At 40.9% G+C, this 63,546-nt stretch overlaps 2 protein-coding genes across 2 annotated transcripts; both read left to right on the top strand.

The window, feature by feature from the left end:
• Positions 1-4,284: 4,284 nt before the first annotated feature.
• On the top strand, positions 4,285-18,364 carry nek8 (NIMA-related kinase 8). The gene is made up of 15 exons (XM_040131100.1): positions 4,285-4,358; positions 5,917-6,122; positions 7,239-7,471; positions 7,592-7,723; positions 7,973-8,181; positions 8,329-8,408; positions 8,507-8,691; positions 9,586-9,733; positions 10,264-10,340; positions 11,329-11,446; positions 11,603-11,753; positions 12,342-12,505; positions 12,974-13,126; positions 15,328-15,486; positions 17,151-18,364. Exons 1-15 carry the CDS (start codon positions 4,312-4,314, stop codon positions 17,177-17,179), a joined length of 2,091 nt encoding a protein of 696 aa, XP_039987034.1. The 5' UTR covers positions 4,285-4,311; the 3' UTR covers positions 17,180-18,364.
• A 1,841-nt stretch (positions 18,365-20,205) lies between these two features.
• traf4a (tnf receptor-associated factor 4a) lies at positions 20,206-60,462 on the top strand. Its single transcript, XM_040130000.1, has 7 exons — positions 20,206-20,720; positions 52,123-52,174; positions 54,298-54,402; positions 54,634-54,795; positions 56,313-56,474; positions 57,892-58,047; positions 58,786-60,462. The coding sequence occupies exons 1-7, from the start codon at positions 20,578-20,580 to the stop codon at positions 59,416-59,418; spliced, it is 1,413 nt and encodes a 470-aa protein (XP_039985934.1). The 5' UTR covers positions 20,206-20,577; the 3' UTR covers positions 59,419-60,462.
• The last annotated feature ends 3,084 nt before the right edge of the window (positions 60,463-63,546 follow it).

The following is a 63,546-nucleotide window of genomic DNA, read 5'->3' as shown; positions in this document are numbered from 1 at the left end:
CAAAGAATACTTAAAAAGACGCTACAGCATGAACAGAGCATGAGTCTGCCCTCTGTCTGCAGGAATACGTTTTACAGAGCACAGGTCACAGTATAAAAACACGCCATCAGATGGCAGCAAAACCCCTTGAGAGAAACAAGCTTTTCACACAAACAGATTTCGTCTTGCTCCCAGTTCTTCATCGGACCACTTGGGGGCATCTTTCTCCAAAAACCTGCAGGAAGACCCATCTCTCTCCCTCCGGCTTTGTGATTGTTGAGATGTGCTAGAAAATTCCCTGTGATTAATGGGACTTTCATGAAAGGACTCTGAAGCACTCGAGTACACTCTCCAGTAATTGTCCAAAAATGAATTTAATTGTGCGTGTATTTGTGAGGGAACAAAAGAGAGAGAGACGAGATGAATGTGATGTTAGTGACATAGTTGTTGTAGTTCAGCGCATCAGGATCAATCAAATGCTCCTTTTACCTTTTGCTAAAGTATGAAACTCAAAGCATGAGAGATGAACCATATAATTAATCTAATTATATCCGCTGAGCACAGGGCTCTCTGTAACAAAACACCCTGCGGTTAGAGAGAGAAATGTAACTTAATACCATGGCCTGTGTTTCCTGGTTGCCTCACCGTGGTTATTTTTGTTGTAGTGTGAGAGAATGAAAGCTCTCATAGTGTTACCACAGAAAGCTGTAAGTCCTCACTTCTTCGGGTTTCCAAAGAAACACCTCAGGATTTCTGACGGCGAATACAAAAAGCTTTCATTCTCTAGTAGCTGTTGTTTTATTTTTGCACCCAGGCCGCAGAGAACAGCGGAGACTGTCTGTTGAGCTGCTGAGAAAAGTCTCCCACTATCTTGTGATCTTTGTGCCTGGCTCAGCACTGAACCGTATTGATCTGGGGCTGATTTTTCTTTCCCCCCGAGGGCTGCCGAGAAACGGCAAACTGTGGAAAATCTGCGAGCAGCCAATAGAGGGAAGATCTGGGGGTTAATTGATTTCCAGCGAGTGCATCGTAAATAGCCGCAAACAACAATAGGTCTGTCTAGGTCAGAGGAAGATTCGGTTTCATCGTCGGGCAGTAAAATGGCACCTTTCCAGTTTAGGTTGTAGAAAAATGTGGGTTTTTAGTAAACCAAAAAATTTCTTCTTTAAAATACTTTATTGAAATTAATTTAATTCATTGATTATCTCAGTAGTGAGAACTGTAATAATCTATCTATCTATTTATTAGTAATAATAATAATAAAGTAATTTGTATAGCGCATATGAAAATCAACAATTACATTACAATTTAATATAATATGCACCCAGTTATATACAAATATATACGTATACACAGACATAAATTTATACACATGTACACATCTTTGCAATTTAAAAATAACTATACGAGAAAGCCACTGGATGAAAGTGGGTCTTCAGAAAAGCAGTTAATCATCCTTATCATCATCATACTGCTTTTGATATTGTGATAATTATTTTCAGCTAAAATTTAATCTCTGTTGCTGGTCAGAAATCAATACAATGACACACGTCAAAAGGCCCTCTTCACAGCCAACTTTTGAGTTATCATAGTAGAAAAAGCAAAGGCAATACTAATAACAGTAACAATTCAGCCCTCATTCATTCTGTTATTTACACTTGTGCTTTTCCTGCTGCCCTCACATATAAAAAATGTACTGGGAAATGTGCCAAAGACGAGAGAAAGAGGTGGAAGCATTGCTGTGATGAAACAGCCTCACTCTCAACTTCCTGTCATATGTCTTCGGAATTTTAAAAAGATAAATGGCACATGTTCATACCTGGGGTTTAGCATTAGTTTCACTTCCCCGTACGAGTGCATTCCTGGACACCGGCTTTCACATCTAGAGACAGATCCGCTGCAGACGGAACACAGCAGCACAAGGCCAAATATGTCACTAAGCTGGTCTGAGGAGTGGCACATATACTGCAAGGCTCCTTTAGGTGCTCCTTTGTTGAGACATTATATCCCTGAGAAAGAGAAAACTACTGTTTGTTCAGCCATATACATACACACACACACACACACACACACACACCTCAACCCCCACCCCCCCCACCAATCTTCATTTTAAAAACTGCAAATTGTAGAGAAAAGGTTCAATTACATGCAGATCACTGTTTGTGCTGATATATCATTATTCTTTGATGATGATAATAGTGGAGGTATGTACTTCAGTGCAACACAGAGCAGGCTTTGTCACAGCACAAAGCATTTATTATCCTCATTGTGGCAGAGAGGGGAAACAGTGCTCATGCAGCCCCTTTCCTGCTTATCTCAGACAAGGGGAAGGCGCTTTATAATCACCAGGCGTCTGGATGTAAGACTGCAGTATCTAAAGTCCAAGCTCAAGACGCTGCTAATCATTATCTCTAGTCATATCACATCTGTCTCACTGATTCTCTCTCCGCCTCACTGTCTGCATTTCAGTTTTCACTTCAGGTCATTCGTTTCCTGACTTGAACAACGCACAACTAAATAAAAGCAATACAAATGCGGCATCTTTCTTCCCGTCTTTGTCTTTGCTTCAACTTTGAAAGACCTGACATGTTACACTGTATTTGATTGTCAGATTATAAATAGCCTAGGCTACTTATAATAGACTTTGAGCACATTTTGAGTACATTTTATATTTTGAGTATTTTCTAAGACCAAACTGAAGTGTCTCCCTCTGTTCCTGTATTTCCTAATTTTGGGGTTTTGACTCCTGGTCAGAGCAAACAAGACATTACAGTATGTTAACTTGGGCTACAGGCAATAATGATGGGCATTTTTCCACTCTTTTCTGACATTTTACACACAGAGCAATCAATTGATTATTAAAGAAAATATTTATCAGATGTATTTATCATGAAAATTGGTGGTTGCAGCCTCCAATGATGGAATGATACGACCTTGCCCGAGGTTTCCTGTGTGTTATTAACTTGACACACAGAAAAACTTTACAACAAATGAGATTTATTGATTGTACTGTATAACGTATACATTTGTACTACAACACATATGTATAATCGTTACAGTAAAGTAACCGTAAGCTGCTTCAGCTTTAGTAGGACAAGTGGTAGAGCACAGCAGAAAAAGAGGACAGAAGAGGTAGACTGAAAAGGTAAAAGGTCTGTCTCTAAGTCTTTTCTTCTGTGACTGCCACATGTGAGGAAAGTGTGTGTTTCTACCTGTAGTCAGTGCTGTCACCAGGGAACAGTGGAACTAAGTTACCAGGGCCCCAACATGGGGAGGGCCCACACAAAGCCCAGAATTAAAGCATTATTTTTTACTTGTAATGTAGGAATTTGACATTATTAGCACAATGAGTAAACCATTACTGTTTGCTGAATAAATATTTTTGATGGGTTATTTTTGTATCGAAAACACTATCAAAGCCCATGAGGGCTGGTTTAATATTTGCATGTCACATGGCTAAACATTTATCTCGATGATTAATGAGGCTGCACTGGCGTCGGTTGAAACGGCCACGGAGAGTGAGTCAACTGCAGGCTCTTGTTATTGAGGATGTCGGACAAAATGAGCTCAAACAAATGTTTTCAGCAGTTTACACCGAGAGCAGATTAACAACACCATCATGAAGTAGTCTGTTTTGTTGTACATTATAAGTATTGTACAATATTATCTAAATTGTTTGAAGATGCTTGTAATACATGATGTTTCTGAAGTAGTAACTTTTGAAACGTGATTAGTTTACTATAGTGTTTTGATGGCTTTAACTGATGGAGATAAACCTTAAGTAGCATAAGAAAAAAATGTAATAGCTCAGACTGAGTTTGTTATTTAACATGACTGTCTGTATCCAGCTCAGTCAGTGAGAGCAGGACTCAGTTTTAATACTCAGGCTACCTGCCTTGTGCACCTATGGATTGTGCCATTAGGTTTCTAAAGTTTAATTAGGCTACTTAAAACTCGCAGTGAAAGCTTCACAGAGTAATGACAGCAGGGTAAGAAAGGATATGCTGAGGCTTTTGGTTGTGAAGACTTTCTTAAATTTGTTTAAAACACTTTATTGCTGATGACCACGATAACCACTACAAATGCATGGGCTTGCACTTGTGGATTTAGGCATCCATACATTCGTGGCAATGGATGATTAAAAATATGTTTATGGGGCATGTTCGGGACTCCGATTTTTGTGCAACGCTCCCGAGTCTAACTTCTACGAGCCCGCTGCACTTTCCATTTGGCATCGGTGGCAGCAGAGTTTTCCCTTCGCCTTTGTCCCCCGTCGCTTGCTGTAGCCGCGGGGTTGCCTGGAGACGGCGGAAACGTCTGGGAGCAGCGGCGATGGAGAAGTACGAGAAAATCAAAGTTGTTGGAAGAGGAGCTTTCGGGTAAACTCCGACTTTGTTTTTACACTTCTCAGCTGTTTTGCGTGGCGCACACGTGAATGTGTGCCGATACGGCGATGTCAGGCGCGTGCTAAGACAGCTCGAAGTCCGTAAGGCCTCAGTTTTTCCCCCAAAATGTAACGGGATGCGTCAAATGCGCACCGCCCGAAAGACTAAAAAAGTAACGCAGCGTTGAACATAGTTTATCAAACAGGTTACCGCTACTTAAGAAAGCTTTTCAAGGCTGGCCGTGTGACAAATCTGAAAGCCAAAGCCACTCTGGGGTTTCTACAATATCTACTAAGGCTTTGTAGATCAGATATAAGCAATTATTAATAACAACTTTTGGGTTGCCAGGTTGTGGAAAATCCTCCTCCGGCATGACACTTTTGTCTCTGTAGCTCGGTATCTCATTAGGACTGTTTGACCACTTATCTTCTGTAAACGTGCCATTAAAAAAAAAAAAACGGCTTATTGACACTTGTAACTCCAGACTTGATGGATTATTGTGGAAACGTTCAGTATTGATTTATTGAAAATTGCAGGTGACTGACTAACTTTTGCTAGTGTCTTATTAGAAATTGAGAAATTCAAGAGTCATCATCAATGTCACACTTACACTTATAACTGCATACCTGATGACTCATTAGAAAGTGCAAAACCCAAAGTGGTTTACCAACATACATAACTGCATTCTTACTGAACAGAAACCCAGAGACGTGTTGTTACCAAAACTTTTTATGTAAACAGAGCACACTGCTGCAAGAGAGTCTGTATTCAAACAACAGAATAGGAACTTCCTCATTAATAGTGTAAGGAAAACAGCTCCTACCATCAACATTTCACATTTACTCTATTGTTCTCTATACCTTTATTCTATTTCAAGTCAACGGCTAGTCAAACTATATGTTTAAGTTAATAAATGGCTATACCATAATAAGTCTGGAGTTAGAAATGTTAATTAGCATTTTTTTTAAAATGGATTTTGGTCCAGATGTCCTGTAGCACTCTTCCAGAAGATAAGTGGTCAAAAAGTCCATTGGAGATGTCTCCCTAAAGAACTAAAGCACTACAAAAACAAGGGTTGTACCGGAGGAGGATTTTCCACAACCTGGCAACGTAAAAGTTATCCCTATTAATGGCTTATAACTAATCGATTAAGTGAATGGGGAAATGATGTATTAACCAATATTAAATCCATTAATTACAGTTTATAAAACCTTTATAAATGCCATGCCTTGTCAGAAAGTGGTACCAGTTTTTTATGCATTTTAGCTAGGCTAATTATACGGTACAGTTATGTTAGGCTGATAACACTTTGTAATAAAGTCTGCAATTTACAAGGTAATTTCATTGTTTGAATAAGGTACTAATAAAATACTGACCAGTTCCAACTAGTATATAAATGTAGGTACAGTGGAAGTAAACAAGACTGTGGGGAACAAGGGAGCAATACTTTGTAACACTGGCACACCAAATCTAAAACTATCTAATCATCGCACTCTATCGTCTCTGGAATAAAATATACATCTCATTTTCCTTAATTTCCTTCCCCTGTCAGGATCGTTCACCTGTGCCGCAGGCGCAGCGATGGGGCCTTTGTCATCCTGAAGGAGATCCCAGTGGAGCAGATGTCACGAGACGAACGTCTGGCAGCACAGAACGAGTGTCAAGTGCTGAAACTGCTCAACCACCCAAATATCATAGAGTACTATGAGAACTTCCTGGAAGACAAGGCCCTTATGATAGCTATGGAGTATGCACCAGGTAAGCTTACTGTAATATCTTATTACATGACCCTCTTTTGTTCATTGTAGAACAATTCCCATTTGCCATGGTTTAGTGCTGTAGGGCGCCATACCATTTTTCGTTCCCCTGTCAGGCCTGGGAATACCACACGATCACACCTAATATCAGTCTGTGCGGTGGTGTTTTGGGGGACAGTATTCGATCATTTTTACATTATATTAAAAGGTAAATGTAAAAGAGATAGATCAAGTCCAGAATTCTGGAGCAACACGCCAAGATCCAGCACTCAGTCTCAAATCACCAGACCCGAGGCCTTTGGCTTTTCTTGTCTTAAGGTTAAAGGTTAAATCTTTGCTGTCAGGTCTCTGAAAGCTCTGTACTGTCTTTCTAAATTAGATTTTCTTATCTTTAGGGTGTGTTTATTACCTCATAACCTCAACTAAACTAAACTAAACTAAACTAAACTAAACTAAACTAAACTAAACTAAACTAAACTAAACTAAACTAAACTAAACTTAAATTAAATTAAATAGATTTATTTTATAAATAAATGCATTCTAATCTTTAAGACATTAGACCTTAGCAAAAGTGTGAACAATCACCCCCACAAAACAATAATAGTAATAAAATAAAACATGTATAATTAAAATTTAAAAACAAAAAAAATTACAGCAGAAAATTAAATAAGGTTTGGCTCAAAAAGCAACTGCCTTACCAATCACATGTCTTATAACTAAACTCAACTAAACTAAAGTTGAGGTCCTTCTTTATGATATCAAGGCAAATCCCTGACGGAGGGTGTAGAGTTTGTTTTGACCTTAATGCAGGAATTGCTTATTAACTGGGGATCCAAAAAATCAGGTACGGTGCTTCATGGTAGCAGATAAAAAGATAAATATTATGTATTTATTGGGATAGATGATTATTTTGTGGATCCCCTTTCCGTTTTATGTTGACATCAACATTTCACTTGTGCAGCAACAGCACATGTTGTGTTATTAAAGCGTTTTAAATCAATTTTTTATTTGCTTTGATATCATCATCTCACAGGCATTCACTCAAAACAGTATGTATTTTTAATAAACAGAAATCATCTTCATTGTTCGTTCTTTTCTCAATGTTTTCTCCATGCAGGTGGGACTTTGGCTGATTACATACAGAAACGCTGTAACTCTCTGCTGGACGAGGACACCATCCTTCACTTCTTTGTGCAGATCTTACTTGCGTTGTATCATGTCCACAACAAACTCATCCTGCACAGGGACCTCAAGACACAGAATATTCTTCTTGACAAGCACCAGATGATTGTCAAAATTGGTGACTTTGGCATCTCCAAAATCCTTGTCAGCAAGAGCAAAGCGTACACGGTGAGCTGATTTACCTTTGTTTTGCAACTGTAATTACTTCAACGACACACATATCCTGATATGTTGAAACCTAACATGTGCTAGCATGAGTTAATGCCTTCCTTTTTTTTTACTATGCAGGTGGTTGGGACTCCATGCTACATCTCCCCAGAGCTGTGTGAAGGAAAGCCATATAACCAGAAGAGTGATATCTGGGCCCTGGGTTGTGTGCTCTATGAGCTAGCGAGCCTCAAGAGAGCCTTCGAGGCCGCTGTACAAAAATCCCTCACTTACTTAGTTGTATTGATCTAAATAGCAGTCTAAAGAAAAGTTAGCCTTTACAGTATTATTATTCTTATTCAAGTGTAAGATTGATGTCTGCAAAGGCGATGGCACCTAACAACCATCAGAGCTACTCTATGTTCTCCACGGGAGATGGACATTTATAATTTCTCAGCATATTTTTCACACATTCCAAATGCATTTTATAATTCTGCTCATGCTCATTCATTTTGCTTTCAGAATCTACCTGCCCTCGTTTTGAAGATCATGAGTGGCACATTTGCTCCAATATCAGACCGGTATAGCCCAGAACTCCGACAGCTCATCCTCAACATGCTCAATCTGGATCCATCCAAACGGCCTCAACTCAATGAAATAATGGCTCTCCCCATTTGCATACGGCCCCTGCTTAATCTCTACACAGATATAGGCAATGTCAAAATGCGCAGGTGGGACCTTAATGCATAAGTAATGAGAACATAGAGCTTTTTAACAGACATGGACATTAATTTGAGATTGAAATTTTCTATATTTTGTGTAATGAGCTCTTTCTTTGTCAATATTCTTTTAAAATCACCTCATCTGGCTTTTTCTAGGATCGAGAAACCGCTGTCTACTGTGCAAACCTGTTCTCAAGGTAGACCAGGAGGCAGAGTTCCTACCAACAGGTCCAGAGGTGAGGCACACAATGCCATTGTTTGACAACAGAACTAGCTGCACCAAAATGTACCGAAGTAATCACAAATTTGACTGTTGTTTCTTGGGTCCAAACAGATGGATCAATCGGTTTAGGGTCGGCGAAGCTGCACTCCCTCCCCCTGTCCTCGGTGTACACATGGGGGAGTGGCATCTCAACGCCTCTGCGCCTGCCAATGCTCAACACCGAGGTGCTTCAGGTGTCTCTGGGCCGCACTCAGAAGATGGGGGTCACCAAGTCGGGCCGTCTGATTACATGGGAGGTCTGTGTAAACCCTTACATTTTTTAAATATATCTGCTTACTAGTTTACAAATCTGCTTCTATAATTTCCTGATGCTGTGCATTATAAAAGAATAATCTACCTGAATAACACTGACTCACTGTTAACGAACAGCTGTGATCTACTCTGCACTCCTGGGTCAACTTGTTGATGTACGATGGTCTACTTTTTCTTATTCCCACAGTTAACTAGCCTAATATAATGCAGCCTTGATATAATGCAGCCCATTTCAACACCACTGCAAACTACAGCCTCAATAATAAACATAGTTAAATATAGTTAAACTAATATCTCCGCAACAGTGTCAATCAAAACAAAACATTGTTATCTCTTTAAAGGTCGAATTTGTGGCTGAGCTATTGTATTAACTTGCATTAGATTTTGCAGATGTACCCAGTAAAGTGTCCATTGATTGTATTTCTACAACAGCTACAATGCAGTACATCATTTTTTCAGCTATTAAAAACATCAATGGTAAAAATGTGCTTTTGGCGTAGAGCTTCTTTGTAGACTCAAAGACCCCATTACAGAGAAAAACCAGCGGTGAGGAGGCAGAAATAGCTAATTCTTCACCAGCAGTTGCTTCAATAGTTCACAGTGCAAACAGTCACCAGTTGGTTGAAAGCAACATGCTATCGTCTAACTGATGCAGAGTTAAATGAAGCAGGCTGGGTTATATGGGTCCTTAATAATAGAATAACTGCTGGAAGGCACTGAACATCACAGATTGATTGTGTTTAATGGTGCACTAGAGTGTGGAGTTTTCCCTTAACATTTTTAGTTACTTACAGGAAATAGTTGCATTCTCACTCTCTTGGCATAAAGACTAATGATCTGTCCGCTCACAGAAGACTAATAATCAATAATTATCACAGGCGCCATCAGTGGGGTCTGGTGAAGCCAGTCTGCCCGGTGTGGTGGAGCAGATGCAGCCGCAGTTCATTTCTCGCTTCCTGGAGGGTCAGTCTGGAGTCACCATCAAGTCTGTGTCCTGTGGCGATCTCTTTACAACCTGCATGACAGGTCGGTGGGCCATTCCTCTTTGGATAGTCATCAGAGAGATCGCAGCCATGCCCAGTCAGCCTAGCGATGAGCTCTGCCATAGGAAATCAATGTTTATTTTCTCCTCTCTATCTTAACACACTGCACCGCATGGCTGTAAAACACTGAGATAGCATTTGAGCGTACATATGAAAGTGTGGATACAGTCAGCTGTTTTTCCAGACTTTATCAGATAGTGTGGATTCACTTGTAAAATAAACCTTTTCATGCTTGCCTGGAAGTTTGGAAGTACAGTTTGTTTTGATCTCAAACTCTGGTGCTCCGTTAGTCAGTGTGTTAGAAAGCTGTCGTCAGTACGTCGATCTTCGCAAAGCAGATAACACAGGATTAAAGACCCTTCCTCTCAGCTCAGTTGCCTCTCTTTCATCACTTTTCACTGTAGTGACGCAGATTATTGTTTCTAGAAGCATGCTGTTGGTCCACACAAGAACACACCCCTACTCATCAAGAAACAGTACCTTTAATCCCTTCTTTTCATTTTCAATTTGCAGACAGGGGCATTATCATGACATTTGGGAGTGGGAGCAACGGCTGTCTAGGACACGGTAACTTCAATGATGTAACACAGGTACATGTTCACACTTCAAAGGAAAATATTTGAATGTTGCACTCATATTAAATGTACACTCAGTGACCAGTTTAAGAGAAACAGCTCAACTAAACAGTCCTGCAAAAAGTTCTAATAGTGTTTTTAAAAAAAATATTTTTTCACCTTATTTATATACATGAGAGTAGACTAAATATCAGAATCACCACCATAAACTACATCCTCCAAAATGACCATACAGTTCCTCTCAAAAACAGTTTCAAACAAAAAACTGATTATTATAACCTTGATGAAGGGAGGATTTATAGTAGGACTGTTGTATTTGACTGCATTAGTTTTAGCTAGGTGTACCTAATTAACTGCCAACTGAGTGTATGTTTTTAGTATTTCTCCACTATGTAAACAGATCTACAAGACTAGTCACTGCTTTGCGGTTTCCAGTATCCAAGTATCCAGTATCTAAGTCATACTAACATCTGGTTCCCCTACAATTTAAAACATCAACATCTTTTTTAATCCAATACAATGTGCATTCATACATCCATGTGTCTTCCAAAGGGGGTTTTGCTTCATACTGTCCGTGCTTATGAAGCAGATAGTGTGAATATCACACAGTGCTTATTTTTTTTTCTGTCAAAGTGTGTGAGGAAAGCGTTAAGTTATGGCAAACATGCTTTAAAACGAAAAAAATAAACAACAAAAAAAACTTTCAGGCATTGTAGCACAGACCATTCATTAAAAAAAGACCTTTTTGGTCTCTTTGCATTTTTATGGGAATTTATCCTTTATTTGACAGCTGACAGGCGGAGAGAGGGGGTGAGACATGCAACAAAGGTCCCTGGATTTGTTGCTGGTCGAACCATGGATGTTGCAGTTATATTGTATATCTATTAAACACTGGGCAACCAGGACGCTGCTCCAGGTTTGAAAAACAAAACAAACAAACTGTAATATAAACATTACAATGATAACATTTCTTTTCTCTCTCTCTCTCTGTTTTTGTGCTCAGCCCAAGATAGTTGAGGCCCTCCTCGGCTATGAGCTGGTTCAGGTGTCATGTGGTGCTTCCCATGTTCTCGCTGTGACCAATGAAAGAGAAGTATTTGCCTGGGGAAGAGGAGACAACGGTATAGTAAATGAACTGGTTGTTTTCAAACTCACTCGGTCTATCTGGGTAGTCTACTTTTGTTGTTTCTTTATGTGTCTGAGTTACGACAGCAGCACTTCAGCACACATCTTGATTGCTGGGTTTCTGTCCTTGTTTCTGTTGCTTTGTCCGGAAGGTCGCCTCGGGCTAGGCACCCAAGACACCCACAACTCTCCACAGCAGGTGTGTTTACCTGTGGAATTTGAGGCCCAGAGGGTAGTGTGTGGAGTTGACTGCTCCATGATTATCAGCACCCAGTACAGGATTATGGCATGTGGAAGCAACAGGTAATTATTCTATTTTTCAACCCAAAACAATGGCCATTAGTCTCAGTAAACACTGACTGACAGGAACTAATGATCAGCAGTGAAACACGCCCCATTTCATCTTTAATGAGATGACATTGCCACTGTATGTTTTTTTTAAAGACTGCATTTTGTGAAAGTGATCCTCTATTGTAACGATACCTCCCATCTGCTCACCGTATGCTGTACACTCTTTCATATGCATGGGGGTGACGGTAGATTGAAGGTGCAGAGAGACACTTTCCTGGTGCAAAACCTGTGAGACAGCATTCTCCTCAAATGACAAACACTTTGTTTTCTAGCATTGTTAATCCCTCGCTCTCAGAGAGGTTTAGGACAGGATGCAGAGCTGTGTGTAAGTAGGAGTACAAATTCAGAACATACGGCTCAGCAGCTACCTGCAGCAGACAAGGAAACAGGAAAAAGAATATTAAAGGGTCTTGCCACTAACATACATTTATGTATGTTTAAAACATTATTTAAAAGCATTGAATAAATATTGTTATTCTGTGTAAACACACAACTGTGATTGTTATAAATACTTAGATTTTGTTGTTTTGTTGTGGTCAGGTTCAACAAGCTTGGCTTGGATAAGATAACCGCTGGAGAGGAACCAGATCCCTCAAATCAGGTGGAAGAAGTTCATTCTTACACTCGTGTCCAGTCAGCCCCACTCAACAGTGAGATGATAGTTTACATTGACATTGGAACGGCCCACTCTGTTGCTGTTACAGGTAAAGAAATTCCCAATAATATGTTATTAAATCATACTTTTGAAGTAGACTCATTTGTAGCAGTACAGCTGATTGCCTCCATGATGGTGGGAAAAAAGGTGAAGTTCACAGTTTTAGCGATTGCCAAACTAGTTATTAAGGTTGTTGCAGCACCAGGTTAGGTGGGAGGCAAGCAAAGAATCCCACACACTTTCCATCACTTTTACTAATTTTATGTTCATACAATGTTTTGGTCCTGAGATGTTCATCATGCAACGTCTATAAAGACAAAAACGTTTCTGTGAAGAGGTTTTGGTCCTGTGCACCTGTTGCTAAAACCTTTTTGAAATGAGCACCAGGTTCCAGGTGCTCTTGAGAAAAAACACTTCCAACATGTCAAACTTCTTCAGTAAAGCTAAAGTGCTAGAAATAAACAAACGTGAAATGGTCACTTAGCATCACCACTTTCACCCACATTGTCTTCTCTAGAAAGGGGTCAGTGTTTCACCTTTGGCAGTAACCAGCATGGCCAGATGGGCTGCAGTTCCCGTCGTAGCAGCCGTGTGCCCTACCAGGTACCCGGCCTGCAGGGTATCACCATGGCTGCATGTGGAGATGCCTTCACCTTAGCTATTGGATCTGGTGAGTAGAAAGGGACCATTTGTGATATCTTGACCTCTGTTTTTAAAGCCCTTGTACACCTCCACAGGTGTTTTCAGCTGTTTTGGCTGATGAGACCTCTGCTCAGGTTGACGATGGTCTGAGGCACACGTGAGGTCACCAGATTGCTTGTCCCACCTTAACAGGTGAAACAATGCTAACAGGAGAGTCACTGAGATATCAGTCCAGACTTCAATCCGCAGTCAGACAAAATGTGAAATTTACACTCAAGGTGAGGCCAAAAACAAGGGGGACAGAAAATAGCTTGGATAGGTTTATAAACATAAACAGCGGTAGCTGGCATGGCTAGCACGGCTAACAACAGCAGCCACTAAAGCTGTAAATTATGCAGGGTTTTATCAGAGATGTTACTGTCATTAACCTCTGTCACTGTCCTTAAACTCACTGCAGCCAAAGCAGTCCCTCTCCCCTGCTGCTTGTATTATTTCGCAGTGTAGTTATAAAACAAGAATTTAAGCAAACGGGTATGTGTCTGTGAGTTCTTTTTTGGGTCACAATCAGGTGTTTTCTGAGAACAGCAGACATTAGTTTCTAATAAGGTGTCACTGTACAAGTGAAACAGACACTGATAATTTTACTTTAGAGTCTCCAATGAAAGTCTGACTAGTCGTACCTCATGAATTTTTTCCCACTCCTTGGAAAGTGTCGTTCTATTGTCTTACTATTTCACCTAGTAAAGTTCAATCAGATTGAACTCAGAAACTGAAATCAGATTAAATGAAAAGCGACTTTTGGTCTGGATGGATGGTAAAGATTGAAAAGATTTCCGTGCTAACGTGTGAGTGTTCACGTCATCAGTGTGGTTGTATGATTGCAGAGTTGGTTTTGTAAGGATTAAAAGACTGTGTATTGACAATACAACACCATCTGTATTAAATTTGGGTTAAATTACTTTGAGCAACAGTGTTTGGTTGGTGTGAAGTGTCTATATTTACCTGGTTTTCAGGCACTTCTCTATTATTAAATGCCAGGTTGTATCATCATGTATCAGCGCTTTCAGGAAAATGGAAGTTGACGTGAGCACTGTTTACGAACGGGGCATTAGAGGAGGTCTAATAAGCCAAATCAGGTGAAATCACCCCTGTGGATTTTCCAGACGTGTGCAGGGCCTTTAAAAGTGGTGAATTTTGTCGTCACTACGTGCAGGGGAGTAACCTGAAACTCTTCCTCTGCATTCAAGAAAAACCCTGATGTCTGAAACGTAACAGTCAGCTCATGTCTGTTAGTTATACCTGGAATTCAAATAATAAACACACACACATATGTTCTAAAATAGTATTAACAATAACAATTTTTTGGCCTTGTGTTAAAAATAGTTGCTGTTATGCAGCTGACAAAAGAAACATTTTCAAAAAGGCCAAACTCATTGTTAATCCCTCACTTGAAAAAAAGGGTGTTGTACACAGGAGCTGTGTATGAGTAGGAGATGCATGAGTAAACACTGCAGGGTTCATCTCAGCTCTGAGTACGGACAACATTTCTCTGTTATCTGTGCTTTAGCTGCTTTAGAAGAAAAGTGGAGGATCCTGGGATACGGGGGGCAGTGCATTTTAAAGTATGTGACTGCACAATGTAACTTTAACTCAAAAACAAAGCTGATTAAATGTTCACTGTGATGGATTTTGTTACGTGAACGAGTTTCAAGTCTCAGTTTATTTTCATGCCAAACTGAGAGTTGAAAGTTTCAAGCCTAACGGTTCCACGGAACATATGTTGTGCTTCCGAAAACAGTCAGCAGTCATGTTAACTATACATAGGTTTCAGCTAATGGGCTAAACATACAGAACCATTGTTATGGTCCTTTTTAAAAGCGTGGGTTAACAAATAGGTAACAGCTGTGTGTGTGTGTATGTGTGGGTGTGTGTGTGTGTGTGTGTGTGTGTGTGTGTCTACTCGTGTGTCTCTTAATGTGTGTTTTGTTCTTAAAGCTGAGGGTAAAATGGTAAAATGTCATATTGTGCTAATGCCTGGCTCCCTGGGGGGAAAGCCAGCAGTGCCAGCCATGCCTGTAGGTTTTCTTTGTTAAATAAAGCTTTGTTCAGCTTCCTACAGATAGAGCCCTTATGCTGCCACCGCAGGAGGGACAGAGCCGTCAGATGCAGATTTGTGTGGATTAATGTTAGGAAACTGCCACCAGCTCCTTACTCTCCTGTCTTCCACAGAAGGGGAGGTGTACACCTGGGGAAAGGGGGCCCGTGGCCGCCTCGGCAGAAAAGAAGAGGATTCTGGGATACCGAAGGCGGTGCAGCTTGACGAGAGTCACCCGTTCACGGTGACATCAGTGGCTTGTTGTCATGGCAACACTCTGCTGGCAGTGAAACGTAATATTTTGCTTATTACCCTTTGTTAACAAACACTGTGAGATGTTGGGATGTGTTGAAATGTAACAGAGGGAGAGTACTGATCCCCCAGATGAGAAACTTGGGACAAGCTTCCCTCAGAGATGCAGGTTAGAACACAACAGGTAGAATTGTGAAAGGACTCATTTGTAAGTTTGAAAGCTCAATGGCTAAAACCATGACTGTAGCTTTGTCTTTACATCTTTAAGCATTTGCAGTGACAGGCGGTGTGTCGAGGCGCTTAAACAAACAAGGTCCTTTCAGCCATACTGAAACTTGTTTCGAATCTGCATGCCAAAGTAGTGACTCAGTCCAATGTTGCAGTGTGGTTATTGATTTTAGACTGAACTGAAAATGTAGCCTCAGACCTCCTGCTTAGAAGACGCTACCTCTATTCCCTACAGTGAAAGTGCAAGAGCCAGAGATTCAGATGTAAACTGAAAAACATTGAAGGTGGGATTAAATCATCCCCCTACAGTCCAAATTGAAAATAGCTGCAGATTTAGAGAAGATTAAACTGCATCACAATTTAATAAGTAGCAGAGATGTTGATAATCCTTGCTACAGGCTACAGGGCTGCTGTTTGAATGTTTCCTTTGACCCGAACCATGTGACCAAGACATGGAGACCAACATCGACTACCACTGAGGGCGCACTAATAGAGGTCATTGACAGAGTCTATATGTAAACTGGCTCCGTGAGAGGTTTTATGTTAATGTTTTCAATACTTTAAAAAAAAAAAAAATCTTTATCTGGAACAGAAAATTTCCATCGACAGGCAGTCACATGAGCACCCAAGTGAACGTGATACATATTTTTTAACAACCAGCCAGAATGTCAAACACCTTTGAGAGACATTAAGTGGATGAAAGTAAACTAACAACAAATATAAATATGCATAACTTTATTAGTCAAAAATTTATAATTTAGAAAATGAAAGGTCAAGCCTCAGCAGTTGCATCAGCATAGTGTCATCACTATCCTGAGTAACAGCTGAAGACAAAGAAATACATAAAATAACAAAGAGTCCCATCATTTTAATGATATTTTGCTGTGGAGCATTGTTATCAATACAAAGATTTTCCCTCCATAACCAGACAAGAAGCAGAAAAACTCCTTAATTGGGCAGTCCAGATGACAAAGTATATTTATTATATATCTAGCCATCAGCCAGTATCTGCCTCATTATTGGCAAATCGATTTATCGCTGTGCAGTAATTTGTACAAGAGAAGTCAAGCGCAGACGTTTAGGGCTGCAACTACTGGCTATTTCCATTTTTGATTAGTCTGCTGTAAATTCAGTTATTATTTTGTCTCACAAATGTCAAGACATAGAGTAAAAATTCCTATTGTAATTTTCCAGAAGCCAAGGCGGCATCTTCGTATTCCTTGTTTTATCCAACCATCATTCCAAAACTCAAAGATATTCAGTTTCATTTCACATATGAAAAAGAAAACCAGCAAATCTTCAAATTTGAGAAGCTTGAAGATAGAGTAAATTTCGGCATTCTTGCTGAAAAATGACTGGAGCGATTATCAAAATAGGTGCCAGTAAATTTTCTGTTGATCAACTAACCGATAAATCGGCTAGTAATTTCCCCTCCACTGACGTTCTGCCCTTGTCCCTTGCTCCCTTCTTGTTTCAGCTTTGCTTGAGGAACCTGTCCCGAGATGACTTTGTCCAGCAAACAGCCCACACCCACTATGCTGTCGTCATGAAACCTGCCGGTGACGTACGGTGAAGGACAGCTTCCTCTGAATAACTCCTCCCGGAGGCCCAGCTGCGCTGCAGCTGAAAGATTCCTTTTCATACTGCAGCTGCGACCGCAGATCTGCACTCGCTCTTTCCTCTCTGTTTGTTGTTGTTTTTTTTTTTTTCCAATAATGAACGTTTGTTTCATTCTCTGGCTTGACATCACGGAGCAAAGCACAGAAAAGGTCACAACCTGACTGTCGCAGCAGGTGTATCTCACAACAGGTTAAAGGGATGTTGTAACACGGTCACCGAAGCTGGATTGCAGGAAGTCATTAGGCAGCTTTCCCCGCTCACGTGCGGGGGAAGCATGATAAGCCACGAAAGGCCAGTTAAAGTCAAACTGGTTTAAGCTCTCTTAAGAAACTGGAGAATGCGATGATACAATGCACAGAAACGAAAAGAATGAAGCCGCTTTAGAGTTCATCAGTCAAATGAACCAAACACATTCATCTTGATCACATCGTCTGTGGTCACATTGTGCTTTATTGGATTAGTCCTCCAGTACATTTGTAACTCAACAGCAGTGTTCAGACCAGATAACGACGTGTTGTTGAGGGTGAGACTGAACCATGACTATAAGATTTTATGGTGTTAAAGAGACTGTGGCTGTGTCCGAAATCACTCCCTTGTCAACTCATTCACTACTCCCTTATAGTTTAGTCTATAGTGAGAGATAATTAGGGATTTCGGACACTTATGAATCATCTACATTTTGCTATTTACAATTATCTATTAAATGTGACCACCTGGATTGTGGGATTGTTAGTAGGACACTATGTAGTGAGTAAATTCACACTTGGACATTTTGGACACTCACAGAAATTGGTGGACAGTAAATTTAGTGCAATATATAGTAAATGGGGAGTGATATTTTAAATGAGAGGGTGCATATAATTGTGTTAACTGTGATCACAGGGTGACCAATGACTGCTGAGAAAAGAAAACTGCCAAAGCAGGAGCCCACATGTGCCTGGCAGTGGTGGAACGAGTACTCAGATCTTTTACTTAAGAAAAAGTGGCAATACGGCAGCGTAGAAAAATACTATGTTACAAGTAAAAGTACAAAACTATTGGCAGCAAAATATACTTAAAGTACCAAAAGTAAAAGTAACCATTTTGCAGAATGGCCCATTTCAGAATAATATGTATCATTCTGATGGATTATAATTATTGATGCATTCATGTGTGAAGGCAGGGCTAATTTCAAGTACTTTATATACTGCCGGGTTAAGTTACCCAGCAGTAACTGGGTAACTTTATTATGTTGTATAAATATACAACATAATTGATTAGTTGATTCTATATTGTATTAATAATCTGAATCTGCTAAATAATTTAAGATGCCAAATAAATGTAATGGAGTAGAAGTAAAAGTACCACAAAATGGAAAATACTCGAGAAAAGTTTAAGTACCTCAAGATTGGTGCCTAGGGGTGAAATCTTTGTAGTACATTATGTATTTTTATATTTACATTTTTCTCCAGGGTTGTTGTTATCAGTTACCGCCACATCTTCCAGTGTTAGCGCTTTTACAAACACTTTCAAAGAAGAAATGATCCTCTGTGGTTGCTGGACATCTAAAATCTAATTTTGAACAGCATAAAAAGTGCAGCCTGAGAAAGAAATCATGTGGTAAATCTTATTTATTTTATATAAGTATGTTTATTTTTGTATGTTAGATTAGAGGAGGGTTTCACAGTAGATAAGCCTTAAATTGGAGGTCTTCAGAGAGAGAGAATCTGTTAAATCTTTCTTACCTGCTTTACTCCACCTTAGCATGAATCACCAAAGCTGCGTAGATGATTATTTTGGTAGAATTTTTTCAGAGAACAATCAGACAGAGAAAATCCGTAATTTAGCTGGGAAGGTTGAATTTAAGTTAAACAAGTTATACATCACCACCTTAAAATTATGAGGTTGAAATGAATAACTAACCTAAAATACACAGCTGGAGTCCTCAGTGACAGTCTGATTGCCTTTGGTTTTTGCTGCTCCTATAAGCCCCTCTATTCCCACATTAATCACCTGCTTCATCAGGTACTTTGATCAGATGAATTCACATTTGGTTTGATTATTGTAATTATTATTATATATTCAGTTAAGATATATTAATGTACATCTGTATTTGAATGTATTTATGAAGATTCTAGTAACTGCTGTTTATTTTTCAAACTGTAATCATATATTTTTAAAGTAATCATTGCCTGTGTGAGACGCGTTCACGCCGCCTCTGAAGACATGGATCGTTTGCCATTGTTGTCTTGTATGATGATGTAATGATGATGTAATCCGGTGGCAATACGGCAGGTGAAAAACGGTCTGGATGTGTGGATGTGCTCCGGATTTCCACGGTCAGACACGGCGTCCAGTCGGTCGTTTCTGACCGTCAGTGTTGCCGTCTCCGTGCGGTTTGACGCATATAAGCGGCATTTTAACGAGAAAACACCGGGGAAGGTGGTACAGTATTGCTCCATTTCGTGTGGCTGCTTCACCGCCAGAGGGCATCTGTCACCTCTGACTGCTGCTGTGTGAGGTTAATTAGACTTTTTTTTTTTTTATATTAATTTGATTTAAATCTCGACAACCAAACCCTCCACTGGGATATTTGTAATTAGGACTGTGTAATTTTAGTATTTTTTTTAAAAGTCGAGAACAGTGTTTGTGTGCTTATTAAGGTTCACAGGGTTTTTCTTGACAAAATGAAAAATAAATATTAAATACAGGCATGGAAAAAAACAAAAAAACAGCGCATCTCATTAGAGGCCACTGCAGCCAGACAAAAGCCCAATTAAAGATCCATAAAGAGAGATCAGAGGGATAAAACGGTGTGAACAGTGTCTCAGCTTCTTGACTCCTCCTGCAGGGGAGGGGGAGGCGGGACTCGGTGCACCTAAACAGACGGAGGGGTTCTGCTTTGTGCTCAGTGTCAGTGCTGCATCCACGGAGGAAGAGACGGGGAGAGGGCCCCTGCAGCGGTACCGCCGGCCACAACAAACCCCGAGCTTACGGAGAGAGAGAGAGAGAGAGAGGGCTGGATTTCAGGACGAATCTGCGGTCGCTTCTGCAGCGTCTTCCGGACCCCGTGGTCTTGCGCTTTTCCTGCCACCAGTCGCCCGCGCTTCAGGAGGGAAGGCAGCGGAGGACTCGCCTCCTCAAAAGCCCGATCGGTCGGCGGAAGGGACGTGGTATGAGCCCCTCGTCGGCTTAAACGGCGGCGCAGCTGAACATCGCCCGTTTCCCGGTAGGAGCAGAAGGGACCATCGCACCTTGAACCTGCAGCCGAAGGCCCTGAGAGATCCCCGCACAAACCTGCAGCGATGCCCGGGTTTGATTACAAGTTTCTGGAGAAGCCGAAGAGACGGTTCCAGTGTCCGCTCTGCAGCAAGGCGATGCGGGAGCCGGTCCAAGTGTCTACCTGTGGACACCGTTTCTGTGACACCTGTCTGCAAGAATTTCTAAGGTACAGTGTGTGTGAGTGCGTGTGTGTGTACAGAAGAGAAACAGGGAAAGATCCACCTCTCTGCAGGCGATACCGGACACTACAGTATTTTCTAGTTTCGGTCGAGCAACAGTAAATAAAGGATGTGTAGGTGTGTCCTCTTCACCTTTCCTTAGCAGGGTTTTTACTCTCATTTTGCTCTTTAATGCCAAAGCTGCAAAGTCAAATAACAGAATATGAGGCCGGGTAAGTAGCGAGTGATTTGGACACCCCCCACCCCCACCCCATTTTAGTTTCAGGTGTGTTTTCTTTTAAAATCCTCTCTACATCTGCAGAAAAACAAAACAAATGAGTCTTTATTTTTTTGAATCAGTCATGCAGGTATTTTTTAGGACAGGTAGAGCAGGTGGTTTTTGCTGCTGTGACCACACCGTGCATGAGTCAAAAAATGAGGCTTGAAACGGTGCAAATGATCACTCAGTGTCCTTTTTCTACTGATATCTGTCATGCTGCGGTGTTTGTGTCCTGTAGAGGGCCCCAGGCTCCTCATCCCGTCTGTGTTTTTGCCCCAGGGTGGCCTGGGTTTGCGTGGGCTGGAGGTGATGAGGTTGAGGGTGTATGTGTGTGTCTGTGTGTTGGGGATTCTGCCTCGAGTCCAGGATTAGACAGAGTCCCTCATCAGTGTCAGCCAGAGCACCGGGGGGGGGGCCACTGAGGGACCTTTCACTCCGAGGTCAGCAGTGTGACAGGCCCCCCCAGCTCACCTCCTCACCTCTTAATCTTCTGAAACCGGAAGTCTGGGCTAAGACACGTAGAAAGAAGGCCCTTTGTTTTAATCTTGAGGAGGAGGACACTGTCACAAATCAGTCACTAATTATCATACATTAAAATGAAAGTCATGCAATTTATTGAAGCTCACTTTTAGTACCAACGACAGCTTGGGCGACACCTGCAAATCACAAACTTCTTGTCCAGCTTTTTGTACTGTAAGTGTCAGTAAACTTCTACTAGACAGAGTCGAGGCTGGATCACCAACCGGCCAAAGCAGGCCGCTACCCAGGGGCATCGAAAGTCTTGCGTTCCGTCTCCGTAATTTGATGCATTCGTTGCAAATTTGTGAGAAATCTGCACCACTGAGGCGCAGAATCAGTTGTGGCAGGTTCTCCTTCCTCCATCTTGTGGCCCCGTCTTGTAGCGGCTCTGCGTTAAAATCAAGACCTTAAGACCTTAAGGGGTTGAAGTTTACACTGAGCTCATTTGTGGTAAAGTTGTGTTTTATCAAATCGCTTCAGTGTTTTCTGCGTGTCAGGTCTTTTGACTCACATGCAGCAACCTAAAAAAAGTAATTTAGTATCTCGGAAGACTCGGAAAACATGCAAATATTCACATTTGAGAAGCTGGACCAAGTGAATTGTTGGCAGTTTTGAAAACAACCTAAATGGTAACTCAGTTATCAAAACTGTCGTCAATTTTCTGTCAATTGACTGATCGGTTAATCATCTAATCATGTCAGTTCTAGAGTACTGTGGTCACTGGATGCTTAACGAAAATGTCCCGAACAGCGGAGGTCAGTAGGTGCCCTACAACAAATGTTTTGCCCCGAGGGCCCCACAGAAAGTTAATCCGGCCATGGACGGAGTAGGTAGCCTCACGTGTCTGTTGCTTCATCTCTTTATGTGGTGTTTAACGGGAGTAATGGGACACGTTTGTCCATGGTGAAAAGAGATCTACTCTGTCTTTGAGGAGGAATAATCTGTGTTGTGTGGTTAATTCTATTCAAAGTGACCTCTTCTCGAAGCTGGGACAACAGTGGCTTAAAAATACCATCATATGCACATCACAGCAAAAAAGTGTGTCTCTGAACCTTTTTTCCCAAAAATCTTTAGTTGCACGGTTGAAAACTGCTGTTCTTCCTCTGGCCGCCGAAGTGATTGAGTTCAAAAATATTCTGCAAGAAAACAGATTGGGATTGATTTTAATTGGTCCAGCGCAAAGTAGGGCTGCAGCTAATACTTAATTTCATTATCGATTGTCCAGCCGTTCATTTCCTCAGTTAATCGTACTCGTTATTTAACAACAACAACAAAAAAAAGAACAATTTGAAGACATGCTCAGGGAAAAGATTTGAATATTTTCTGAGGTATTGTAAGCCAGTTATTCAATTAACAGTCGCAGCCCTGCCTGTATAACACAATGTCTAAAAACTTTAATTCATTCAATCATTCACATTTTGTGAATGAAACAGGATATTCTTCATTCACACGCGGAACAAACCATACTGTTGTTTTTTTCTGGTTACTGAGTGATTTGTAGACGATTTACAGCTGAACACCCGCCCCTGTGCTGTAGGTGTCACCAGCGTTGACATGTTGTGTGACTCCGATCAGAGCTTCAGGGAAACATACTCCAAACAGAGAGAGACAAAACAGAAACTTACTGTTTGCTCACCTTTTGTGGAGACGCTGACTGTGCAGTTTCTAGGAAAGGGTTTTAAATCATATTACTTATCCTGAAAGCTTTACAGCTCTTGAATACAAGTCAAATAGAGCATTTTAATTGGTTTTATGAGTCATAAAAATGCTGCGGCTTCTTGGTTTGCTGTATTTCTACTGAGAAATCAGCTCAGTCTGACTGGTCCGCAGTTGTTTGGAGTTATTTATTTGGGTTGCAAAATTGGTCTTACAGCTGTTTAGTAGTAACCAACAACGAAGAAGATCTGAAAATATCTTTAGTTTTACTTGATAAAACTAGAAGAAAAACTCTGAGGGGAAACTCACGAACACATTAGACAATACTTGCCATCAGGAAAAACCGAATGTCTAATCCAATTTTAAAATGACCTATATCAGCGTTGTATGCTTGTCATGACCATCTTATGTCAGAAAAACAGACAGGAGAGAGGTGGAGATGCAGATTAATGCTGTGAATCCATTAGCCACTTTGCTGTGAGTTCCTGGTTTGTACCTTGAGTCATCAGGAAGCCTCCTCCGGCTTACTAAACAGCAGCAAATTCTATCTGGCTGGAAAGCAGAGGCAGGAACAGCGTTCACTGCTGATCGGTGAGCTGGGCCCGACGCTTTGTCTGCCTCGTCATGCCCGCCTCCATCTTCGTCATGTTTATGCTCCCTTTTTTTTTGTTTTTTTGTTTTTTTTGTTTACTCCCACGGACTGACTGAATTTAACTGAAGTTTCCCATCTTGTGAAAGTTTTTAGTTGAGTAACTGTGAGCATCTGTTCGGTCAGGATGTCCGTGCAGGTGGGATGATTCCTCCCTGTATCTGGGAGACCGATGAGCTTTACACCTTGGCACAATTAGTTCAAGAGTACCACTTTATCAGAAGTACCACCAATATAAGCACCACTTTAAGATAAGGCAAGCTCTTAAGGCATGCTGTATATAAGTTGTAACTAATGGCTTTATTAATGGTTAATAAATCTTTAATGAATGCTTTATAGATCAGTTATAAGTCCTTAATTGTTAATTAATTAATTGTGAAAACTGGTTAGATCGTTCGACCACTTATTTTGGTAGAAACCCCGCAGAAAATCTGCACAAAAATCCATTTTATGACAATATCAACTCTTGTAATCGCAGACTCGATTATTAAAGCTCTTTTTTTTAATCACTTATTAAGATTTATAACTGCAGAATGATGATTAAAGCTATTTATTATTCACTTATTAACTATAACTCCTCCTGTGGACACCCATAAGTGGAAGCATGAATGACAGTACAGTAAGACACAGCGATAATGATATAGAATATTTATAGAATAGATTATAGAATGTTCACCAATACTATACATTTATACACACTTAAAAATGTCCCTACATCTGCACACAGCTACATTATAGCCTGTTATAAACCATTTATGTGCCGCTTATAAATGTTAAAAAGGCGGAGATAAAGTGTTAACAGTAATATTTCAATTCAGTGACATCTGTTTCTCGAGAAAGGATTATTTACACAGATGCAGTGCCATGCAGTAGCATTCTTCCGGGGCTTGTTACAACACAGTAGCGAGCTCTGGCGACGGCGATACAGCCGTCAGTGTGAAAGCGGGCGGGCTCTGCTGGCAAGCCCGGGCTGGATGTTACACGGCCTTCAATAATTACAGGAACGAGATCAACCTAGTTCCACAATGGGCGAAGCATTAGCTAACGACTGTCTGTCAGCTTCAATAAACCTGAACTTTCCTCACAAAAGATGCACGCGCTCGACGGCCAAGAGAACCGAAGCTGCCCTCAACCGGCACACTTTGTTCATTAAAAGAGATGACAAAGCCTTGTCTCTGTATTTTACTGTGGCTTAAGGTCGGAGGAGCCGCTGAAATTTCATCTGCTGCAGATAGAAATGTTTTCTCCAACCTCGATTCTACCTGAGGAGCTGGCCGGGAAATCTCGTTTGAAGCAAAGACTGAAACAAGTTGACTTCTTAGTGCGGAACAGCATGATCTTTTCCACTGAGATGCAACAATAATCTCATTATCTGAAATATTTCTGTGATTGAAACAACATGTTTAGACACCTCGGCACTACTATGTGATGTAAAATCACTCTCTAATAAGGCACCATTTATGAAGCCTTTAGAAGCTGTAACTACAACAACAATTATAGCTTCTCCTTTAAAGACCTTTTATATTATATGGTGTTATAGACCCTTTATTATATGTTTATATGCTCCTTATATGGGGAGTGGGCTGAACAGAGGGAGGTTAAATACTGAGTTGGCTTGGAAAGGGTTAATCCTGTATTTTTGCTTCAAAGGAAGTCACAAGTGAAATGTCCCGGAGAGACACTCGAGGAAACACATGAATTTTTTTCTTACTTCACCGTGTCCGATCGCTGAAAGGAGCTGGTGTGTGCCTCTGTGTCCACAGGCATGTTAGCATGTGATGCTAATGGCCTGTGCTCCTGCCCCGGGGAGGAATGTCTTAAATGCTCTGCAGCGGCAACAGCAAGGCTGGAGGCTGCCCCCGCACCGAGGGAGAGTCATGGGGTATAAGCAGCCCCGCCCTGCAGCTTTAACACTCTGCAATCAAATATGAGTCACATGCTATGGCAATTCAGTGTGCGCTGAATGGGGCAGGCCTTTGTTTTAGCAACACTGGCTCTTTATAAAGGAGAATAACACTTAATGGTATGTAACACAATTTCCTTCACAGTGTGAGGGCTAAGTAGGGCTTATGGCCGTGCCACACATGCCAGGCCTCATGGCTCATCAGTCCCGGGCCCACTGAGCCAGAGTAATGTTATACAATGTGACAGTGGTGTCTCTGTGGGGATGATGCAGTGCTACGGCCCTGCCTTGACAGGGGTGTAATTGGTTTGTTGGGCTCGGGAGCTTCTTCCTACAGGCCTCCGCGTAGTCGTGTATATAGTGCAACTGCTGACTTACCCAGAGTCACAAGGAGCTCCAAAGTGAGATAATGTGAGATTTTTCATGGCTCGATTATTCACCGTCCAAAAGCCTGGGGAGCGTTTTTTTGGAATGGGCCGTGATTCATTTTGACTTAGACGCATCTTCTGGCTGTAGTGCAGTTTTTTCTCTCCTCAGTGATGCGATACTCACTTTTTTTTTTTTTTGCTGCGCTCTCCCACGCTTTTACAGTCTGAATGTCCTGGTGCACATTCACCAGCATTATAGGTTCTACAGCCAAAACGCCTCCTTCTCCCGTTACTCTTCCTCCATCAGAAGCCGTCTGTCTTATAATGAATATGTGGGTTTAGTTTAGTAGAAGAAGAATCGATACCACTTTCTGATAAGACACCTTTTTATGTAGGGTTTATAAGGTGTAGCTAATGGCTAGGGCTGCAGCTAATGATTGATGATGATAAGCCATAAGTCTGCAGCTGTACATGACAATAACTTGTTAATAAATGGATTTTGGTTTCATATTCCCTGCAGGTTTTTTCCAGAATTGGAGCGGTCTGTCAGATTGTAAATTAAAGGAATAGGTTGACATTTTTTGGAAATACTCTTCTTCCCTGTGGTGCTGAGAGTTAGATGAGAATACTGACGCCGCTCTCATGTCTGTACGGTAAATATGCCTTCGCCTGTTAGCTTAGCATAGGTTAGCATAAAGACTGGAAACAGGGGGGAAGAGCTAGCAATGCTCTGTCCAAAGGAGAACAAAATCCACCTACCAGTCTTTCTGCTAAGCTAAGCTCAAAATGTTGAACTATCAATTTGCAGAGCTGAAAAGACAAGTGTTCTGCTGGACAATACACACCTACCAAAAGAAATTTTTGACACCCTGCTAACCCAAAAGTTGTTATTCATTGCTTATAACTGATCTATAAAAGATTAGTAAAGTATTTATTTAACATCAAAGCTTACCAAAACTTATAAATCCTTTATAAAGGGTGACTTATTAGAAAGTAGTACCAAAAGAATCAAAGAACAAATGTGATCAGAGACATGTTTGGATCTTTCAGCACATGGTTGTCTACGGCGACATTCCCCTCCTTTAAACACATGATAAATCCACTTCTGTCCATTGTGCGTGCAGCCGTGCAGAAGGACGTATAGAGCGGCACTTTGGCCGATGTGACAGGGCGTTTTTTTTAAAGGAGTTAAATGGAGCTGTGTTGCATTGGTGCCCAATGTTGTGCGTCAGTCTGGCACTCGAGGCAGCTGGGGCTTTGTGTCTCAGTGGGTATCTGTATCTGAATGGGACCGATGCCACGGATGGCTGATGAATGACTGTGTGTTCCTTACCATCCCCGGCCCTCAGCCCCATCACTGAGACATTCACAGACCCCCGCAGGTGTCCGAAGGCTGCACAGGCATCCTGGGTCCAGATCCGGAGAGTTCGGGGGGACTTTAGTGTCCCATCCTTCTCCGGACGACAACAGTGGTCAGTGAGCTGCGCATAGAGAGATGCTGTGTTTAACTGAGTGAAAGACCTCAGGCCTCGCCGCTCTACACTGTGGGGTCTGTGAAGGCCTCTTAGGGCTGTGCACTGAGGCTGCTGTCAGCTGATGTACTTGGGGTGACAGAGCTGGAAACAGCCCAGTAAATTTTATAACATCAGTGCATAGAAGGAGCCACTCACTCGGAGAAGAGAGGGAAGAAAAAATGCTGCATTTTAGCAAGAGGAGAAGAGTCAGTGTGCTATAATCTGCCTAAAAGTAGCTACACTTCTGTGATGGTCAGCACCTGTAAAGTCAAGAGACAAACATTCAGTTAGTCACTGAATGTTCCTGAAGTTTAACACGTCATCTCACTCCCGGACTTTGAAACTAATGGTTATATGAGAAGTCACTGATCTTTAATCTTTAACATGGATGTTTACTTCCCACTGCTTCAAGCATATTCTCCTATGAATTAGAAATACAGCTCCTGCACCAAAGGCACTCTAAGACAAAACCTGCTGGAGCGTTACATTCAAAATACTGAATTTTACTCAATGGAGTCGGGTTCAGTTTGGATAGTACCAAAAAATATTCAACTTACTATCATAGAAGACAAAGAAAACCAGAAAATATTCACAATTAATGAGCAGGAACTAGTGAATTTTTGGCATTTTTACATGAAAAAACAGCAAATTTATTGTTCAAAAAACTATAAGGCACATACACATTTGATCTATGGCAGCCCTCCAGGAACGCCACTGCTTATGTAACCAACTTGTTTCAAGAAAAACAACCGAGTCGCTGTCATACTGCAGCTAAAGCAATGCAGCTTATAATTTAGCTGACAAAAAAATAAGCAAGTATGAACAAAGGTTCCATGTATTTTGATTGATTATTAATTAGCTGGTTTCTTTTTCAATCAACTGATTGATCATTTTTGTCTGCAAGTTATCAGAAAATAGGTTGAAATGGAAATTAGAGCCAGAGTTGACATATTCAATTAGTTTGTTTTATCCTAAGACAGTCTAAAACCCCAAAATACTTAGTTTACAATGATTTATAAAAGAGAAAGGCAGACTGTCAGATTTGAGAGACTATAACCAGTGAATGTTGGATATTTTTGCCTAAAAAATGTCAAAATTGATTAATCAGTGTCCTAAAAATGAGCTGAATTTTTTTTCATCTCTAGTAGGAACTATGACATTTTAGCTTGGATGCACATTAAAGTAAATGGACCCAAGCTGAAAATGAGCCTGAGAATGTAATCCAAACAAACAACAGGAAACAACCCCAAATCACAGTGTTTTATGGGTGTAAGGAAATGGATGTTGACATCCGATAGCCAGTAAACTGCCTGTGTTTGGAAAGCATAAAAGCTAGCATGAAAAAAATGAACTAAAGCTGCAGTTTTGACCCACAGCCTAGTTTAAAATTAGTGTATTTTCTCTTTGTATAATTTTTCTGTTGTTTATACAGACAGTTAAATAATTCAGTCCGTGAGAAACTACACGTGTTTACATGCCCTGCTTCGCCTGTAAACAAAAAGTCCAGTTTTCCCACTGTGGTTTGAAGTAAAGAAAACGGTAACTCTATATTTTATGTGTCTTTAATTTCCATTTTATTTCCAAATATTGTCCTAAGAAGATTCCTTGAAAGAACCACATAATTTGGTTCTAAGTACCCTTAAAATAGAGAGTGATCAGTTGGTGCACACTTCCAGTTGTTTCTAGCACAGGATAACAGGTGAATTACACGTACAAAATGGGAAATGTGTCTACAAACAAACAAAGGAGTCAGCATAAATGAAGAATAAAGTTTCCAGTGATAAATGAACGAGTAATAAATATTCTCTGGGGTTAAAATGGAGCAAATTCTTTCATTGAAATTCATCTCAAAGTCAGTTAAAAGCTCAACACAACTAATTCAACTAAGCCAAATAACTGCGCAGAACTTTGTCTCTATTTGTCCTGTAATTAGTACCAAACTACAAAGTTCTTTCCAGGTAACTTATATATATGTACCTGTAAAATAAAAGTGTTACCAAGGAAACAAACAAAACCTGCAAAAGTGCAGCAGAATGAGAACTAGTTGAGGCTAAAAGACATTTGCAGAGGAAAGTTCCTTTACTTAATACTCCAATTTTTGTAATTTGTGGATTTGTTCTCACGCGTTTGTTCTCTAAGCGTTTCCACAGAGCCGTCCGTCTGTCCGTCTCTGTCACCCCAGAGACAGACAGATAGATGATAGCCGGCCTGTCTCAGGATAAGGTAATTGTGGCGCGTCTCCGGGGAGGAAGCTGAGAGGCTTTAGAAATGCAGCTGTGATGATGACATCGCTGGGAGAAAGTGTCCTGATCATTTCACACAGCTGCAGACAAGATGTGATTGTGAGACTCGTATTGTGACAGCTGTTGGCGTGAATGTAAAGAAAAGATGGAGGAGCACTTTAAATTCTTAGGTGGATTTTCTCCAGTGGTGGAGTGTAAAGTAATGTACTGTACAGATTCAATGGAGTATTTCCATTTTATGATACTTAATGTTTCTACTCCACCACATTTCAAACAGAGCAGATTTTTACATACAAAACTTATGAAGAGCTTCTAAAATGTGATGCATTGTTGTTGATTGAACTGCAAACATTATAAACAAGTAGAGCTGAAATGATTAGTTGATTGACAGATAATTCATCGGCAACTGTTTTGTTAATCTTTAAAGTAATTTTGCTTCTTTATCTGTTAATTATTTTTGAGGTTTGGACAAAAAAACGTAATGGTAATGCACATTTCTCACTATTACTTGTAATGAAGCACTTTTCCAGAGGGGGATGTAGTACTTTTACTCAAGTAGAAGATCAGAGTACTTTCTTCCGCCGCTGATTTTTCCCATCGAGATGTTTTAGCCTCTCGTGGTGACGGGGCAGCTCTGAGCGTGTCACTTTCAGTACACATCATCTGTCGACGGCGAGGGACAGCCAGTTCAGGCATAATTCATTGCTTTTTGAAAGACTCCTGAAAGTGATTTTATTTGATTCATGAGCAAAACAGCCCTGAGAGTTCAGCCAGCCGCAGCTTTAGACGAGAGCACTTCCTAAATGCTCATTTTTGCGTACTTCCAAAGAGCTCTAGTTGTCTTCGACGTAAAACCTTGACTGTTCGCCCAAATCAGTGACCACACGCAGTGAATTTTCACTGCTGTGTGGTTGAGAACGACGCGAGGGGCAATTTGTGGTTGGGAGAAAATCCTGAAGCTTTGACTCAACTTCCACACACCTGAATCACTCGCAGAGAATTGCTCTAAATTACTGCAATTACTTTTTGACTTCATGTTACATGTGAAGAGCTGAACTCATCATCGCAGGTGGTTCACGAAGCCGGATTACTAGACGAGCGAAGCCCCGCGGCCCCCCCAAGGGCCCCTAAAACTCCCAGATTCACTGTGTGTTGATTTAGTGTTATTTAATTAATTACATGTTTGTTAAGGAATTTGATCCACATAAGTACAATATCAAGGCAGGCCCTGCAGCTAATTTTACTGACTTGCGGTCCTGTCTTGCTCACATATTTTCACATATATTCCTAAATAAAGTGGTGTTTTACTAAAATAACACACTAGCAAATATTTGTCCTGGGGCCCCCTGATAATCTGACCATGGTGGTTTGGATTTTGTTGAATAGATCAGTTTGTTTCTTTGGGGTTTTTTTTGTTTTTCACTATGTATGTAAAGAATGTCTATAGACATTTGAATTTTTCTAAATCGAATTTTCTAAATTCGAAATTACATACACAAGGTAATGTTCAACCCACCCTAGACTTAAAGTAAATTTTATGGTTTATTGCAGCTTAGTCCTCATTTTTGTAGCATTTCTATTAGTGACGATAACAGTGTACTCACCAAGTTTGCTGCTGAGATCTGGAAACATGGCGGCATCGCTTGGTAAAATTAGAGCTGAAAAGATAAGTCAGTTAGTGGAATATTTTTACATTATGTAAGTTTTGCTAAACAGCGGCCATGGGGCCACAATTGACAGTTATGTGATAATGGGAAATTTAGTGTCACAGTAGTATAAGAAGACAAGAGTTTTCATATGTAAAGTTTGCCAGCATCAGCCACAAGTTAAGAGTCAAGTAGCATGTAAGTGTTTATGAATTCAACTTTTCATTTGTGAGAGGGAGAATAATTTCATCTTTTGAGCAAAGGTGCCAAACATTCACTGGCTCTTTTGCTGTGTCTCTTGGTCCGCTATGATTTTAGCCTGTTGGTTGGTCAAAACAGGCAATTTTAAGACTTCAACTATGTTAACTACAGGAAGTATAGTAGGTGAAAGTTGAGGAAGTCAGTGTGCTGATGTTTACAATGGACAGTTGGGGTAGAAATTTAACTGTCCACCTTTGTTTTCTCTTAATTAATAACTGTATGAACTTCTGACTGCTTATGTTTCTTGCCCCATCGAACTTCTTTTTCGCAAGCACTCCCACACCTAAGCAACTGGTGAGTGCAATGTCATCATAGCCCATAGCAATAATGGCCAGAAGGGTGAAAAGAGAATCTAAGTTGTAATAAACAGGATTTTTCTTCTAAAAAGACGTTTTGTTTGTGTGTAGGTGACTGTAATTGTTGGGTTCTTCTCAATCGCGTTCATGTATTGGATGCAGGGCTGGAATAATTAGTCGATTAACCGATCAACAGAAAATTAATCGGCAACAATTTTGATAATCAATTAATCGTTTCAAGCAAAAATGACAAACATTTACGAGTAACAGCCTCTAAAATGTTAATGTTTGCTTGTATCCTTAGTCTTCTATCAAAGTAAAATGAATTTCTTTGGGTTTTGGTCTGTTGTTCTGTGAAAACAAGACCTTTTGAATATATCAGCTTGGGCTCTGGGAAACCCCAGTGGCCATTTTTCAGTGTTTTTACTGACGTTTTGTGGACCAAACGATTAATTGAGAAAATAATCAGACGACTAATCAATAATATGAATAGTCGTTAGTTGCAGGCCTAACTGGAAAGTGTAAGGGTAACTTCTACTCGTATTAATTAGATTTATATTAATATCCCTTAATCAAATGAGTACTTAATAACAGCTGTGAGCATCTGAATTGAGCAGCAGCAGCAGTGTGTATGCAGCCACCTATAGGAGCTGGTTGTAGACACGCCTAAGCTTGCCCTCCTCCTTTAAACGAATCTCCCAGCCTTTTGGGCCAAACAAAGACAGAAAACATTCCAGCTATGCAGCGAAGCACCTTGCCCCCTCGCACGGCGAGCATGCTGGGACCCAGCCGCCAAACCCAGCCCTGCTGCTGGACCGCTGCCAGTTGGCCCAGATCTGAAAAGCATGGCTAGTGCTTACACGTGCCTGGGTATGCATGCTATGTGAAACAGCTTAGATAAAGGTAGGTTTATCATAACACATGCATGCTCTCTGCCTGTTCCCACCAAGGGACGTGTGGACTTCCGGCTTGTAGTTGGGGCGTTAATGACCATTTTAGGGTTTGGAAGCAGATATTTTAAGGTACGAGACACAGTTCAGAACCATTTCAGTGCTCGGTCTGGCTACATCTGCGCCCTGCTGGCTTTTGTACTAATTGACCCCCCCCCCCCCAATCTGTTTGTCTTGTGCACAGGTCACTGAACCAGCTAGAGAGCCGACAGACCGAGTGTGCATGTGCGTACGGCAACGCACACGTTCAAACTCCCACAGTAATTATTACAGCAGATTGCTTTTTATTTTGTTGATTTGTGTCAAACAAAAGGGTGTTCATCCTTCAAGCCCACCATTAGGACTGATTAGTCGAAAGGTCGATTAGGAAAAGGATTTTGATGATCAATTACCTGTTTATGTAATTTTTCAAATGAATTTACCAAAGATTGCCCACTTTCCGCTTCTGAATTGCATCGTTTTCTCACATTTCCCTGTCTCATGTGACAGAAAATTGTATAGCTTTTGGTTTTGGACTGTTGGTTTGAAAAAACAAACTCTTTGAAGACGTTATCTTGTGCTTTTTTTTTTTTCTTTTGACATGTTATACATTAGTACTGCATAGTATTATAGAACGATTAGACAATAAATCAGTTAGATAATAAACACATAATTATTTGACAACTGCTATGCTATTCGAATAATCCTCATTTTTTTTAAGCAAAATATACAGACATTTGTTTTTTCCAGCTTCTCAAATGCAAGAATTTCCTGCGTGTCTTTGTTATACGTGATAGTAAACTGATTATATTTGGTGGTTTTGGAGTGTTGGTCAGACAAAACTATTTCCCAATAAGGAAATGAATGTAGAAAGTGTTCTGAGAAATGACTTTGATGATGCAGCAAGGTCTTGATTTCATTTCTCTGAAATTTGAGTCAAACTGATGATCCAAACGGAAGTAATGTCTTGGCATTATTCATATAGGAAGTGAAGCATACACATACCTTTAGGGAACTTGTGTTCTATCATAGAATGAGATAAGTGTTTTTGTAAGTGCACAAATATTCAGCATATACCAATTAAACAATGAACCCTCTGATGCAGCAGTCTTTCCAAATTGTGTCGGCTTGATGTGAGATGCTCCTGTGATGCTCTGGCAGAGGCCTTGTTCATATTAGGGAGTTGTCTTTGGGAGCAGGCAGCTGAGTGACCGCTGGAGTGGTTGCTGAGCTGACAGGAAGGCATGTGAGGAATCTGTGTCTGAGGTCTGAAAGACGAGCAGCTGGGAGCGGAGCACAGAGCGAGGGTAACTGGGCAGCTCGCTGCCGAGGCACCTGTCCTCAGTGAAAGGCTCCTCTGTAGAGCTGAACAGGTGTCGGCAGAGCAGTTAAGCCCTTCGCTTGAAGCGAACACACTCTGAATTATCGTCATTTACCCATAGGGGCCCCATCAGTGTTAAGGTCAATGCCCAGTTACGCCTCAGCCTTCCGGCCTTTTTTTTTTTTTTTCCCAGCAATGGGGGCTTCCTTCCTGTCAGGACTCTTCCGTCTTCCTCTCATCAGCTGTTCTGTTTACTGTGGTGGTCCTTTAGCCGTGCAGCTCAATGACCCTGTCAAGTACATTAACTCCCTTGTGTTGTGTCTCAGGTTCTCGCTCACAGCTTGTTCTCAGATATGTCAACACAGCATTAACGCTCTGAGCCTCCTCCTTCCTCCCTCTGCGCAGGCCAGCTATTGATCCCGTGGAAGGAAGTGTCAGGTGCACGTCCAGATGGATCATTCAGCTGAGTCTTTCAGGATGAAGGAGCGCTTGTTTTCTAGATTCTCTAGGCTCACCAAGCATGGAAATAATTGTGGTGGTAGATTAACACGTGGGACACCTCGCTTGGCAACTAGTGATTACTTATATTATTGATTAATCTCCCAATGGCTTTCTTGATTAATTGATTAATCGTTGGGTCTATGAAATGTCTGAAAATTAACAAAAATAAAGCACACTTTGCAATTTCCCAGAGTAAACTTATCCATATTGCTTGTTTTGTCCAACCAACAGTCCAAAACCAAATGATACTAAATTTACAATCACAGAAGACTAAGAAAAGCATAAAATGTTGGCAACTGAGGAGCTAGAATCAGTCAATTTTGCAATTTGTGTTTATCTAATGATGAGTTATCGATTATTAAAATCATCTACCTGACTAATCTACTAATCCTTACACATAACACTAAAACATGTGCACCTTAAACTAAATCATCTTGTTATAGATGTATAAAATACATAAAACCCCTGGTAAATCGCAGCCCCTCAGGAATACCTCTCCTTATATACACAACTTGTTGCAGAAAAAGTAAATATAAAGAAAAACAACTGAGTAGTGGTCATACTGCAGCCTAAGCAGTGCAGCTTATAATTAAGCTGACAAAAAAATGAGCAAATTGAATTTCCAAAAAGAATTTCCTTTTCACTCAAGTGATCATTCTTACGAGGAATGGGTGACATCTCTGTTTGCTGTCAATTCCTCCTCTTACTTCCTCCTTTGCTCCCCCTCTTCCCCTTTATGCGCTGATTGACAAATCTTGTCATTTATCTCATTGTTGCTCCCAGCAACGGGAGCAGGTTGAAGAATTCATGCTAGACGAACAATGCAGCCGAGGCGTTTTGAAACAAAGGAGGCGATCTGACGTCAGCACCTTGCCTCGCTGAACAAAGAAATTGCATCCGCAAAGCTGAGAAGTGGACAACTGCGGGAGGCACAGCTCGGAGCTGGCTCACAGTTAGTCGCAGGAGGGCATGTGCAGGCCAGGGGCAGTTTCTGTGTTGTTCTCCAGAGATTCAGTCCGATAAGGTAAAACAGGAGCCACAGCATGTCTGAGGTGTGATCACAGCAGCTGATAATAGGAGCAGCGAGCAGTGTTTATTAATTTTTTGTGCATTACCGCATGTCTGTGTGTGCGCACTGTCTGCCAACTGCTCCCTCTGTTTCCCTCACACACACACACACACACAGACACACACCTAAAAAGCCCTCACCTTCCCTCCCAGTTACCATGGACACAAAAGCACAGCACCTAAAATTGTCACTGCTAGTGATGCGCACACCCCACAGACCCGAATCAGCTCACTGACAAATCACGAAAAGGAGCTTCGCAGTTCAGTGGAAATGCAAATGAGCCAGAAGAAGAGAGTCACGTTATATAACACCGTTTTCCTTTTCGATACTTCAGAGGAAAGTGAGGCATCAGTTTGAACACTTCTTGAAGGTAAGCAGCATCTAGGAAGAAAGTTGAGAACGAGGCTGAGAGGAAAAAAAGTTTTCAGTTTTTCTGCCTGAGAGGAACACAGGTGACACATGACACATCTGACTCATGGCTGTGCTTCCCCCACTCTGCTGTGATAACGGTGAATCAAAGCGAGGCAGGTCACAGACTTTGACAGGGGAAAATTCTAATCATTATCCTATCTCTATTCTGCACCATCCTCAGTTCACCGTGACCTCAGACACTCTCCAGCAAAGTCCATGTGATGCGAAACCCAATGTGCTTATCAGTTTCACAGTTTCCAAACAATAAACCCTGACGTTTTATCATTGTGTCGTAAGAACTACTTCTCCGGTTTTACTCCTAATGATCCTGTGGGATTGGACTCCTCCACCTCTTGCTAATCCATGGATGTGTCACTGAGGGCATTTCACATTTTTACAAAGGTGTTCTTGTGGGATTGGACCAAAATAACTCCCTCACACAGCAAAGCTGATAATGGTTTACCCACACCTGCTATCTCACGCACACATAGCAGGTCAGGTCGAGAGGTGTGTGTACTTATCTATGAAGGACGGGAGAGAAAAGACAGCTGGTTTATGACAGCAGAGCTGTTCTTTCTGGTGTTACCAGCAGTTCGATAGAGTTTGTGCGTTTTGTAATGTAATTTGTGAAACCTTTTACTTGTTCTAATCTGTTAAAAGTCGTAAGCATGATTGCAGATTGTTGCGTTTCATTTCCTTTTCCGGTGCATAGGGTGAACAGGTGCAGGTTTATTAAAAGCTCTGTTGTTACTGGTCGGAGGGATAATCTGCGCTGCCCACCTGCTGCTGCTGGTCAGAGAGGAAGGGACAGGAGATACAGAAATGAGGTGAAATAAACTGGACCTGATAATAAGAATTATATTATTTTTGTCTGTATTTTTTGAATTTCAGGCTCACTGCAGGTGCTTATGTGCCCAAATCAGTAAGACTTTGAGCTTGTAAAGTGATGTTCACAAATAATTTCAAAGTTGTAAATCAACTGTAAAAAAAATCTGCATGAGAAATTCAAGTTTGTGCATGCGTAGAAAAAAAGATTTGTATTAAAACAGAGAGACTGTGAATAAAATCTGTGAACAAATTATATGAGTGGTGTGGTTACACAAAGACACTGGGCTTTTATAAACATCCGTGTGCAGATACAAAGCAGAAAACTATGGGTAAAAGTCAGCAGTCAATGAGACGCTGAAGTTACAAGTACAAAATTTAACCCTGTCTTTGCACCCTGATTTTGATTGGACAATTACAATCCAGTCACAAGCAGAGTCCAATCAGAGCACAGGTTGTTCCTTTGCCTGAAAGGTGTAGTAGATTTTCAAGATGGACGACGGTGCAGGCTCTTCTGCAAAAATCTTTTCTACACATACGCAAACTTCAATTTCTCATGCAGATTTATTTTACAGGTTCACAAAGGTTGATTTGCAACTACATATTTTGCAGGTATTTGTGAACATCACCTTACAAGTTAAAAATCTTATTGACCCTAATTTGAACCCATAGATGTGGTTTTGCTTTCCCCTCTCCGTTGATTTACAACTCAATTTTTAGTCTACATATTTCAAAGCAGTGCGAGTTACTCTGCAATAAAAGAATAGTTTTAATTGAAGTCTGATGAGAGCTTTGTTTCTCTGAGGCTCTTTCCCCCAGTAGATCGGCGTGCATCAAAAACAACAGTCTTCTTTGTCTGCTGTGGGCTTTGGAATCAAGAGTAGACTCCATAAGCGAATGAACTGAAGTACTCTGCTTACCATTAACATAAAATGTGTTTTGTGATGGAAGCATGCGAAGCCGCAGCTCGTCTTTCCCCTCTCCCGGCGCCCTGAGTTCATCTGTCTATAGGTGCTAAATCGGGAAACTTTACCTTTGAGTGGCCGCCGATTAATGTCTTAGCTCTGGTGGCCAAGTGCGAAGTAAATTCTCTTTAAAGAGAAACTGTCCCTCTTGGTTTCTGAGCTGTGTGAAACAGATCTTGGCGGTTTTGAGAGTCATAAAACGAACCCCACGGAGACCAAAAGGAGGTCGTTACGCAGGAATAATGTGCCGTTAGGAGCAGCTAACAAGCCATTGGCATATTCCTCTTCATTCTTCCACAGGAGCTAAGATTGTCTTGACAAAAAGCACCTTGACACTTAGTTCAAGCTGAAATCCGCACTGCTTAATTTAGGCAACGGCTTGCGAATTATCTTACTATGGGATGACCTCATACACAGTGTCTTAAATGGTTAAGGAGCGTGAAAACTCTGGATGTAAAATCCTTTCTTAAATTTTAATGGATTTTTAACGCCTTGTGGGATTTTGTGTCAGGATTGAATTTTTTTTTATTTTTTTTTAATCTTTATTACCTTGAGGGAGGATAGTAGAAACACCCCATTAAAGCTTGACCCAGTCATGAGTGATGGAGGTTTCATATTTCAGGATTACACCTTCACTCTGGATGCTTGAACAGAAACTTTACTGGTATTTAAATCTTGTGTGACTCCTATTTGCAGGACTGATTTCTCAGGCCCAGTAGTGTAATAACCAATCAGAGAAGGACGTTAAAATAGATTCACTTAATGATACAGAATATGTTTATCCCTGGATGTACAGGGCATTAACCTCCTAACTGAATACTGCCCATCAACAACATTTGAGCTCAGTAAGGTGTTTTGTAGAGGATTTGAAATACCTCCCGAAACTTAAAGAAATAGTTCAACATTTCTTGTAGCGTTACAAGAGAAGATTAATACTACTTCCATATCTGACTGCTAAATATGAAGCTAACGTTACAGCCAGCAGCTGGTTAGCTTTGTTTGGCATGAAGACTGGAAATAAGGTGAAACTCGTAGTCTGTCTCCATCCAAATGTAACAAAACCCGCCTACCAACAATAAGCCTTATGAATAAACATGTTACATCTTTGTTTAATCTGTACAAAAGCCTTTGGACAGCGCCAGGCTAGCTGTTTCCCCCTGTTTCCAGTCAGTGTGCTAAGCTAAACTAACTGCTGACTGTAATATCAACTGTCAGCAAGAGAATAAACATGTTTCCCACAATGTCAAGCCATTGCCTTAGATTTTAATAACTTTATGTGCAAATAAAGTATATGTGTAAGAAAATCAGTGGCAAGGAAATTGGTGAATTTAGAACTGAGGATGGCAGAAATTACCTCCAACTAAAGGCCTGCACATTAGCAAGTTTCTGTTTTCTGAATGACACATCTTATTACTGCAGAAGTCGCATACTGATTGAAAACGCATAACATCCTTCTTCTCTCACTTTGATAGATGGCTTGTACAATAGCTCAAAGTGCACTGCTGCTTCCACATTTAATCTGTGTCGATGCTGCAATTTCATGCAGTATCTCTTGATGATTGTGACTCCAATAGCTGACTCATTAATGCTGTTTGAAAGAAAAACGAGGCGACTGTGTCTAGCGCTGCTTTTCCAGCGCCATATGCATACAGTTGGCAGGCAGCTCTCCGTTTAATTGGCCAGGCAATTTCTTGGCATTCTCAGAGCCCCCTCCGTCCAGCGCAGGCATTCAACAGAATTGGTGTGGCAGCGACGCAGCTCCTCGTAGCCAGACGGCGTTGCTGCAGATCGCCCTTTTGAGCAGAATTCTGCCCTCTGAGGGTGAGCTAAAATTAGATTAGCCATCTGTGATTAAAACTGCTTCCATTTGGGCTAAGTTGCTGAATAACGGTTGATCACTCCCTTGTTCTTTCGCAGCAGTTGAATCTTCACAAACGTGTGACAGTGGATAGTAAAATGGAGATCGGGGCATTTCACACCTACTGCAACCTTGACAGCAGCTTTTAGCACTTTTTCACAGACCATTAGGTCCTTCTCACATGTGCGACATGTTAAAGCTCAGGACTTTCATTGATCTCCAGGCGCAGTCCTCCACCCACCCCGCCCCTCCACAAACCGCCCTTCAGCCAGATCAAACGTAAAGCATCTGCTTTCAAGCCCTACTTTCCTTTTATGTTCGCAGTGCAGGCCCCCATGCGTGTGCGTACACCTCCGTTTTGGTGGTCTCTCTTTTGCTGTGTATCGCGTGGGTGAGGGTGATGGCACTCCTTCAATGCACGAGCTCAGCTCCTAGTACAATAACAAACTTCTATCCCTCAACCCCCCACCCCGCCTGCACCCAGATCAGCAGCAGTTAGTGGAAAGTGATTTACCTGTACCTTCTGCAGACAGCCTGTAATTGGAGGGATGAAAGCGACCAGGAAAACAAAAAAATCCTACAGCATTATGTTAAATTTGCTTTTTTATTAATCCGATTGCCTACCTAGCACGGTAGAAAAAAATCTGTAGAGGTTTAAAAATCTGTAACTGAGACTGAAATCCATATAGTTTCAAGCAGTTCTTTTAATACGGTGTTAGAAGAATTTTGTCTGGAGTTAGATGATTAGAAGATTGATACAACTTTCTGTATGGTAAATATAAGGCTACAGCCAACACGCCAGTTAGTTTAGCTTAGCTTGTTTTAGCAAAAGTTCTGTACAAAAACTTAAGTGTAAAACAAAAAAGAATGTTTATAGCGGCTGGACTATGTCTTGGGGGCACAGGTGGGCAAAATTTTGTCACTTAAGTCAGTTGAAAAAACTCAAAATATCATCAGGTTTTTGGAAATACGCTTTCTTGCTCAGAGTTAGATAAGAAATAAGCCGATTAGCTTAGCTTAACACTTGAAAGAAGTGGAAACAGCTAGCCTGGTTCTGTTAAAGGGTAACAAAATTCACTTATCAGCACCCCCTAAAGTTCACTAGGTTACATGTTATATTTGGTTTGTTCATTTCATACAGAAACCTTCAGATAGAGCAGGACTAGCTCTTTTCACCTGTTTCCAGTCATTATGCTAAATTAAGCTAACTAGGTGCTTGCACTAGCAAGTGTATTTCCCAAAATGTTTAATTATTCCTCTAAACTCATAATATTACAGCTGTGCCTACTGATGAAATCCTAAAGTCCTAGATGATCTTTAAACTCATATTATCACAGGTGCAAGTTAGGAGGAAGTCCTAAATTAGCATTTCATGTTATAACCCTCCCCTCTCTGATAAAGACTCTATGTCAAAGCCCAATTGCACTGAGGGAAGGAGACGGATAGACAAGTGCGAAGGGATTATAAATACTGCTAAGTGCCGTCTCCGCTCCTCACACACTTAAGGATGGATTATGGCATCTCGCAGGCTTGTGCTCAGTGTGCAGACGGCTGCTCCTCCTCCCTGTGTCCTCTCCGTTCATCTATTCATTCATCTCTCCTTCCTCTTCCGTTCCCCTCGCTCTGTTTTTTTGTAGCCAGCTTGTCCTCTGGCAGGTGGCTCCCTCCCTTTTGCAGTTTGCTATCATGGACTTGTGTCTAAGCTGAACCTCTGGCAATTTGATGAGTCATCGTCCAAACTGCTCACAAATTCAAACCCAACCGTCTGATTTTGGTTCTTCCAAGCCTTTATGTACAAAGGTAACCCTATTGTCAACGCTAAATTCATTATGTTGCACCATTAGCAGCAAAATATGTTAATTGTAAGTTCCTCCATTAAGAGTTTTAGCATATCTGTTTGTTGCATGTCATTTTTTGGGGTAGGATATCATATAGTAGTCTTGGGTCTACATCATGTAGGCACACGTATATGGTCCATTTTTTAAAGTGTTTCGCACTATGTTCATATTATAGTCTTAATACAGCCAATCCAGCCATTGCAGTTCAGTCGTTTTTGCCTGCAGCCATCTTTGTATGATGGATTTCGTGCTAGTAGCCAGCAGTATTTTAAAAACATATTCATCCTGTGCCATAAGATTATACTGGATTTTTTGATGTATAATGTAACAAATGAGCAATTACCTTCTGCTCCAATTATTTTCATTATCTCAAGGGTTTCTCCAGGGAGTTTTTAAAACCTTTTTTAATACCATATAGAATGAAATTTAATACCCTCTTCACTGTCATACTGGTCAAAGAATGACGGAAAAGCAGTCGGCACAATGAGGCCTACAATTATCTATTAAGTACACGAATCTATTGACATTTATATAACATTTCTGTCAGTACTTCCCAGCTGTATATGATATTAATTCTTAGTAATATAATGAATCAATTAATTAATTTAATTTAATCAAATAATGAACCAACTAATTAATAATGAAGTTATGTTTTAGCTAAAATTGACACTTGCACATTATGAGTAAATGAGCCAGCTTGCTTTAATACCGCCACAAAAACAATTAAAAAGCCTTCTGCAGCACAATCCATCGCCGCATCAGTCACAGTTACAGTTTATAAATGTGTAATGTCTCCTGACAGCCTGCAACCACATACAAAAAAGTTATAACTAATGTTACTGTCTAGAGTAGGCAAGAAAAAACATTCAAGATTTTCACTATAAATTAAATATAAGACTACTTAACATCTTCTAAGGCCAATTTTTTTTTTTTTTTGATGAGGGAACTGAATTCAGTGCTTTTTAAGACATGTCAAGATGAGCAGATACCCTGTCTTGCCATTATACATAAAGCCCAGAAATCATTGTGTTATTGTTGAGTCAAAATATAAATGAGCTCAGTCTGGGTCCTTAAGCAATTCATCTTTATCTGCAGGCTGCTCTACTGCGAAAGCTGGCATTCAGGAAAAACAAACTGAGATTTTGTTGACCTTTGGACGCTTTATAACAGTGTGTGAACTCGCTCACAGATGGCTTGTGCTCACAAATGTCAGCATGGTGAGGTGAACTGCAAGGAGAAATGAATATTATTACATAAGTGATGATGGCATGGCAGGGATGGCCTCAGGTGTCCTGACAGTCGCGATCTACGGCTTCTGTGTGGTCAAAAAATTATCTCTGCGTAGGAATATCACAAAAGACCAGGGAAAAGATCCCAGTTGTATCAAAATTTGCTTTCTTTTGTAGGTAGTGTCAGTGCAGCTCGTAGTAAAACCATCCTTTTAATGGTCTTTCTATCTTGGTCCAAATTTGGTCACAGTCAGTGTGTTACATGGGTGCTGGAGATGAAGCCTGGGAAAGAGGCCAGACATCCACCCACGCACTCCCTCTCTAGTAGTATTGCCTTTCTTCCACTTGCATCATTTTTCTCCTGTTCTGGCAAAGCAACACAATAAAAATAGTATTTTTCTGTATAAGTATAAGTATAAGTATAAAGTAGAGATTTTAAACTACATTTGAGAGTGTAGCTCTGCTTGATTTATATGAATATGTGTAATAACCAGTGGAAGCAGTTTAATTTTCCGCCTGTCTTTTTAGGTTGTCTGACCCTGAGTCAGATGTAATTTATTTCTGTCTTGTCGATGACCATGACCTGCAGACTGTCAGCCATTGTTGCTACATATGAAACAGCTGCCAGTGGCTGTTAATGACCGGCAGAGGTAGTCAGAAGGGATTTTACAGGTGTCATATTCTGGACGGGTGTGCACCTCAGACTTCAAAAACCTTACTGTAAAAAGATATTTTAATGGAATAATGCCCTGTTCACGCCAGACTAGAATTAACATGACAAAGAAACTCTGTTTAACCCAAATCAATGGACTTTCCGATGCCTCCTTTGCCAGATGGGTAGCTCTATTAGCCGCTTGTGAAAAAAAGCCCCCAAATTAATGTAATACTAAATCAGGCTGGACTAATATTCATCAAATTACCCCTGTGCTGGTGAAATATGGTCAGTAATTAATGACAAAATTTGTACTTTACAAATTAAGGACAGAGCAGATTGGAACTTGATGAAGCACAAAGACAACGACCTCTATAAAGTCTATAAAATTACAATAGGACGGCAGTGTATACAAGTCCAATAAAATAGAAAAGAGGTTGCTCTTTTCAGTCTCTCTTCCTAAGGATTAAAGTATCCACCTCTAACTGGATGAAAGGCAAAAACAAGTCTCTTATGCTGCAAGACTTTGCACCTAGCCAACTTACTTTGTTTACTGGGAAAGTAGCAGAAGTTGTTGTGAATCAACAGATGATCGTAATAGCAACCACTTCCAACACGGAAGTACTTTAAAGGTATAGAGTTCTTCATTAGGTCTGTAGCTAACGATTATTGTCATTCTTTTTTGTAAAATGTTAGAATTGTGAAATATGCCCATTATGATATCCCAGGGCGACGTTTTCAAATTGCTGGTTTTGTTTGACTAACAGTCAAAACCCAAACAATATTCAATTTAGGGCTGGATCTAAAATTTATTTTCATTAACAATAATCTGCTGATTATTTTCTACATTAATCGATTAATCGTTTGGCCTATGTAACATCAGAAAACTGTTAAAAATGCCCATCACATTTGTTGTCAGATGTCTTGTTTTGTCCTACCAACAGTCCAAAACCCACAAATATTAAATTTACTATAACGCTAAGAGACGGAAAACAGCAAATTTTCACATTAAATAAGGGAATGTTTTGATTCTTCACTTAAAAAATGGCTGAGGCGATTAATTAATTATCAAAACAGTTGCCGATTAAGTTTATGTCAATCGAATAACCATTCCAGCTCTTCTCTTCACACTTTGTATAATAGTAGTTGCCGGTAGATTTCGGTGATTTTAGTGTGATGACCAACAGGTCAAGCTCAGCGTCAAAAAAACTCTTCTGAACTCATTGAGTCTGATTAAGTACGTTGCTTTAGTGTGTATGTAGGTGGCTTGGCTTGTTCATGGACATCAGCATTACCGTCTCATTGGAAGTAGCAGAGGAGAATGTCACCACAAACGTCACAGGGCTTATGCGCAATATAATCTCTAGCAAACCACAGGTATTGACAGCTTATCTTGTAGATACTAAATCCCACACAAGGAGCTGTCACAGCATCTTTCTGTGTGAATATCCCACACAGAAAGCGTGCGAAGGTGCAGTCGATCCACCTGTGGTCTGGTGTGTCATCACACTATGTGAAAGTAAGACCTGCTCCTCCCTTTTCAGACAAATGAGAGGGCCGGAGAAAGCGCGGCTGAAAGCCAGATCACCTGCGGGCGAAGGGAGCTCTGCGCTCATGGTGTATCAGGTTCCAGAGGTGGAAACACCACCCAGCTCCAGCCCCGTCACTCGACCTCATTTACGGGGCCTCTTTACTCGGCACTGACTGCTCACATGAGGGTGTTAATCCTGCCAGGCATGAGGATGAGAGGGAGAGCCTCTGCAGGCCAAACCCCTTCTGTTGTTTTATTGTCCTACTAGTGAGAGGAAGTTGTTTTTAGGATGGATTGTCAGTTGGATGGTTGGTCAGTTCAAACTTGGTTGGGTGAAAGAAGTAGTAAAATCTATCCATAAGCAAAGCTTTTTTGTAGTGGGTAGAGAGATGTCAATAAACAAACTAAATATGCTTTATTTTTTTTAAGCATACGTTGATCCTACTGTGCTAAACTGCTTTGCACAACAGAAATGCCTCAATTTCTCTTGTGCACTGTTGCCTCTAAGTAGCTATTTTCATTTGGAAGAAATTAAGACAAATTGTGGGTTGTGGTCAGACAGCTCCAGAGACAGCCTGGAAAACATAAAAATAAACTATAAAATCTTTGGAAAAACATTTTGCTTTCTCTTTGTGAAGTTTCTATCATGAAAGTGGCAATAGCTATCCACAGTGACACATCATTTTTAATTTTAATATCAGAACAAAAAAGTTAAATTCTTCAATGCAAGCTGGCAGTTTGTTTATAAGTATCCTTGTACATTCAGTATACTATGATTATTAGGACAGAGTTTAGTACAGCAGTTTATATAGGATATATGGAACTGGGACACAGTCTGGTTTTCAAATGATTTGGTAAAAAAGTAAAAGTTGCATTCAGGTGGATTTAACTAATCAGCGTTGCCTCAAATTTAAACATTATTTAGTTCATCCGACTGGGAAACTGCAACATGTCCCGTGTATATAGCTGGCAAGCATTGCTGCTGTTAATGTATCTTAGCACAAAGATTGGAAACAGGGAGAAATGGCTTGCGTGGATCTGTCCTAAGGTAACAAAACCCACCTACCAGCGCCTCTAAAACTCAGCAATTACAAGTTACACCTTTCATGTCTCCTTTTGTGGATTGTGTATTTTCCTGTCTATTCCTAGAAGGAGACTGTCAAATGTATGGCTGTCTGTTAGTTGCAACTAACAGTTGCAGTCCTACAGTCCTGTTGATTATTTTTCTCAACTCACTGATTAATCGCTTGGTCTGTTAAGTATCAGAAAACAGTAAAAAGTATTGTGAATGCAGATGAATATTTTTCTATAGGTCAAGGTAACATCAGCAAAAGTCTTGTTTTGTCCGAGCAACGGTCCAAAACTCAAAAATATTCAATTTACTTATTTTACTTACTTACTGTAAACTAAGGAAAAGCAGCCAATTTTCTCATTTGAGAAGCTATAACCGTCAAATGTTACCGATGAACCAATTTGTGCTGCTCAAGTCAAATGGCATATTTTGAGCTGGAGTGTAATGTAGGAAAAAACAACTCCTGGAATATCTTGGACGTGACAGACTGATGATACATGGAAGAATATCCGTCACGTACTCTGTAATGTCTTTATAATATCTGCACTCTTTACTGTTCAAAATGGTAGGCTCCGAAGAAGGAGGTCATGACTGCACACAGTCTTAAACACAGAAACCCCAAACCAGATTGATTTGGGGGATTATAGGAGCTCTATCTAAGATAAAACAAAATTCCTATTTTCTCCCAACTTCCTGAGAGGAGACAGAGGGAGTTCGGTTTCAGCCGTGAGACCGAAGGCCTGCACAGAGGGCACTGGAGGAATTTAAGGGTTTGTTTGTGTATATAAAAGTTAATCCCGGTTATAACTTGAGAAGACAAAAGGGTTTAGCACAAGGATGAACATGAAAGCTGGCAGTGAGCTCTGGCGGGAGATAAGCAGGGAGTTCACTCAAGGCTCCTGTTGCTATCTGACTCAATGAGAAAACACCTGGTTGGACAGAGGTATGTTTAGTGTGTTAATGTGCCAAAGACTTGTACTCTCCAAAGCCCTCGTGATTTTGTTTGTTTAGTGCGTCTCGACAGCCCCGCTCGCTACATTTGCAAACAGGGAGGTTTGTTTAGGAGTCTCTCTGTTAGGTTTCAAGGTTACTCAGTGGTCCTGGTTTGTGAGGCGGCGGCCTGTCACCAACTTGTCCTCACTGTGTGGCCTGCAGCCCGGTCGCTGTCACTTGAAAAATACCCCTCCGCTCTGCACCGGTGAGATTAAACCTGAGGGATTTGTACTTCTCACCGTCTGCCTGTCAGGAGCTGTGCGCACAGTGACGAAGCATGTTGTGACGGCTGTCCTCGTGGTATCAGCTGGATATATGGATGGCTGTTTAATCTGTGCCTGAGAAGAAGATTTGAGGACAGGGAGGAGAGGGGGGGCAATTAGAGGGGAGACGGATTTAGGGTCCAAAGCATGGGTGATGGGTTTGACTAGTGGGTTCATTTCACCTGCAGAGGGACGAATGTGTTTTCTACAAGCTATAGCAATGTGATAATGTTTGTACCCTTGTCTGACAGTGAATTTGAGGTGATTGAATCATGGGCATCTCTGCAGCAGAGCAGCTGTAGAGCCTCCACTGCTCTCACAGTATGAGCCGACACAATGAAGCAATGAAATTTTAATAAGGTGATTGTATTATACTGTATGCTGTCCAGTCTTAATCTGCTCCCCTGTGACATCCCAACATTGAAACACTTGTTTATCAGCCTTTCACCCTGGATGATAATTGACTAAGGTCTAAATTTTGTTCAAATATGTTTGGTAGACAAACATTTGTGAGAAACTTGGTTTAAAAGAGGCTGACTGTTTCTGAGGTTCCCACTTGCAGGGAGGTACATAAAGGAGTTTTCAATTTGGGCTTTGTGTAAGAGTTATTTTTATCCTTAACCAACTGTATTAGGGCCATAACTAGCTGACTGATTAACTGCTCTGTTATTTTTACATTAATCTAATAATTGTTTAGTCCAGAAAATGTACAGAAAAAGCTAAAAAAAAAAAAGGTGACATCTTCATACGCCTTGTTTTGTCTGACCGATGTCCCCAAACCTAAAAATATTCAGTTTTTATTCATATAAACTAGAGCCAATCATCACTGTTGTTTTATGTTGTTCAACTAATGGATTGATCAGTTTATTGTTTCACAAGTGATTCAGTTGATGTTGGCCTTGAGTCAAATTTGTGATCAGATCTGGTGATCAAATCAGTAGTTGATCACCAGAAAAATTAAAAACAAACATTTTGATAACAGTTTTGATAATTTATAAATCATTTAATCAAGCGACAACACTCTACAGCCATGTTAGCATCTTGGTGAGGCTGTACTGTAGGTTAGATGCTAACATTAGCATGCCAGTTCTCACAATCTTAATATCTTAGTTTATCTTGTCAGCATGCTAACATTTTTTTATTTATAGCCCCACCGCTAGAATGCTAAACTGCTCACAATTACAATGAGACAATAACTGACATAATGATCTTCAGTATATGTTTACCATGTTCACCACCTTAGTTTAGCATGTTAACATGCTAATATTAGCTAATTTAAGGCTACGCTGCTAGCACGCTAACCCGCTCAAAATGACAATGCTAACATGCTAATGTTTAGTAAGTAATGTTAACCATATTCATCATCTTAGTTTAGTGAGTTAGAATGCTAACATTTGCTAATTTAGAGCCACACTGGTAGACTAACCTGTTCACATTGACAATGCTAACATAATGATCTTTAGGAGGTGTAATTATGTGCACCATCTTAGGTTAGCATTTTAGCATGCTAACATTTGGTAATGAAGAGCCACACTGCTAGATTGTTAACTTACTCAAAATGACAATGCTATCATGCTAATTTTTTGCAAGTGTAATGTCTTGTTCACTATCTTAGTTCAGCATGCTAACATTTCCTCATTTAGAGCCACAATGGTAGTGCGCTCACACTAACAAATGTCAAACATTGACTGGGCCTAGCTTCTCGAATTGTTTTTTTTTTTATCATTCTGAACTGAATATTTTGGAGTTTTGGACTATCGTTCAGACAAAGCAAGACATTTCCCATACGTTTTTGACTGGAGTCTGGGATTCTGTGCTGCTATTTTCTGACATTTTTAGACTAAACAATTAACCAATTTATTTGAAAAACCAGGTAATAGATTAATCAGTAATTTATATTTGTGATATTCAGTTATTTTGTGCCATGCTGCCCTAGATAGCCCTCACTAGTCAGAGCAATTGTTAGCTGGTGAAGATGGATGGAATTGGACTGGATCTGTGTTACACATCAGCCCTACCTTTCACTGCTAATGTGCTGTCACAAAGCACCATCGAGTTCGACTCAAGAGCGGCTTAGAGAGTGGAGCGGTATTATCAGCAGTGGGGCCGAACACATGAATGTGTGGCTGCGGGACCTTCTCTGCGACTGGAGAATGAATTATCCTGACAGTCTGTGGCTAGGCTCTTTTCGCCTGTCTTCCTCTCTGTGCGTCAGATACAGGGCCCGAGCTGGACGGGGGCCTCTGGCTGTCCCCTGTCCAGAGCTTAGAGCCTGTCGCTTCTCATCTCCTCTCACTGTTGCAAGCAGTGCCCTCTATACTTCTCCCTCCACAGTGTGAGACGATTCCTTGGTGATGGCGATGAGTAGGCCCACTGAAAATAATTTCACACTACACATGAGATGCTGACTGGGCTTTCCAAGCCTCTAATCGATTGACCCTCTTTTACAACCCATTGTGGCTCGTTAATTGGTCTCCAACTCCCTGCTGACACAGTGACCCTAATGGAGGAGAATTACTGCTGTCTCGTCATGCATTAACCTCCCTCCTCCACCCCTCTTTCATCAACCCTCCCTCCCTCTCAGGCCTAACCTCTGCCCCCCCCCCCCCCTTCAGCAGACTCCCTGGTTCCACAGCAGCTGGGTAGACGGGGCGAAGTGCACATGCACTGCCACCCTGTCACATGTCCCTTTGCCTCTGGGGACCGTGGTCAGGTGACACTGTAGCCAACCAAATGAAAGCACCAAGAAGCAAACACGTACTGTTTGCTTACGGTTGTCCCTTAATTAGTCTAAACATAATTTAGAAATGGCCAGGGTTATGAGAGACCTCTTTGCACAGGAGGTCAGATCCAGCCTCGGGGCTTGTGACTTTTGAACAAAACATGTGTCTGTGCATCTTTACTGTCTATAGCTTATGTAGATTTCATGAGATACAAAGGTAATTTAGAAATTAGGGCTTCTCTTTTTATTCATATTTGTTCACATCCATGTCAGCCTGTTTTGCACAGTTTTGTAAATCTGCACTTCTCTCTTACTTTTCAGGTTCATCAATTTATCTTTTGTTTTTCATCTGTTTTATCTTTCAGTTGTATGGTACCGATACAACATCTATCTAGCTATCTATCTGTGGTTGGGTTTTTACTGTTTGTCGGATAAAACAAGGCATTTATAATTGGTCACCTTAGGATTTTAGGAACCTCTGAAAGGCAGTTTTTACTTAACTCCTTTGACATTTTATTGACCAAACAGCTGCTTAATCGAGAAAATGATCTGCAGATTCCCTGATAATAATCTATAGAAAAATAGATAGATAGATAAATAGATAGCGTTGTGTGTGTGTTTTTATGCTGTTTTCTTTTAAAGGGGAGAACAAAAAACTTGGCTGTCAAACCTAGATTTGTTTACAGTCACAGTAAAGCAAAGAAACGCATCAAATCTTTAAACGTCTATGCGAGCATCGTTGATCCAGAAACAGCAGGATGGGCCCTGCTACCTCAGGAGATAAGCCACCGATTTTTCTGTTGTCCTTTTCTGTTGTTTTTGTTTGTTTTTTCGTTTTGTTTTTTGTTTTTGTTTTTGTTTCTTTTGTTTTGGTTTTTTGTCAAGTAACCTTTGTGTGTCTGGATGGGTTTCGCTGTGCAGCCGCAAGCCTAGATTCTGTGTAGCAGCTCACCACTTGCGGCTGCTGCCTCCATTATTTACAAGTGTGAATATTTCATGATGACATCAGGGTAGGGACTGTGGGAGAGAGGGCTGCCCTAATGAGCCATGGCACTTGCTCATTTGGCCCTAAAACAGGCCAGTGAGGTCTCCTCCGCGGCGCCACAAAAACTGCATGGGGGCCTGTAGTAAAACAAGGCTTCAGGTTTTATTTTGGGTTAAACTGCTGTAGGGCTGAAGTAAGGAAAAGAACAAAAATCTGTCTCACTCTCGCACCAGCAGACCAGCAAATCGCCTTTTTCCCCCTAGGAAGAGCCCCGAGCATGGAGGCAAAGTTTACATTGCTTTATTCTCAGGAAAACAGAAGCCTGTTGAAACTAGCATACTGTTTTCTAGACTGTGAAACAAGGGCAAAAAATTAAACACTCACTTTGGGCTGTGGCGAAAATGGTGAAAAGTAGCTGGGAAGGGGAGTCCAAAATCATCCCTTTATGTATAATAGATAAACAGATCAGGCGCCAATTTGTAATTTTTTTCCGCTGTAGTAATAAAAATCTGTGCAGACATGTCCTCTGAGGGGGAGAAGATTAAAGAGCCGATGTCATTAAAGCCAGTGGCTCAGAGATCGGACTTTATTGTGCAGCGTGTGTATGTGCGTGTGTGTTTGCACGTCATACACTGGTATGAGTCAGAGAACTTCAGAGTGTGTTTGAAGAGACAGAATAAAACTAAGGGCAGACCAGCACTGCTCTTACTGACTGTCAAACACGAGCCTTTGACTCTAGTTGTTCTCAGTCAGGGTCAGAGTTAGTAATCTCACTGAGCGCTGAATTTGATTTTAAAAAAAGGCTGATTGTCCTCGTCGAGATGCCTTTATATGTGTTTCGTCTGCAGTCATCTTTTATTCTGAGTGATTCCAATAATAAAAAAACTTTTTTTTCTGCTGTTATGTTGCAGTGAGGGCGTCTTCAAGTGTCCAGAGGATCAGCTACCGTTGGACTATGCCAAGGTAAGTAGCACACTCAGCACACTTTGGAATATGTAACTTGAGAAAACTGTTCAATCTGAATCATTTTCCTCTAAATTAGATAATATTAAATGTATTTGTATTGCACTTTTCTTAACAAAGTGCTTAACAGTAAAACAACAAAAAGGTAAAAAAGGTAAAACAATGAGGAACTTACAAAAAATAAAACCAAAACGGGGTGGGGGCCGGGGTGGGGGTGCAACTACATTCAGAGTTGGATAAAGTCTCATAAAGTGAGAGACTGCAATACAAGGTTAAGGGCCTCTGAACTATGTATGAGAGACTTTAAAACCCGATTGTCTCTTTTTCTGTGCAGCTTTTGCATTGATTCAAAGTAGACCACTGCATGTGATTCTCCCATGCAGCTCGTTAGCTTTAGCTTGAATCCGCCATTGAGCGATTAACCCAGAGCTGAAGCAGGATTCTGCGCTGGGAGCGATGAAGGCGCCTGTAATAGCAGGGACTCTCCACGGGAAGGATGTGCTCATGGCACACCTGTCAGACGTTGTTATTTACCAAGGCCTTCACAGGCTCCTAGTCGCCTGCAAATTACCCCTCGCTGGTGGTCTTCTGTCGGGGTTACTGTGATGCTCACTGCACACTGTCCTTGCACAAACACAAACCTGCTCCAGCAGAGCAAGAGTGTTGCAGTCATTAAAGGATTGTACTCCTGCAGCTGCTGCTGCGGTAGTAGTAGTAGTAGTAGTAGTAGTTTGGGACTAACAAAGGCTAAAGCAGACAGAATAAACCTCCCAAGTTTGAGCTCCAAAGAGCTTAACCCCCCCTGATCTGGCTGTGACTAAGTTATTAAAAGGTCATTATTGCCGTCTCCCCGCAGATTCCAAGACTGGAACAATGAGAGAGTGTTTCAGTTTGCTTTAGAGGATTTTCTTCCCTCTGCTTCTCCTCAAAGACTGTGAATATGACAGCGAGATACCGTCTGCTCCTACTGTATAAGTGGCGTGCAGCAGAAGTCAAGCATGTCTTTTAATGTGAGATATATCTGTGCATCAGAGCACAATTAACAAGTATACTTTTATGCACTTATTTACTCTGGCAGAGGCATTCATCCCCTAACACAGCAGCTACAAACAATGATAAGGGGAAGTGTTGAATTGCAGATGAGTCTCCAAATTAACTTTTAATTTGGTGGCGATGGCTCCCACGTTTCGGTGCAGAGACACGCGAGCGCAGTCGAGCTGCTACTGAGCTGCTATTTGTTTAGAGGGCTGTTGTGACTTTTTGAGGAAGTGGCTTTTCTTGTTTGACCAGTGCTCTGCTTGTGTGACAGCGATGGGGGATGGAGACGCCAAGCAGAGCTGTGAATCCTCAGGACAGCAGACTGTAGGGGAGGATTTGGGGTGTTTGGGCAGAAATCTGACTCATCCCTATCGCTCAGCTCTCTACTTCTCTCTGTCTCTCTCAAAGGTCCTATAAACCCATAAACTAACTCATTATCACTGCAGTGGCTGTTTGGACTCACTCCTGCAGTTTTCTAACACAATCTCAACAGTTTCACTTAACTTTATACTTGTTAGTAGGATCAATTCATTATTGGTTTTGGCCTTTGAATACGAATTTGGTAACAATAAGAAAAATGAAGAATACTGCCAACCTAATCATTTAAACTGTATTTGGTACAGTATTTATGTACTGCAATTCCTTGAAGTTTTGTGGTTAAGCAGTGAGGTTTGTGAAACTACTGATTTACTGTATGTTACTAGTCTGACAACCACAGATTACCCTGTTATCGAGTTTCATGTGTCACTTTCTTATGAAAACCATGTAGCTGTATATGTCAGTTTCTTTAAAAGCAAAGACAAATGCCCTGTTTTCAGCTTCATGAATTCGCATTTTACAGTTAATCCAATGGGTTTTTAAATGGTTTATTTAGCTTAAGGAGGAGAAGACATTTCTTTTCGAGATACACGTTTTTAATTGGACCGAGCATCCGTGCATGGTCAGACCCATATCATACACACCTGTGCTGTGTTAAAGTGTTATATAACAGTCTTCCAGCACAACCTGGTCAGCTCCTCTAACACCTTGTGCGTGGCCGCCAGGATCATCTGCTACAATGACCTCACCCTGCTTTTCCTCATCAGATCTACCCAGATCCAGAGCTGGAGCAGCAGATCCTGGCTCTGCCCATCCGCTGCATCCACAGTGAGGAGGGCTGCCGCTGGACCGGCCAGATGAAGCAGCTGCAGGTGAGGAGCTTCGATATGCTCTCTCACTTTCCCTTCATCTGTTTCCCCTCCAAGTTTTTTTTTTTTTTTTTTAATCCCTGCTGCCTTATTAGGCACTCTGATCTGTTGCCTGTTCCCTCCCTTCACCTCTTGTTGTTTTCTGGCAGCAGCCTGGCTCAACAGCGAACATGTGGTTGTATGTTTGTGTGAGTCTGATGACACATCGCCTCTCTGTTGTCGTGTCTCCCTCAGGGCCACTTCTCCACCTGCGCCTTCAATGTGATACCCTGCCCTAATCGCTGCTCCGTCAAGCTGACGCGCCGCGACTTGCCCGACCACCTCCAGCACGACTGCCCAAAGCGCAAGGTCAAGTGCGAATTTTGTGGCAGTGAGTTCACCGGTGAAGCCTACGAGGTAAACACCTACTCCAGACCTGTTTTTATTTCACAATCCAGAGTGAAGCCACATCATTTCCGTGCCATTATGAAAGATGTCTTTGTAAAAGGCAGCAGAAAACACTAATGCACACGTGAGTCAGTGTTTTCGGAGTGTGTTGGTCTGTTTTGAAATAACACGTGTTGGCAGAAAGGAAAGAAGCTTTGAGTGGGTCTTTCATACTGAATGTGTTTTCTTCAGAGTCAACTCACTAGCAGCTCAGTCATTTCTGCAAACCTGCCCCTCCTCTGTTTACTCTGGCCGTCATATTAATCCACCTTTTGGCTTTTAAAAAAAAAAAAAAAAAAGCAAAAATAATGTCAGTTTCAATTTCCCCGGGTCCAGGGTGATGTCTACAAAACCCAAAGATATTCGATTCAATAATATAAAACAATCCATTTAATAATTAATCTATAATTAAAATAGTTTCTGATTAAATTTCTGTTAATCGATTAATTGACTAATTCTTTAAGCAGTCTTAATACCAATACTAAAGTGATACTCATGTCGATACTTTACTTTGCTTATCATAAATACATCGACCACAAAACTCTATATTCATTGAAGAAAATTTCACAATAGGTTGTTGGTCAATTAAAAGACAGGGCTGAGATATGACATTTATACATTGATTTCACAACCACTACAACAAAAAGAAAAATTTTCACAAGGTGATTTCAATTCAACTTGTGTCGTTTTCAGTGAGCTTGGCATTTGCCCCCTTCTGATGCGGCATAATTAGCCTACTGTAACAAACGTTCTGTTTAACTACGTCATAAGTAACCTGGGTCTATTTTAGCAAAATGTCTACACATTGTCTCATGAATTAGTGTCATGTTCAACAACAAATCCAAAAGCAAACTCTTTAATTACACCATGATTATGACAGTGTTAGCCTTGCTAATATTACCTTAGCATAAAGAAAATGGAGCCATCAGGGGCTAACGTTCATGTTAAGTTGGCACTTCGGCTGTGAAGAACTTGTGTTGTCGGCAGAATGGTAACGTTAGTAACGTTAAACGAATAGTCCCAGAGCGCTAACGTCAGTAATGCCATACAAGTGGAATTTGGAATAGCAAGTACGCTACCTAACGTTAGACTCCATTGAAATAACGTTAACCCCTAACGTTACGTTCTAATTGTGATGGCTAGCGTTTGCTAAATCAAAACAACTCAACATCATTAGGCTAATTAACAGTCCCAAGCTTGACATATCGTCATATAAGCCAGTTAAGGTTATCATAATGCTACTGTAAGAGATTCTTACCTTAAGGCATGCAGGCAGTCAAAACCTGTCCTCCCGGAGACAGCCCTCTTCAGTTTTTTTTCCGAAGGCATGGTTCTCATTTCATCCCCCATGACTCTGTCCTCACAGACCTAGTAAAGTTCTGGCAGACTGGGTAAACAGTAGCACCTACTGTACCTACAGTATTTGTAGCATGTCTTGACTGTCTTACCCTGCCCAAAATTGTAATCGTGTTTCTTTTCTGTCCCAGAACCACCAGGGTGTGTGTCCTCAGGAGAGTGTTTACTGTGAGAACAAGTGTGGGGCGAGGATGATGCGTCGTCTGCTCTCCCAACACAGCATGGCCGAGTGTCCCAAACGCACACAGCCCTGCAAGTACTGCGGCAAGGAGTTTGTCTTTGACACGATCCAGGTAAGTTTCACACAAAGTTGACAATGAGAACCTCTCATTTTTTCCCCACATGACTGCACAAATTCTCTCTTATTAGTGATAGAACCTAGTTGCATATGGCAGGATTCATGGTGTCGCGGTCTCGTAGCAGCTGGATGTTAGTGTGAGTTGCTGTTTTGCTATCTGGGCTTTTATGTGGGAGCACCTGCCTCTGCACACATCTGGCCAGGGGCTGAGCAGTCAGTGCCCCCCCCCCCCCGCATTTTGGTCCAAGACGTAATAACTCAATGTTGGACACAGTGTTTTATAATGCGTCTGTGATTGTGTCATTTAATTTCTATCTTATTTTATGTTTACACACAACAGATGGAGAACAACTATTTCAGAGGGGGTTTTCCTCCTGATATGATGTTTTGGGTTTCTTTATGACTTTATAGCGGTGTGGGATAATAAACTTGCATTGCATAATGGCAAATAAACACTCAAAATTTGCCATTTAATTTGTTTTATGTGAGCATTTTCGTCACCATCTAGTCCATTGTAGGGCTGCATTTTTATTTAAAAATGCAACGATTTCTCAATTAATTGATTACTCGATCGTAGGAAAATATTCTGCAAGTATTTTGATAGTTGAATTATCATTTAAATAATTTTTTTAACCAAAACTGTGATCCCTCAAATATGAAGATATTCTGCTTTTCTCTATTCTCTATTGTTGTAAAGTGAATATCTTTGGGTTTTGGACTGTTGTCCAAAAGAAGACATTTAGTGATGTGACCTTTGACTCAGAGAAACTGGGATGGATATTTCTCACTCTTTTCTGACATTTTATAGACTAAATGATTAATTGGCTAATCAAGAAAAGATTATGAAAATCATCGTTAGTTGCAGTCCTATTTTCATTATTGATTAATCGATGAATCTTTTTTTCTATAAAACATCAGAAAATAGATAAAATGCCCATCGCAATTACCCAGACCCCAAGGCGAGCTCTTCAGATAGCTTTTTTTTTCCAACTAGTAATCCAAAGATATTCAGTTTACTGTAATTTAGGAAAAGGACAAGAAGATTATTTTATTGGAGAAACAAGAACCAAAAAAGAACTTAAACAATGAATACATTTTCAGATTAGTTGCTGATTAATTTTCTGTCTATCCTCGAGTGTTTTATTATACTGATTGCATAATTATTTACTGGGCTATGTGTGTGTTATTGACAGCATGGTTCAAATATTTTCTGTGGCTTCAAGCTACATGATTAGTTGTTTTCTATTTTTTTCTGGTCTATTCCCCCCCCCCCCTATTTTTTGAACTTTCAAGGATATTTTTCCCTGTGCAACCATTAATTTCCAACCCCACTGTGCAGTGTGTGTGTTGTTATCCCTCATGCTGTCGGTAAAGCAGTGCACATATTAACATCGTCCCTTACTCCTCTACAGAACCATCAGTACCACTGCCCTCGGTTTCCTGTCCAGTGCCCAAACCAGTGTGGCACACCCAACATTGCACGAGAGGACCTGGCTAACCATGTGAAGGACAACTGCGGCAGTGCGCTTGTTCTTTGCCCCTTCAAAGAAGCCGGCTGCAAACACAGAGTAAGAGTGACGTGCATTATTTAACCTTAGACGATTATTTCTGGCTCTAATGTTGATTTATGCTAATCAATTGCCAGGCTTGTTTGTCTCTGTTGTTTACATGCCTTTTCCTCCTTATATTTCCTTCACATCCTTGCTCACTGTGTCCAGAGTAATGATTTTCCTTTCCTTTCTAACATACATAGCTGTGCCTGTAGGGTCTAATTTAATGAGTGCAACACTTGTGCATTCTGACTGCACATTTCTCTCTATTTTTGAAACTGACGTCAATTTGTGAAAATGTGGACTCACTGGAGGAAGAGCAGCAGATCATTTTCAGTGTTTTAGGCTCGGCGCTCCATTACAAGAATTAAAAAGCATCTGGAAAGCTTGATGTATAACATTTACAGATGGTAAAAACATGTCTCCTGAATAGCAGGAAACACAATAATCCAAGTCTCCACATCTTCATCGTGTTCAGTGTATGGCAGTCTTTTCACTGTAGAGATATAAACAAATACAAGTGCATTATTCAAACGTAATATTTATATATTTTGTATCACAATTTGGCACCAACGTCACACCACTTCTTCTCAAAGTTGTAATTTGGGCAAATCGTAACAAAACAGATTTTGTAAAATGTGTAAACTTGTGAAAGCTTTGCAGGCGTGTGTAAAATCTGTATGTACAACAAGTCCTTCCCTTTACGCACTGTGCAGCAGCTTCTACATTATTAATCTCTAGGCTGTCTCTCTGCAGTGCCCAAAACTGGCCATCGGTCGTCACCTGGAAGACACAACTAAGTCTCACCTAACTATGATGTGTAACCTGGTGGGTCGCCAGCGGCAGGAGATCCTGGAGCTGCGGAGGGAGATGGAGGAGCTGTCTGTCAGTCACGACGGCGTCCTTATCTGGAAACTCAACGACTACTCGCGCAAACTCCAGGAGGCCAAACTCCGGAGCAACCACGAGTTCTTCAGCCCACCCTTCTATACTCACCGCTATGGCTACAAGCTGCAGGTGTCTGCCTTCCTAAATGGCAACGGCAGCGGGGAAGGCTCTCACCTCTCCGTTTACATCCGCGTGCTGCCCGGAGAGTACGACAACCTGCTGGAGTGGCCCTTCTCCTACAAGGTGACTTTCTCCATCCTGGACCAGAGCGACCCGTCGCTTTCCAAACCCCAGCACATCACCGAGACCTTCAACCCCGACCCCAACTGGAAGAACTTCCAGAAGCCCTGCAGCAGCCGAAACTCGCTGGACGAGAGCACTCTGGGCTTCGGCTACCCCAAGTTCATCTCGCACGAAGAGATCAAGAAGAGGAACTACATCCGAGACAACTGCGTCTTTATCAAGGCTTCTATAGAGATTCCCCAGAAGATAATGGCTTAAGATCCGACCTTTTTTTTTGTTTTTATGAAGGAGAAAGATAGGTTAAAGACTGGAACTAACACTTAACCTTGAAAACTTCTACACACTTACCCTTTAGATACTTTCTGCCCTTACAGCCTCTCCACCACAGAGCTTGACGCAAGTCTGTTTGGCTGTGTGAGCTGACTCGAAGGACCTTGATCTATCACAGAGGAGAAAGTGTTTGGTCTGCAGAACCATCACTCTCTGGTGTTTTCTTTTTTTAATTTTTTTGAATCTGTTTGCTGACCTTTTATCACATTTTACAACACAAAGCCTTGGAAATCAAACAGTGCCTAGAGAGTTTATCTTAAGTTATATTTTTGTTGTTATTTCTGCAGTACAGATGTTAAACATTATGGAAAAGATATAAAAATGAGGGTGAAGGGCTTCGCTAAGCCTCTGCACTTAGAGTAGAGAGAAAGTTAGAGGCTGGCTAGAGACGTCCTGTTTTATCTGGAGTGATCTAAAGAGGGAGCTCAGCAGACTCATGCTCAAGCCCAACTGCCTTTTGTTTACATGCTCGTACAGTATACTCCCACTGATCCCTTAACAAACAATGAGCCCTTGGTAAGAGACTACTCATGAGGTTTGTGCACACACAAAGGAATAAATCGATGTTTTCAGGTGATTTATGTGGTTTTTAAGGAATGATTCGACACTTCTTGTTGAGTGTTAAATGAGAAGATCGAAACCACTCTTATATCTGTATGTTAAATGTGAAGCTACAGCCAGCAGTTATTTAGCTTAGTTTAGCTTAGCTTAGTTTAGCTTATCGTAGCGTAAAGACTGGAAACAGGGAGAAACAGTTAGCCTTGCTCTGTCCAAAGGTAACAAAAACCTGCCCTCCAGCACCTCTAAAGCTCACTAAATTAACACATTATATTTCATTTGTTTAATCCGTACATAACCGAAGTGTGAAACCAACACATTGTCGTTTTACAACAGGCTAGCTGTTTGCCTGCTTTCATGCTTTGGTGTTTATACAGATTCAACTAACAAGGTATAACATGTTAGCTAATGAAATTTAGAGGTAGCTAGGTTTTTTTTTTTTTTTTTTTAACCTTTAGACAGAACCAGACTACCTGTTTCCCCCTGTTTCCAATCTTTATGCTAAGCTAAGCTAAATGAGTGCTGGTTGTAGCTTCATATTTAAAAGAATAGTTTGATATTTGCGGAAATATGCTTACTTGATTGCTAAGATTGATAACGCTCTCATGTCTGTGCGCTTCAGGAGCGCGCCAGTGTCCTAAACACAGACTTCATCGTGGCTTCGTATCTATTGTGGAGTCCACCAGTAGGAGAAAAAAAGCACCTTTCGGCGGTCTTCGGATGAGCAGAGCAGACAAAGAGGCCAGTTGTCGGAGTACACTTGCATTTAATAGTGAAGGAAAAGCCATGTGGCCTTTTTATACAGTATGTCTTCGCATGAGAATTTTAGGGGGTGAGCAGGGCAACATAAACACATGCATGCTTCATGTGCTACCACCTGGACCACATTTTTGTACTGTAACCTGTATTCTTGAAAACCTCTCCCGTTGATGGCTGTGTTTGTCTCTTTTTTTGGACCATTTGAAAGTTGACTAATTGTCAAAAAGAATTGATTTTTTAAGTTTTTTTGTTTGTTTGTTTGTTTGTTTGTTTGTTTTATATACAGAAAATGTGAACGCTGTTGGTAATGTAACCCATAAAGACAATGAACACTTGGCAGTGGAGTGTATTGTGTTACGTAGCCTGCGCATGGATGGTGCACGGAGGCTGTTTGAAAAGATGGTTAATGACATGGTCTCTGCAAATATATGGGTGTCTCGGGACTGACTGCACCTTTTGTTGTTACCATGGTCACCGTGTCTATCTTCAGCTCAGCACACAATGTGGCGATGAGGATGTCGGTTGGAGGGAAGCAGCGCTGTGAGTTACACCTGTCTCCATCACAGCAACATCAGAGAGATGGAGGACTTTGATACAGTACACTCATGATGTATGTGAATACTAATGTAAAAATGCAGAAGCACATTCTGTCTTTTTATTATTATACATGGAAAAATTCCTGATTTCTTGTCATAATACCAGCTGATATTTTACAGTGATTTAAAGAACTGAGAAGATGAAACTTTTTTGTAAGATTCTGTATTTTTAAAAATACTTAGCTGTTTTATACAAACGCTTTTCGTTGGAGAGTCGGGGTTGACTTTGGGAATTTTCAGACCCTTTCATCTCTTGGACATTTGGATAATTTGTTTGTCCGTGTGGTTTGAGCCTCACATATTCTGTCTGTATTATTTCCTCTTAAAAGTATTTATTTTAAGGAGCCATCCTGTGCGTTTGCACAGATGGCACAAATGTTTTAATATGTTGACTGATGAGTGCTTGTTAATTTCTTAATTGAAATAAAATACCATATATTATAGTTGTTTTACCTGTTGATATTTTGTACAGCGGGTACTCTGCACACTGTTCATCACCTGTTGGTTGACGAGGTACGTAAGAGAAATCATAGAGTAAGGAGAATTTAGAGCCGCACTGACAGGTGCAGACGATAAAGATACTTAGTGACTGTAAATAAAATCAATGCAGATTTATTCTTGTTATTTGTTTGCAGCCCTGATAAATGCCAAAAAGAAAGAAAAAGTGGTGTAACATCCTATCAAATGTTCAAATGCAAACAATAGAGTAAAAGTATCCTTAATTATAATATTTCATCTAATGTAGTATTATTATCAGACAACAGAGTAGTATGTGAGTAGGAGTAAAACCGAAGGAGTTTTACTTTTATCTTTCACCAAAGTCCAAAATTTCACTTTTAGCAGTTTGATAAGTTCAGTCCCTGCCCTGGGAAAATCCCAGCAATCACAGGACACCAGCAGCCCCTCCTGCATCCATGCAAATTAAGTTCAATGAGCTTTTCCAGCTGCAAACAAATGTAGGAACTGTACATTTACAGATATCATAGAATACACAGTGTGAGTGCATATCATCCAAAACAAAAATTCAATAAAATTCAATAAAAAACCTGAAATGAGCACTCGAAAGGAAAGAATAGCAAAACTATTGATCCTACACACCTGTCAAGACTCTATGGTGCACAAGAACTTTCACAACTTTATTACAACTTTCTTTTTTATTTGTCACGTGAGGACCTTTTTTAGAGCACAATAACTCAATAACAATGCGGAACAGAAACATACCAAACAGGTTTCACTGGGTCTTGCTGTCTATTAAAGGGGTACTACAGCAATTTACCGTTGCACTTCCATAAAGTTGGGGGGTCTTACAAGAGATAGATTTAAAAAAGAATGGTGAAAATATTTGGTATTTTAGTTGTGAGTCCAGCAGCTAAAATAAAAAAAAAGCACAGTATAAGTGTAGTCTGTTTACCATTTGAAGTTTGTAGTTTCCAAGTATTTTAGTTTAAAATGAAATGGATAAGATTTCCATTTTCGCCCATCAATCTACATTCAATAACACATAATGGCAAAGTGACAACATGTTTTTGGAATTTTTTTTGCAAATTTATTAAAAATCAAAACTAAAATGTCTGATTTACAAAACTCAGACCTTTTGCTGTGGCACTCCAGACTGTGGTCACATGCCTCCTCTTTGCTCTAATTATCCTTGTGATGTGTCTAAAACTTGATGGGCGTTCACCTGTGGAAAATTGTATTGCTCTGACATAGTTTAGAAAGGCACACACCTGTGTATATAAGGCCTCACAGTTAACACTGTATGTCATAACAAAAACCAAGGTATGAAGTCCAAGGAACTCTCTGCAGATCCCGGTGATATAATTGTGGCATAGATCAGGGCAAAGGTATTAAAAGCCATTTCTGAAGCTTTGAGTGTTCCCAGGAGTACGGTGTTCTCCATTATGGTGAAATGGAAGAAGTTTGGAACCACCAGGACTCTTCATAGGGTTGGCCGTCCGACCAAGCTGATGAAGTGGGTGGGAAGGGCCTTGGTCAGGGAGCTGACCAAGAACCCAACGGTCCCTCTAACAGAGCTTCAGAAGTCCTCTGCAGCGAACCTGCAGGAAAGACGACCATCTCATAACTCATATACTAGGAACCAAGTGGACCCTGCGAAAACCTTTCCTGGAAAATTTGTTGGATT

This window comes from Xiphias gladius, chromosome 7, assembly GCF_016859285.1.
Source record: "Xiphias gladius isolate SHS-SW01 ecotype Sanya breed wild chromosome 7, ASM1685928v1, whole genome shotgun sequence".
Lineage (NCBI taxonomy): Eukaryota > Metazoa > Chordata > Actinopteri > Istiophoriformes > Xiphiidae > Xiphias > Xiphias gladius.
This window is presented reverse-complemented; position numbering and strand designations above follow the sequence as displayed.

Excerpts from the sequence above, each read along its gene's own strand:
- nek8 (XM_040131100.1), top strand. The coding sequence starts at position 4,312 with ATGGAGAAGTACGAGAAAATCAAAGTTGTTGGAAGAGGAGCTTTCGG. Across the intron at positions 8,182-8,328 it reads GGCAATGTCAAAATGCGCAG|GATCGAGAAACCGCTGTCTA; the intron begins GTGGGACCTTAA and ends GGCTTTTTCTAG. Across the intron at positions 8,409-8,506 it reads TCCTACCAACAGGTCCAGAG|ATGGATCAATCGGTTTAGGG; the intron begins GTGAGGCACACA and ends GGGTCCAAACAG.
- traf4a (XM_040130000.1), top strand. The coding sequence starts at position 20,578 with ATGCCCGGGTTTGATTACAAGTTTCTGGAGAAGCCGAAGAGACGGTTC. Across the intron at positions 52,175-54,297 it reads TACCGTTGGACTATGCCAAG|ATCTACCCAGATCCAGAGCT; the intron begins GTAAGTAGCACA and ends TTTCCTCATCAG. Across the intron at positions 54,796-56,312 it reads TCACCGGTGAAGCCTACGAG|AACCACCAGGGTGTGTGTCC; the intron begins GTAAACACCTAC and ends TTTCTGTCCCAG.